The sequence below is a fragment of the Hyperolius riggenbachi genome, chromosome 9, assembly GCF_040937935.1.
Source record: "Hyperolius riggenbachi isolate aHypRig1 chromosome 9, aHypRig1.pri, whole genome shotgun sequence".
Classification (NCBI taxonomy): domain Eukaryota; kingdom Metazoa; phylum Chordata; class Amphibia; order Anura; family Hyperoliidae; genus Hyperolius; species Hyperolius riggenbachi.
Window position 1 is genome coordinate 184,012,935 of NC_090654.1, and position 72,089 is coordinate 184,085,023.

Genomic DNA, 72,089 nt, shown 5'->3' on the forward strand with positions numbered 1-72,089 from the left:
CTGTCATTTAGCATTCAATATGATTTCTGCCCTTAAAACGCTGCTTTGCGTCAAATCCAGATTTTTCCCGGGGACTTTTGGCGTGTATCCCACTCCGCCATGCCCCCCTCCAGGTGTTAGACCTCTTTTTATTTTTCAAAGTTCGCATCCCCATTGAAGTCTATTGCGGTTCGCGAACTTTAACGCGAACCGAACCTTCCGCGGAAGTTCGCAAACCCGGTTCGCGAACCTAAAATCGGAGGTTCGGCCCAACTCTACTGGCAGACAAGAAAAAACTAAACTGCACCAAATTTCATTATTTATAACAACTCCCACTAGCATTGTGATAGGCTAAAAGGTTGTTTTCTTATAGATATACATATCCACAGAGGGAGATACTGGTTCATTGGCAGGTAGAAACTTGCTTATTTCCCACAATGCAACAATGTTCACAGGTAGGAAACTGTTAGGACCTAGGTCCTGACATCACACCGTAGGAGGGGTTTCACCTCAATATCAGCCACACAAACCCCCCTGATGATCTATACAAGAAAAGGAAAAGATTTCTCATGGGAGAGGGGGTATCAGGTACTGATTGGAATGAAGTTCAATCCTTTGTTACAGTTCCTCTTTAATGTGAAATTCCAGCTTCATCAGAAATGTATATAAACATTTTGCAAAATAATTTGTTAAATAATATTTAACTTTCTGGTTCCACTCGATTGACTTATGTATTTTTCAACCTAAATAACGATGGCACTTCAGTTTTCAGCCATGTATGAATGCCCAACAATGACAGCTCCAAGTGCATATGTTTGCATCCATGGTAGTTCTCTGCTTAGTTTACAGACTGCCCACAATTTCCTTTTTTTTCCTGCATGAGTAGTTAGCTGCACTGAGCAGTAAATCTTGGAGTAACTAGATGATTAACCACTTCCCGACCGCCGCATTGACAATTGGCGGCCGGGAAGTGGACCCCGCAAGGACCGCCGTATGGCGGCGGTCCTTGTAGGGGCATGGGCGGAGCGATCGCGTCATCCGTGACGCGATCCTCCGGCCGCGCCTGTCTCCGCTCACCCGCCGCAACATCCCGCCGGCCATACGGAAGCGCCGGTGGGATGTTAACCCGACGATCGCCGCATACAAAGTGTATAATACACTTTGTAATGTTTACAAAGTGTATTATACAGGCTGCCTCCTGCCCTGGTGGTCCCAGTGTCCGAGGGACCACCAGGGCAGGCTGCAGCCACCCTATTCTGCACCAAGCACACTGATTTCCCCCCCCCCTGCCCCCTGATCGCCCACAGCACCCCTCAGACCCCCCCCCTGCCCACCTCCCAGACCCATGTTTACACCCAATCACCCCCTAATCACCCATCAATCACTCCCTGTCACTATCTGTCAACGCTATTTTTTTTTATCCCCCCCTGCCCCCTGCTCCCTCCTGATCACCCCCCCACCCCTCAGATTCTCCCCAGACCCCCCCCCCCCAGACGCCCCCATGTACTGTATGCATCTATCCCCCCTGATCACCTGTCAATCACCTGTCAATCACCTGTCAATCACCCATCAATCACCCCCTGTCACTGCCACCCATCAATCAGCCCCTAACCTGCCCCTTGCGGGCAATCTGATCACCCACCCACACCAATAGATCACCCGCAGATCCGACATCAGATCACCACCCAAGCGCAGTGTTTACATCTATTCTCTCCTCTAAACACCCACTAATTACCCATCAATCACCCCCTATCACCACCTGTCACTGTTACCCATCAGATCAGACCCTAATCTGCCCCTTGCGGGCACCCAATCACCCGCCTACACGCTCAGATTGCCCTCAGACCCCCCCTTATCAATTCGCCAGGGCATTATTTAAATCTGTCCTTCCCTGTAATAACCCACTGATCACTTGTCAATCACCTGTCAATCACCCATCAATCACCCCCTGTCACTGCCACCCATCAATCACCCCCTGTCACTGCCACCCATTAATCAGCCCCTAACCTGCCCCTTGCGGGCAATCTGATCACCCACCCACACCAATAGATCGCCCGCAGATCCGACATCAGATCACCACCCAAGCGCAGTGTTTACATCTATTCTCTCCTCTAAATACCCACTAATTACCCATCAATCACCCCCTATCACCACCTGTCACTGTTACCCATCAGATCAGACCCTAATCTGCCCCTTGCGGGCACCCAATCACCCGCCTACACGCTCAGATTGCCCTCAGACCCCCCCTTATCAATTCGCCAGGGCATTATTTACATCTGTCCTTCCCTGTAATAACCCACTGATCACCTGTCAATCACCTGTCAATCACCCATCAATCACCCCCTGTCACTGCCACCCATCAATCACCCCCTGTCACTGCCACCCATCAATCAGCCCCTAACCTGCCCCTTGCGGGCAATCTGATCACCCACCCACATCAATAGATCACCCGCAGATCCGACATCAGATCACCACCCAAGCGCAGTGTTTACATCTATTCTCTCCTCTAAACACCCACTAATTACCCATCAATCACCCATCAATCACCCCCTATCACCACCTGTCACTGTTACCCATCAGATCAGACCCTAATCTGCCCCTTGCGGGCACCCAATCACCCGCCTACACGCTCAGATTGCCCTCAGACCCCCCCTTATCAATTTGCCAGGGCATTATTTACATCTGTCCTTCCCTGTAATAACCCACTGATCACCTGTCAATCACCTGTCAATCACCCATCAATCACCCCCTGTCACTGCCACCCATCAATCAGCACATAACCTGCCCCTTGCGGGCAATCTGATCACCCACCCACACCAATAGATCGCCCGCAGATCCGACATCAGATCACCTCCCAAGTGCAGTGTTTACATCTGTTCTCTCCTCCAAACACCCACTAATTACCCATCAATAACCCCCTGTCACTGCTACCCATCAGATTAGACCCCTAGCTGCCCCTAGGGCACTCAATCACCCGCCCATACCCTCAGAACGCCCTCCGACCCCAGCCCTGATCACCTCGCCAGTGCATTGCTTGCATCTATTCCCCCCTCTAATCACACCTTGAGACACCCATCAATCACCTCCTGTCACCCCCTAGCACACCTACCCATCAGATCAGGCCCTAATTTGCCCCGTGTGGGCTCCTGATCACTCGGCCAAACCCTCAGATCCCCCTCAGACCCCCTTCCGATCACCTCCCCAGTGCATTGATTGCATCTATTTTCCCCTCTAACCACCCCCTGAGACACCCATCAATCACCTCCTGCCACCCCCTAGCACTCCTATCCATCAGATCAGGCCCAATACAACCTGTCATCTAAAAGGCCACCCTGCTTATGACCGGTTCCACAAAATTCGCCCCCTCATAGACCACCTGTCATCAAAATTTTCAGATGCTTATACCCCTGAACAGTCATTTTGAGACATTTGGTTTCCAGACTACTCACGGTTTTGGGCCCGTAAAATGCCAGGGCGGTATAGGAACCCCACAAGTGACCCCATTTTAGAAAAAAAGACACCCCAAGGTATTCTGTTAGGTGTATGACGAGTTCATAGAAGATTTTATTTTTTGTCAAAAGTTAGCGGAAATTGATTTTTATTGTTCTTTTTCACAAAGTGTCATTTTTCACTAACTTGTGACAAAAAATAAAATCTTCTATGAACTCACCATACTCCTAACGGAATACCTTGGGGTGTCTTATTTATAAAATGGGGTCACTTGTGGGGTTCCTATACTGCCCTGGCATTTTAGGGGCCCTAAACCGTGAGGAGTAGTCTACAAAACAAATGCCTCAAAATGACCTGTGAATAGGACGTTGGGCCCCTTAGCGCACCTAGGCTGCAAAAAAGTGTCACACATGTGGTACCGCCGTACTCAGGAGAAGTAGTATAATGTGTTTTGGGGTGTATTTTTACACATACCCATGCTGGGCGGGAGAAATATCTCTGTAAATGGACAATTGTGTGTAAAAAAAATCAAAAGATTGTCATTTACAGAGATATTTCTCCCACCCAGCATGGGTATGTGTAAAAATACACCACAAAACACATTATACTACTTCTCCTGAGTACGGCGGTACCACATGTGTGGCACTTTTTTACACCCTAAGTGCGCTAAGGGGCCGAAAGTCCAATGAGTACCTTTAGGATTTCACAGGTCATTTTGCGACATTGTTGGGTTCAAGACTACTCCTCACGGTTTAGGCCCCTAAAATGCCAGGGCAGTATAGGAACCCCACAAATGACCCCATTCTAGAAAGAAGACACCCAAAGGTATTCCGTTAGGAGTATGGTGAGTTCATAGAAGATTTTATTTTTTGTCACAAGTTAGCGGAAAATGAAACTTTGTGAAAAAAAGCCAATTAAAATCAATTTCCGCTAACTTGTGACAAAAATAAAATCTTCTATGAACTCACCATACTCCTAACGGAATACCTTGGGGTGTCTTCTTTCTAAAATGGGGTCATTAGTGGGGTTCCTATACTGCCCTGGCATTTTAGGGGCTCTAAACCGTGAGGAGTAGTCTTGAAACAAAAATGACCTGTGAAATCCTAAAGGTACTCATTGGACTTTGGGCCCCTTAGCACAGTTAGGATGCAAAAAAGTGCCACACATGTGGTATTGCCGTACTCGGGAGAAGTAGTACAATGTGTTTTGGGGTGTATTTTTACACATACCCATGCTGGGTGGGAGAAATCTCTCTGTAAATGGACAATTGTGTGTAAAAAAAATCAAAAAATTGTCATTTACAGAGATATTTCTCCCACCCAGCATCGGTATGTGTAAAAATACACCTCAAAACACATTGTACTACTTCTCCTGAGTACGGCAATACCACATATGTGGCACTTTTTTGCAGCCTAACTGCGCTAAGGGGTCCAAAGTCCAATGAGCACCTTTAGGCTTTACAGGGGTGCTTACAATTAGGCACCCCCTAAAATGCCAGGACAGTAAACACACCCCACAAATGACCCCATTTTGGAAAGTAGACACTTCAAGGTATTCAGAGAGGGGCATGGTGAGTCCGTGGCAGATTTCATTTTTTTTTGTCTTTTTTAAGTTAGAAGAAATGGAAACTTTTTTTTTTTGTCACAAAGTGTCATTTTCCGCTTACTTGTGACAAAAAATAATATCTTCTATGAACTCACTATGCCTCTCAGTGAATACTTTGGGATGTCTTCTTTCCAAAATGGGGTAATTTGGGGGGTATTTATACTATCCTGGAATTCTAGCCCCTCATGAAACATGACAGGGGGTCAGAAAAGTCATAGATGCTTGAAAATGGGAAAATTCACTTTTTGCACCATAGTTTGTAAATGATATAACTTTTACCCAAACCAATAAATATAGGCTGAATGGGTTTTTTTTCATCAAAAACATGTTTGTCCAAATTTTTCGTGCTGCATGTATACAGAAATTTTACTTTATTTGAAAAATGTCAGCACAGAAAGTAAAAAAAAATCATTTTTTGCCAAAATTCATGTCTTTTTTGATGAATATAATAAAAAGTAAAAATCACAGCAGCAATCAAACAGCACCAAATGAAAGCTTTATTAGTGACAAGAAAAGGAGCCCAAATTCATTTAGGTGGTAGGTTGTATGAGCGAGCAATAAACCGTGAAAGCTGCAGTGGTCTGAATGGAAAAAAAGTGCCTGGTCCTTAAGGGGGTTAAAGCCCAGGGTCCTCAAGTGGTTAAAAAACTTAAGGACCAGCTAACGCCAATAGGCGGCAGCTGGTCGTTAGTGGTATAGCATGGAAATGGCCGATCGTTCGAGTGGCCATTCCATGCCAGTTCACGGAGGGTGTCTCCGTGAACAGTGTGCGAGCCGCCAATCGTGGCTCCCACGCGTAATGTAAAAACGTGGGGAAGAAATCCCAGCTGTTTACATCATACGGCGTTGCTGCGCAGCAGAGCTGTAAAGGAGATCGGCGATCCCCGGCCTCTGATTGGCCGGGGATCGCCGCCTTCTGATAGGCTGAAGCCTATCCTACATGGCGCAGGACGGATATCCGTTCTGCGCAGCCCACAGACAGAGGGAGAGGGAGGGAAGTAGAGTGAGGGTGGAAATCGCTGCGGAGGGGGGCTTTGAGGAGCCCCCCCCCTGAACCATGATAGCCGGCTGCGATCAGACCCCCCCTGCAGGACATTCCCCTAGTGGGGAAAAAAGGGGGGAAGTCTGGTCGCCCTGGGTCAATCACGATCTGTGCTGGGGGCTGGAGAGCCCACTCAGCACAGATATCTAAAAGTGAGCCCGGTCCTTAAAGAGGAACTCCAGTGAAAATAATGTAGTAAAAAAAAGTGCTTCATTTTTTACCATAATTATGTATAAATGATTTAGTCAGTGTTTGCTCATTGTAAAATCTTTCCTCTCCCCGATTTACATTCTGACATTTATTACATGGTGACATTTTTACTGCGGGCGGGTTATGTAGCTGCTCCTAGCTGTTTTGGCTGTTAGAGACAGCTGTAAACAGCTAATTCCTGTCTGTGAACATTGTTACATTGTGGCAGTTTGCCCAGAGTACCGCGGTACTCAGAGCTTCTTGTGGAAGGGGTTTCAGCACAAAATCAGTCATACAGCGCCCCCTGATGGTCTGTTTGTGAAAAGCATTATATTTCTCATGTAAAAGGGGGTATCAGCTACTGATTGGGATAAAGTTCAATTCTAGGTTGGAGTTTCTCTTTAAGTGGTTAGGACCCATCTGTTAATTTCTGCTGGCAACAGTTTTAAATGGCTGCGCTTGAACAGAAAGACTTTGAAATGTAATAAGAAACTTGAAATAGTTTGGCTTGTATAGAGATGAACTGATAGGTTTGCTCAGTTCTCAGCAAACTAGCATTTTACTTTAACTGATTGTATAATTAGATGGTAAAATGTGTGGCACTGGCCACGGGCTACATTTGCAATCACAGTTGTAACGCTGGTTACATGTGACAGGTAATACTGTTTGAGCTCACACATTAAAAGCTGGTAAGCGCCCCAGTGAGGAAAACTCACAACTCATAAATTATTCGTATTAAAATAAATCTGTCAAACTTAGTTAATATAATGTGAACATATGATGAAGAAATAAACAACCAAAGGTAACCTGTAAAAACTCAGATCACTCATTAATCACAGAAATTCAGGGTTAGCTTATATGGACGGTTGGCAGCAGTGGGCTTCAGTGGCATTACTACAGGTGGAAGCAGCCCCTCTAGCCACAGTTTGGGGGTAGTGAGGGGCAATGCCAAGGGACCCAGGGCCGGCCTGCTCATGAGGCAGGGTGAAACATTTGCCTCAGGCGGCAAACTTCTAGGGGCGGCACCCGCCCGGGGGTGGGCGGCCGCCGAGCCGGAGGGGTAGCGGGCAGGTCGGGGGTATTGGGCCTAGCGGTGGGGAGGGGGGTCGGACCCCCCCTCCCTCGCCTGGGTCCCCCGATTTGCGCTCCCCTCCAGCTGTAATTAGGAAGCAGCCGCTTGCAGATCGTAAGAGGCAACGGGCGGGGAGGACCTTTTCCGCGTTCCAGCGAGCGCTCCACTGACGTCACTTCCTGCATCGCTGCCCACTGTATTGTAAGTGGACGGCGATGCAGGAAGTGACGTCAGTGGAGCGCACGATGGAACGCAGATAAGGTGAGTCCTCCCCGCCTCAGGCGGCAAAAAGTCTAGGGCCGGCCCTGAAGGGACCCCACTCTCCACTAACTTCTTCCAGTACATGGACCTCCTCAATTGCTCCCCCTGAAAGTTGGTGATAGCCCATTCCCATAAAATAGAGAGAAATTTACGGGGTAGAGAAGCTATTTTCAGCCCTAGTGCCAGGTCCATGCTCCTCTTTAACTGCTACCTGCTGACATGCTACAGTGTACAGATCCTATGTTTTTGCATGAGCTATGCAGAGGTGTGTATCAGTGGATGACTGCAGACCGCAGTAAGGAGGATGAACTTGCCACTGGAGCAAAATGATTGGATGGGGATCAGTATATGGGAGGTATGCTGGTCACACCTTTTATGGGGCTAGAGGAATGAAAGCTGTTTCTGCTATATGGCATGGGTGGTGGCCACAGTTGTTATGGAGTGGAAGAAGGGGATTATGGAGGTAAGGAATCAGAGGCGCAATTACAAATCACAGGGGCTCCCAGCAAAATTTTGATGCGACCCCCCAATGTACACTCCCTTCACCTTGCCTACCCCTGGTGACCCTCACAGCCTGGGGGCCCATCTTTCAAGGATCATAAAACAAGTGTGGACATCATAATCTTCACACCCATAACAAATGTAGCCACAAACACATCTGATCTAGAGGATCAACCCCTTTATCAGAGCAAGTGAAGTAGTAGTTGGGGCCCCTTACAGCTCTAGGCCCCAAGGGGCTGCTCTCCTGTAGTTACGCCCCTGTAAGGAATTGGTGGCCATACGTTTAATGGGGCAAATGGTAATGGTAGCTTATTGCACAGGTTGGGAAGATAGTGTGTACACTTGACATTGGGTGAAAGGCGGGGTAGGGGGGTTTCAAAGGGGTGTGTGTGTGTGTGTGGGGGGGGTAATGCTATGCTTGGTATAGGAGAAATGGTTGGTATATTGGGTGCAGTTAGGGTTTGGTTTGAGAGTGTTTGTGTAGTGTTACTGGAATGTGAGGGGCCCTATCAGCGTTTTGATAGAAAACCCCATGATACGTCCCTGGTGGGTTTACCACCTTTTGACTGCTGCCATGGATTACCCAAGAGATCACGTATGGCTTGAGGCATTTTGGGGTGGTGTTGATATGGTATTTGAATTGTACAATGCCCATTCATCTACATTTGAGCAGATGGCAACTGTCCACCAGATGATGCATGCAATGGTTTTCAGCTGTGTGGTAGCTGCATGGTTATTTAGCACTTGTCAACCATTGGCACCTGCAGAATTTATGGATGACCATATTTGGTTGCATTATACAGGAAAAGAGTGGATGCCTAGCTCCAGCTACATGCAGCTGAATCATGCTTTCAACCAACCATGTGGAGAAAGCTTTAGGGAGGGTGCACACTTACATCCGTGGAAATCAACAGTGGTTTTCAGCAGACACATATCTGGTTTGCAATGCAAATCACCCACAGTCAGCTGACAGCGGCAGACAGTCGGCAATAGGAATGTAGTGTGCACTTATATACTGCAGACAGCAAATTTTTTAACCTTTATGTTCCTAACTTTGAGTTCCACTTTTTACACGCTGTGCATTCATGCCCATGCACAAGGTTTTAAAAAATAAGTTTGATAAATAATGGGGTGTATTCACTAAACAGCGGTAAAAGTGATGTGCACGAAAATGTTACCAGTGCTTACACAAGTCATGTAGGGACCATTGCACACATAGCACAAGTCAATGGTGACAAGTTTTGCAGTTAATTGGAAAGCCCCCATACATGCTATTATCACCAAACTTGCTATGTATGTTACAGAGAATAATGGGAGGAAATCATTTTTTTGTAGTTTTTGAAAAAAATCAATTTTACATTTGTGCTGGAAAAATGTTTTATATTTACAATTAAATGATAGATTGCTTAATAATGTGTTATTATACATGTTATTACAATTTAATAAAACAGACAATGTACAATCTTAACCCTTTGTCACCCCTCCACATCTCGGGCAGGGTTGCAGTCTGGTGCCCCCCGGTTGCGAGCGGCGGTACTGTGGGGCAGGCCAGCTCACCAGGGGCAGGAAGGCGGCCTGGCGACGCCCCCCCCCCGGTTTTGGGCGGCGATACCATGGGGCAGCCCAGCACCCCCACCTGGATCGTGGGCTAGGGAGGCTCGCGAGAGGCAGGGAAGGCGGTACTGCGGGCAAGCTGACCCAAGGAGAGGCCGTTGGCACAGAGGGGGTCCCCGACCAGGGCCACCACAGTGGGCCAGCCTCCTCCTTTGCGAAAGTCCTGATGAGAGTGGACCCACCCAGCCCACCCACTGCCAGGGCTCCAAAGGCCCGGGCGAGCGGGCAAGGCCTTCCAGGCCCCCGGGGGCGGCTTCCGACTTTCCCCGACCCGAGCTCGGGCTTCAGCCGATCACCTCTGTGCCTCAGGAGGGGACAGCCATGTCACACGGCAGTCCCCAGTACAGCGCTTCTGTAGATCGCATAGCTGTACGGTTACTTGGACGGGGTCTAACAGTCTCTGCTCCGCCCACCAAGCAGGAGATGCGCGCGCAACCTGCGCGCAATCTCTTGCAAAAAAGCCATTGGCGTGATGCGGTCGGCTAGGCGTTGAAGTTGATTTTCTCAAAAACTACAAAGCCTTTTCAATCACAGAAAATGTGGTGATGTTAGCATGTGTGTGGGTTTTGAAATTTACTGTGAAACTTGGTGCCGTAGATTTCAATGCAATTTACCTAAAGGCAAATGTGTAATTTTGCAGGAAAGCAGCAGTTTCAGAAACATTTTTACAACATTGTCAGCATCAATTTCCCTCATCGGTAGTTAGAAGATTTCAGTCCAATAGGCAGCGAGAGACTGCAATTCATTATACTGCTGGAAAGGCAATCTAGCTGATATTTTCAGGCTGCTGTATCATTATCAGACAGCTGAGTGGTACCCAGATACCAGAAATAAACACCTGAGTTCCCCAGATACCAGAATTTAATAGCCAACACCATGCCCCCTGGATTCAGAAATCAAGTAGCCATGGCCCCCCAAGATACAAGAATTAAAAAGCCATGATCCTTCAGATAAAATAATTAAGTAGTCGGTCACATGCCTCCAGATAAACAAATTAAGTAACCAGGTGCCTCAAGATAAAATAATTAAAGAAGAACTATAACCAAGGGCTGAACTTCATTTCAATCAGTAGAGTACAGTACCTTCCATAACAGCCCTTATAAGGGTTGGTTTATTTTTATTTTTTTGCTATTGTTATATTGCAGTTCTGTATGTCTGGTGCAGATGTTAGCCGTTGGAGACAGGTCAGCTGGTCCTAGTAGTGCACCGCCTAGATAACCCAACAATCCTTCACTACCACTACTGGCATCATCTAGTATCCATTACTGCCCCCTTTCATAAGACCTCACTGGCAAGGCTTATTTTTTTAATGATTGTTGCAGATAGTATAAACCCATCTGATAACTGACCTGCGTGAAGTGACATTCAGCCCCCCCCCCCCCAATAATATGAGTGTCCAGAACCACTGGCATCTATTATCTACTACTGCCCCCTGTATAAGGCCTCACTGGCAGGGCCTATATTTTGAAGTGATTGTTGCAGCTGGTATAAACCCATCTGTCACCTGACCTGTGTGAAGTGACATTCAGTTAAATTAAAGCTCTTTGTGGTTGTTTGCAGTGTGGTAAACACAGCGTTTTGGTCTGTCAGTGTGAACCAGGCCTAACCCTTGCACTACTTGACCGAAGTGTACACAAGCCGGATGTTTTAAAGCACTTTATTCCACAAATTTAGAAGTGTAATGTGTTTTCTGCCTGTTAGAGATTAAAGCATGACTCTGTGTAAAATACGTATTTCTCCGTGGAACATTTTCTGTCCAGGTCTTAGGATCTTTTAGACAACATTTCCATCCGTTTTGTGGCCAGAAACAGCCCCTATAGGTGTTAGAATTTGCCTGGCCATTGAAGTCTATGGCGGTTCTCCCGTTTGCAAGCATTTGCAGAAGTTTTGCAACATCACTGCCGTAAATGTAACTCATCTCTCCAGGATCCACTGAGGACATTTTTCCCAGATCCACTTGTCATCATGCACCAGACAGTGCTGCACCATGGCAATGAAATGTATGGAAGGAGAAACACAGGTTGCGCGCATCCTCATTTTATCCTGGAGAGGTGAGCTATTTTACGCCTCCATTGGTGGGGTTATCTGGCTACCTATACTGGGGGTAAGTCTATACTGGGAGGAATCCTCTGGCTACCTATATTATGTGGAGGTATCAGGCTACCATTACTGGGGAGAAGAATCTGGCTACCTATAGTTGTGGTGGGGTGGGGCATCTGGTTACCTATACTGTGAGGACATCTGGCAATTAATAATGGGGAGGTCTGGCTACCTATACTGGGATGAATCATCTTGCTACCTACACTAGTGGGGCATCTGTTACCTGTACTAGTGGGGAAACAACTGCCTACTATACAGAGAGGGCATCTGATAACCTATATTGGGGGAAGCAGCTGGGTGGTGGGAGGGGGACATCAGGCCACCTATACTGGAAGGGTGGGGGAGGTTATCTGGTTACCTATACTTGTGGGGTGATATGGCTACCTACATGGGGGAATCATCTGGCTACCCACATGGAGGAAGGGGGGGATGGAACTACTGTACCTATACATTGAGGAGACCTTGGGCAAGACTCCCTAACACTGCTACAGCCTATAGAGTGCGCTCTAGTGCCTGCAGCTCTGGCGCTTTGAGTTCATCATGAACAAAGTGCAATGTAAATGGTCCGTGTCTTGTCTTATACTGGGGGGAATTGACAACTCACTATCTATGCTGAGGGGTAATTATCTGGCTAGCTGTATGAGGGTGGGGGTGAGGGGTGGGTATCTGGCAACCTATACTGAGGGGAATAATCTGGATACCTATACATTTAGGTTGTTCATCTTACTACTACCTATACTGGGGGGCACAACTGGTTACCTTCCTGGGGGGATCTTATAACCTATCCTGGCTTATATCTAGGCTACCTGTATTGGGGAACATCTAGCGATCTATACTAGGGGGTCATCTGGTTACCTGTGCTGGGGAGGGGGGTTGTCTGCCAACCTATACTGGGCAAATCATCTGGCTACCTATACTGGAGGGGTAGGCACATCTGTCTTCATATACTGCGAGAAATCACCTAGCTACCTATACTAAAAGGGGGAGAGGAGATACCTGGCAACCAATACTAGAGAAAAATATCTAGCTACTTATAGTGATGCTAATTATTTGCCTACCTATATGAGGGCGCAATATATATACTGGGTGCAATCACCTGGCTACCTATACTGGGAGTCATCTGGCAACCTATGTTGGGGTGAATAATCTGGATACCTATACTGGGAGGGGGGAGGAGGAGTTAGCTGGCTAACTATATTAAGGGGAGACATCTGGCTACCTTTACTGGGGGTCATCTTTGTATCTATACTGGGAGAAACAGCTGGCTACCTATGCTGGGGGGCATCTAACAACCTATACTTGGGGAAATCATCTGGTTTCTTATACTGGAGTGGCATCTTGCAACTTATAGTGGGAATAATAATCTGGCTACCTGTACTGGGGAGGGGGTCATATGACAACCCATACTGGCAGGAATAATTTGGCTACCTGTTCTGGTGGTACCATCTGGCTACCTATACCGGGGGGAATCATCCGGCTACCTATACTGTAGGGGGGGGGGGGGGGGTCATCTGGCAACCTATACTGGTGGGAATAATCTGGCTACCTATACTGGGGGGTCATCTAACTACCTCTTCTTGGGTAGCATCTGGCTACCTGTATTGGGTAAGTCCTCTGGCTACCTATACTGGAGGGGAGAATCTGGCAACCTATACTGGGGAACCATCTGGATACCTATACAGGGGGCAGAGCATCTCTTAATACCCAGGGGGGGGGGATTGGGGTACCTATACTGCGTGGGGCATCTGACAGCCCATATGGGGGGAAGTGGTCATCTGGCTACCTACATCAGGGTTAGCTACCCATACTGGGGGGAACAACTAAGGGGGAAAAATGGCTACCTATACCAGATGGACATGTTGGGGGATTCACATCTGGCTACCTGTACTGGGAAGGGGTGTCATCTGGCTACCTATACTGGTGGGGGCACCTAGCAACCTATACTACGTGGAATCTTTTGGCTACCTATTCTGCTGGTGGTGGTGGTGGTGATCTGGTTACCTATACTGAATATAGTATTCAAGTTAGGCCTCTTTCCCAAGGGAAGGCGGTAAAGAGGTTGGCACTCCAACAAAGTTTAAAGTTTTATTATTGAAAGTATTAATAGTACTGCAAACAATTCCCAATCCAATGTTTCAAGGTAGCGGAGTACCTCTTTCTCAAGCAAGAAATGCATTAAAAATATTCACGTGGAGAGGTAAGGGCTGACAGCAGCAAAAGTAAGAGGTAGTTAGGAGGAGCCCAGTATGCAAATAAAACAGTTCACAAAGGAGGTAAGTGTTGGTTTAACTCCAGAGACAACACAAACGGATACAAGATACATTTTATTGGCATACCCCAAAAACGATCTTTATTGTGCTACGCCAGTAAAATTTGTTATATATCCATTTGTATCATTTGTGGATGTGAGCCAACACTTACCTCCTTTTATGCTGTTTTTAACTGTTTTATATGCATATTAAGTGCCAAACCCTTAGCTTTGGGTTGGCAGAGGGCAAAGAGAGATGATCCCAGCACAGAGAAAGAGAAGTATGCTGCTAGAGCTGCCTTATTGCAACATTGGAGTGGTGATAATAATCCAGAGCAAGTTACTATTAACATGACAACTACATTCTTAGATCCCTGTGCAAGGTGAGCAAATGATCTAATGGCAGTGAATTAAAAACATACATTTTTCATAATACTATGCAGTCAATTAATTGGAAGCATATCACTGTAGTTACACTTTAAGGCAATTAATTCCAACATGTTAGACTACAGTGTCTTACTCTAGCAAACACTCAATTAGCAACTCGTACATTCTACCTCAAAAATGAAAGAAACAATGATAATTACTTTTGCTGTTATTAACAAACAAATGTCTACATTGTATAGGAATAGTAGTAGAATGTTCAGAAAATAAAGGAATTTGCAACCTTATTTTCAGTGAGCTAGCAAGACATATGTAATACTTGTTTGTAACTGAAATTCAAACAGAGATCTCAGTCTCACGTAGTTGCAAACAAGTGCATTAGCAACACCATGTTCAAGATTCCCAGTGACTTGCATTATACTCTAATCTAACCTTTTTTTCTGCCTGGTGCATAACAATAACTCTCACCTTTAATTTTCACCTTTGCATAACGCTTAATGTTGTGTAGGCCTAATCAATTATGTCCCAATGAATAGTAACACCACAGTGGCGTAGTGGGGGCAGCCCGGTGGCGTAATGATTAGAACTCTGATTTTACAACACTGGGTCCTCAGTTCTGGCATAGTGAGGGCAGCCCAATGGCGTAATGATTAGAACTCTGATTTTGCAGTGCTGGGTCCTCAGTTCGAATCCCCGCCAGGGCACTATCTGCACAGAATTTGTATGTTCTCCCTGTATCTGCATGGATTTTCTCCAGATGCTCCGGTGTCCTCCCACATCCCAAAAATATATAAATGAGTTAATAAGCTTCCCCCTAAAAAATGTACTCTAGACTATGATGGACATTGACTATGGGATTTGATTGGGAGATCTTCTGATGGACAGTTAGTGACAAGAATATATATACCGTGTATGGTAGAGCTGCGGAAGATGTCTCTATAAATACTCAATAATAATATTTTTAAATCTTACCCCATGTGATTCTTTCCCTTAACCAATAAATCTAAGCTAACCTAACCTAACAGACCCCAAAGCCCTGACACTGAACTAAACAAATCCTAATCTTTATTTACATTCCTAACATGCAAAACATTTAGCTTTTACCTGTTGACAGTAAAAGTACTACAGATAATTGAAGTATAGGGTGCCAAAATTCTCTGTTTTGCAAGGCAATACGTCATTAAAAGACAATGTTAAATGGATCAGGGCTCCAGATAACATTTTACTTTCCCTCTCTAGAATAATGTAATAAAAGTCTTGTGGCACGGAGTAGACTGTGGTTTGCCATCAATACCAATGGTACTCTGTATTGCTAGCAGTGGATGATGTGTCTCAATGATGCATTTGTTCTCGGTGTAATGGCACCACCAAGGTGATGATATCTGGAAGGATTGTACTCTGAGGTCATCTTTTAATGTGCATTTGGTGCTATTTTGGAATGTTCTGGTCCAGTTTTTTTAGTGGACAGGTGGTCATACAATGGCCCTAACACGATTCACTTTTTCTCCTGAGTCTTCTCCTAGGTGATATTTTTACACCTTGACAATAAAATGCCTTTTGAGCCTCTAGCAAGCAAGTAAATAATTTTGACAGTACTTTTTTACCTACTTTCTGACACTTTTTAAATTGCAGATTGCTGAAAAGTTAGTTTAAACAAAAGATGAAAAATTATCTCTTAGGAGAAAACTTAGGTGGAAAAGTGAATTCAAAAAGGGCCAATGTCCCTAAAGTCTCGTACCCATGATGCAACGCTTTTGCGTGTCTTTCCAACAACAGATGATTTTTTTTGCATGCTGAGCAATCATTTCCGCAATCTTATGACTTGGTTACATGAAATCGAATGATGTTTTGTGATGTGCAGTGATAGTGACCGTCATGGTGCATTGAACCTTTAAGATCCCCGGCGACTCCTGCACAAATTGCCCGAATCATTTGACCACTCATTTGCGCCCATCGTGTGCCCTCGCATGTACCCACGGGTAAGAGCAGGGATCGGGGAATGCTCGTTCGCCACGTGGCATCGCTGGGAGGTTCCTCGATTCATCTTCCAGCCGTCTTCAGGTGAGTATTCAGCTTTAAGTAGCTAAGATGTTGCACTGTTGAAAAAAAGACATTCATCCATCCATCAAGTTCAACCAGAACAACAACAAAAAAAACATTGTCCTGGACCTGCACATATCACAGTTGATCAAGGGGAAGGCAAAAAAACTTACTAGGCCTAGTCCTATGAGCCTTAAAAGAGACAATTTCCGTTGTGACTCTAGATGGCAGTCAGATAAATCCCTGGATCAACTCTTCCAAGAATTACTACTAATTATAGCTATGCATGCCCTTCAATGCAAAGAAAGCATCCAAGCCCTCTTTAAATACAGATATACAGATTGCCATAACTACTTACTGAGGTAAGATATTCCAGATTTTAACACTCTTACTGTGAAGGATCCCTTTCTAAATAGATGGCAAAAACGTATTTCCTATCATGTTTCCTTGTCTATATTGGGAAACCCTAGGGACAAAAAAGCTCATCTGCCAAGTTTTTGTATTGTCCTCTGATGTATATATACATGTTAATCAGATCACCTCTCAGTCGCCTTTTTCCAAGCTAAATGAGTACAGTTTGTCCAACCTTTCTTGGTAGGTGAGATCTTCCATTCCTCTAAATTGCCTTTTTGAAATTTTTGTTACATTCCCTATAACTCTCTAAAGCAGATGCAGTACCCTAATTCTTTAGGGCAGAGTTCCCCAACCCTGTCCTCAAGGCCCACCAACAGTGCATGTTTTGTGGAAATCCACAGAGGTAGTTAATCTGTTCTGCTGAGACACTAATTACCTCACCTGTGCATGTTTGTGGTTTTCTGCAAAACATATACTGTTGGTGGACCTTGAGGGAACTCTGCTTTAGGGCATTAAAGGCATTCCTTTTACACCTAATCATGTCCAAAACAGTATTATTTATCCATACTGGCTTTATTTAGTTCTAGAATTTTTATTTCTGTGAGTTAAGTACATTTTACTGTAGTCATTAAGAACCAGTTTGAAAGTTTAGTTAAATATATTTTATCTCACTTAATTGTCAGTGTACTACATTTTATAGAATAATCCCTTCTTGTGCATATCTTTCCATAGCTCACTGGTGTAGCTAAAGCAAAAAGGGACACAGTTTGAATCGTGCCCTGGGGCCCATGCAGAGCACTGCCTGTTTTCTTGTGGAAGACAGGGACAGTTTACTAATGATTCTAATGATATCAAGCACACATACAGTGTGTATGGTAATGGGATGCAGAGATTGCAACTGCACCAGGATCCCTAGACCTGGGAGGGGGGGGCACATTGGGCCCTCCTCCAATGACTGCATTCGGTCTGAAGTGCTCTGTACTGTAGTGGTAATGATCCTTTCTCTATGTCCTATGAATAGTTATAATCTTTTCTGCTTATGCCTCTTCAACATAGTAGCTGTCATTGGAAATCACTTCAGCACAAACAAAGCTCTGATATGGTGGCTGAAAGAGAGCCCCCATGCAGGTATATACACGATTTTGGTGCCCAATTCAACTGTTATTGGCAGAGTATAATTCTGTTTAGTATCTGGAGTCCCAGTTTAATGCTTGTGTGCATAAGGAATACTGTCTGTTCTCAAAACACAAGTGTAATGCTTGGGGGTTAGACTTTGACCACCCCGAGCAACAAGACTGGTAGCTATTTAATGGAAGAGGATACACAGGCTGCCAAGAGCAACTGCAGCTCTGGGCTTCCGATATCGCTACATATAAGACACAATAGCAGCGCAGTGCGATGTTGCGCTGCTTTTGCGATAGCAAGCACTCAGACAGGTACAAGACAGAACTATAGATTGGAGTGTAACTAGACAAGTAAGACACAATGGCAGTGCAGTGCGATGTTGCGCTGCCTTAGCGATAGCAAGGATTAGATTGTAAGCTCGCAAGGGCAGGGTCATCCTCCTAATGTTTACTGTTTTTGTCACAATATTTGTGCTGCTTGGAACTCTGTTGTACATTTTGTTAGTGTATCTATGTTCCCCTTGTCGTCTTATTGTGCTTTGTAAAGCGCTGCGGAATATGTTGGCACTATATAAATAAAAAATAATAATTCAGAGAGGTACAAGACAGGACAAGATTGGAGCGTAACTAGTAGCAACCGCAGCTCACACTCACATCCACAGAAGCAGAGCAAGCAGGCTAACAACAGTCACCAGCAAGCATCCACTAAGACAAAACTACAGGAAAGAACGTAACCAATAGCAACCGCAGCCTATAGTTACATTCCCAGAATTAGAGTAGCAGGAATACTACCAGTCACCAACGTGGTGATGGCAGAATCCAAGCTATCAGGATAATGGACTTTGTTGACCCACCGCGGATGCAGCGAATGTCCATCAGGCATGGAAACTAGGCAATAAACAATAATACAGGAAAATAACAAATGACTCAACTAACGGATAAATATATATTAGCAAGTCTGCATATATATTTATCAAGAACTACCTTAAGCATGAGTAATAAGGTCACATTGAACTACAATAACTTGATTACCATTCGCTAGCTGGCTGTGAATGCAAAGAACCCCCATAAGAAATACATGCAGAACCATGTAACAACATGCATGCAGGAAACTCAGGGCTATCTGGCCGCAGCTCAGCTGCAACAAGCAATAGGTGGAATGTTGACAGCATCTTGAGCTCTAGGACATGGCGGACAGGTGAGCGGTTAGGGAGGGACCCCCGTGGGAGGGATGCCTGCACGGGGCGGTCCTGCTAGCGACGCAATCTTGCGAATGCATCCAACTGAAGCCTCCCACCTGAATGCTAATGGCTGCTAGATGTGGTATGGCAGGTAAAGGGTGTATGACAGTGCATCCTGATTGGCTGATGAGCACCTGCTGACCACTTAAAGGGAAGGTTCAGGGACTGTTTTAAAAAAATAAAAATCCGCATCCACTTACCTGGGGCTTCCTCCAGCCCGTGGCAGGCAGGAGGTGCCCTCGGCGCTGCTCCGCAGGCTGCCGGTGGTCACCGGTGGCCGACCCAACCTGGCCAGGCCGGCGGCCAGGTCGGGCTCCTTCCGCGTTCCAAAATGCGCCCCACGGCGGCGCGCTGACGTCATCGGACATCCTCCGGGCTTTACTGCGCAGGCTCAGAACTACTGAGTCTGCGCAGTAAAGCCCGGAGGACGTCCGATGACGTCAGCGCGCCGTCGTGAGGCGCATTTTGTAACGCGGAAGGAGCCCGACCTGGCCGCCGGCCTGGCCAGGTCGGGTTGGCCACCGGAGACCACCGGCAGCCTGCGGAGCGGCGCCGAGGGCACCTCTTGCCTGCCACGGGCTGAAGGAAGCCCCAGGTAAGTGGATGCGGATTTTTTTTTTTTTTAAACAGTCCCTGAACCTTCCCTTTAAATGTAGCTGGATGCATGTACTGCTGTGTTCTATTGCTTGTGTGTGTCGAATTTAGCATTCAGTATGGAGGCAGTGTTGGTGGGTTTTCTGGATGTTAGAGGTCCAGAGCCTGGGTGTGAGAGGTCCAGACCCACCTGCACTCCCCTCCAGGTATTGCATGTTGGCCTTGGGGCCCCGGCCAGTGAGAGAGGTCCGGGGCCCCTGGCCATTGTGTGAACCAATCGTGTGTTTTTAAACGTTTTCTTTCAGCTCTAGGACATGGCGGACAGGTGAGCGGTTAGGAAGGGACCCCCGTGGGAGGGATGCCTGCACGGGGCGGTCCTGCTAGCGACGCAATCTTGCGAATGCGTCCAACTGAAGCCTCCCACCTGAATGCTAATGGCTGCTAGATGTGGTATGGCAGGTAAAGGGTGTATGACAGTGCATCCTGATTGGCTGACGAGCACCTGCTGACCACTTAAATGTAGCTGGATGCATGTACTGCTGTGTTCTATTTCTTGTGTGTGTCGAATTTAGCATTCAGTATGGAGGCAGTGTTGGTGGGTTTTCTGGATGTGAGAGGTCCAGAGCCTGGGTGTGAGAGGTCCAGGCCCACCTGCACTCCCCTCCAGGTATTGCATGTTGGCCTTGGGGCCCCGGCCAGTGAGAGAGGTCCGGGCCCCTGGCCATTGTGTGAACCAATCGTGTGTTTTTAAACGTTTTCTTTCAGCTCTAGGACATGGCGGACAGGTGAGCGGTTAGGGAGGGACCCCCGTGGGAGGGATGCCTGCACGGGGCGGTCCTGCTAGCGACGCAATCTTGCGAATGCGTCCAACTGAAGCCTCCCACCTGAATGCTAATGGCTGCTAGATGTGGTATGGCAGGTAAAGGGTGTATGACAGTGCATCCTGATTGGCTGACGAGCATCTGCTGACCACTTAAATGTAGCTGGATGCATGTACTGCTGTGTTCTATTGCTTGTGTGTGTCGAATTTAGCATTCAGTATGGAGGCAGTGTTGGTGGGTTTTCTGGATGTGAGAGGTCCAGAGCCTGGGTGTGAGAGGTCCAGGCCCACCTGCACTCCCCTCCAGGTATTGCATGTTGGCCTTGGGGCCCCGGCCAGTGAGAGAAGTCCGGGGCCCCTGGCCATTGTGTGAACCAATCGTGTGTTTTTAAACGTTTTCTTTCAGCTCTAGGACATGGCGGACAGGTGAGCGGTTAGGGAGGGACCCCCGTGGGAGGGATGCCTGCACGGGGTGGTCCTGCTAGCGACGCAATCTTGCGAATGCGTCCAACTGAAGCCTCCCACCTGAATGCTAATGGCTGCTAGATGTGGTATGGCAGGTAAAGGGTGTATGACAGTGCATCCTGATTGGCTGACGAGCACCTGCTGACCACTTAAATGTAGCTGGATGCATGTACTGCTGTGTTCTATTGCTTGTGTGTGTCGAATTTAGCATTCAGTATGGAGGCAGTGTTGGTGGGTTTTCTGGATGTGAGAGGTCCAGAGCCTGGGTGTGAGAGGTCCAGGCCTTCCTGCACTCCCCTCCAGGTACTGCATGTTGGCCTTGGGGCCCCGGCCAGTGAGAGAGGTCCGGGGCCCCTGGCCATTGTGTGAACCAATCGTGTGTTTTTAAACGTTTTCTTTCAGCTCTAGGACATGGCGGACAGGTGAGCGGTTAGGGAGGGACCCCCGTGGGAGGGATGCCTGCACGGAGTGGTCCTGCTAGCGACGCAATCTTGCGAATGCGTCCAACTGAAGCCTCCCACCTGAATGCTAATGGCTGCTAGATGTGGTATGGCAGGTAAAGGGTGTATGACAGTGCATCCTGATTGGCTGACGAGCACCTGCTGACCACTTAAATGTAGCTGGATGCATGTACTGCTGTGTTCTATTGCTTGTGTGTGTCGAATTTAGCATTCAGTATGGAGGCAGTGTTGGTGGGTTTTCTGGATGTGAGAGGTCCAGAGCCTGGGTGTGAGAGGTCCAGGCCTTCCTGCACTCCCCTCCAGGTACTGCATGTTGGCCTTGGGGCCCCGGCCAGTGAGAGAGGTCCGGGGCCCCTGGCCATTGTGTGAACCAATCGTGTGTTTTTAAACGTTTTCTTTCAGCTCTAGGACATGGCGGACAGGTGAGTGGTTAGGGAGGGACCCCCGTGGGAGGGATGCCTGCACGGGGCGGTCCTGCTAGCGACGCAATCTTGCGAATGCGTGCAACTGAAGCCTCCCACCTGAATGCTAATGGTTGCTAGATGTGGTATGGCAGGTAAAGGGTGTATGACAGTGCATCCTGATTGGCTGACGAGCACCTGCTGACCACTTAAATGTAGCTGGATGCATGTACTGCTGTGTTCTATTGCTTGTGTTTGTCGAATTTAGCATTCAGTATGGAGGCAGTGTTGGTGGGTTTTCTGGATGTTAGAGGTCCAGAGCCTGGGTGTGAGAGGTCCAGGCCCACCTGCACTCCCCTCCAGGTATTGCATGTTGGCCTTGGGGCCCCCGGCCAGTGAGAGAGGTCCGGGGCCCCTGGCCATTGTGTGAACCAATCGTGTGTTTTTAAACGTTTTCTTTCAGCTCTAGGACATGGCGGACAGGTGAGCGGTTAGGGAGGGACCCCCGTGGGAGGGATGCCTGCACGGGGCGGTCCTGCTAGCGACGCAATCTTGCGAATGCGTCCAACTGAAGCCTCCCACCTGAATGCTAATGGCTGCTAGATGTGGTATGGCAGGTAAAGGGTGTATGACAGTGCATCCTGATTGGCTGACGAGCACCTGCTGACCACTTAAATGTAGCTGGATGCATGTACTGCTGTGTTCTATTGCTTGTGTGTGTCGAATTTAGCATTAAGTATGGAGGCAGTGTTGGTGGGTTTTCTGGATGTGAGAGGTCCAGAGCCTGGGTGTGAGAGGTCCAGGCCCACCTGCACTCCCCTCCAGGTATTGCATGTTGGCCTTGGGGCCCCGGCCAGTGAGAGAAGTCCGGGGCCCCTGGCCATTGTGTGAACCAATCGTGTGTTTTTAAACGTTTTCTTTCAGCTCTAGGACATGGCGGACAGGTGAGCGGTTAGGGAGGGACCCCCGTGGGAGGGATGCCTGCACGGGGTGGTCCTGCTAGCGACGCAATCTTGCGAATGCGTCCAACTGAAGCCTCCCACCTGAATGCTAATGGCTGCTAGATGTGGTATGGCAGGTAAAGGGTGTATGACAGTGCATCCTGATTGGCTGACGAGCACCTGCTGACCACTTAAATGTAGCTGGATGCATGTACTGCTGTGTTCTATTGCTTGTGTGTGTCGAATTTAGCATTCAGTATGGAGGCAGTGTTGGTGGGTTTTCTGGATGTGAGAGGTCCAGAGCCTGGGTGTGAGAGGTCCAGGCCTTCCTGCACTCCCCTCCAGGTACTGCATGTTGGCCTTGGGGCCCCGGCCAGTGAGAGAGGTCCGGGGCCCCTGGCCATTGTGTGAACCAATCGTGTGTTTTTAAACGTTTTCTTTCAGCTCTAGGACATGGCGGACAGGTGAGCGGTTAGGGAGGGACCCCCGTGGGAGGGATGCCTGCACGGGGTGGTCCTGCTAGCGACGCAATCTTGCGAATGCGTCCAACTGAAGCCTCCCACCTGAATGCTAATGGCTGCTAGATGTGGTATGGCAGGTAAAGGGTGTATGACAGTGCATCCTGATTGGCTGACGAGCACCTGCTGACCACTTAAATGTAGCTGGATGCATGTACTGCTGTGTTCTATTGCTTGTGTGTGTCGAATTTAGCATTCAGTATGGAGGCAGTGTTGGTGGGTTTTCTGGATGTGAGAGGTCCAGAGCCTGGGTGTGAGAGGTCCAGGCCTTCCTGCACTCCCCTCCAGGTACTGCATGTTGGCCTTGGGGCCCCGGCCAGTGAGAGAGGTCCGGGGCCCCTGGCCATTGTGTGAACCAATCGTGTGTTTTTAAACGTTTTCTTTCAGCTCTAGGACATGGCGGACAGGTGAGTGGTTAGGGAGGGACCCCCGTGGGAGGGATGCCTGCACGGGGCGGTCCTGCTAGCGACGCAATCTTGCGAATGCGTGCAACTGAAGCCTCCCACCTGAATGCTAATGGTTGCTAGATGTGGTATGGCAGGTAAAGGGTGTATGACAGTGCATCCTGATTGGCTGACGAGCACCTGCTGACCACTTAAATGTAGCTGGATGCATGTACTGCTGTGTTCTATTGCTTGTGTTTGTCGAATTTAGCATTCAGTATGGAGGCAGTGTTGGTGGGTTTTCTGGATGTTAGAGGTCCAGAGCCTGGGTGTGAGAGGTCCAGGCCCACCTGCACTCCCCTCCAGGTATTGCATGTTGGCCTTGGGGCCCCCGGCCAGTGAGAGAGGTCCGGGGCCCCTGGCCATTGTGTGAACCAATCGTGTGTTTTTAAACGTTTTCTTTCAGCTCTAGGACATGGCGGACAGGTGAGCGGTTAGGGAGGGACCCCCGTGGGAGGGATGCCTGCACGGGGCGGTCCTGCTAGCGACGCAATCTTGCGAATGCGTCCAACTGAAGCCTCCCACCTGAATGCTAATGGCTGCTAGATGTGGTATGGCAGGTAAAGGGTGTATGACAGTGCATCCTGATTGGCTGACGAGCACCTGCTGACCACTTAAATGTAGCTGGATGCATGTACTGCTGTGTTCTATTGCTTGTGTGTGTCGAATTTAGCATTAAGTATGGAGGCAGTGTTGGTGGGTTTTCTGGATGTAAGAGGTCCAGAGCCTGGGTGTGAGAGGTCCAGGCCCACCTGCACTCCCCTCCAGGTATTGCGTGTTGGCCTTGGGGCCCCGGCCAGTGAGAGAGGTCCGGGGCCCCTGGCCATTGTGTGAACCAATCGTGTGTTTTTAAGCATCCTGAACTGCCCAGAACGGCAGAGTAATCGCAAATGACAATGAGACCCACTGCAAATGCACAACCAAATGCAAGCAGACAATCCAGAACTGTCGATTTGCAGTTCCACTGCAACAGACAGAATACACTACAGGAGGGATCCTTACAGGACCCCCCTCCTTTAAAGGCGGATTCCAGACACCTATAGAAACTGGCATAATTCTCCTGAACCACCCAAACCAGAAAGTCAGATGTAGAGAGTCCTGCAAACTGATCTGCCTGATAACTCATGAAGGTCAGGACAGCTCAACAAGACCAAATTCCAGAATCAGGCACACCGAGACTGAACGCATTGGAACCAGAACCTCCAGAACTATGCGCATCAGTACTACAAGCCCCAGTGTGAGACCCTTTAGAACTGTGATTTTCACGAAAAAGACCCCGAAACTCTGAGCGATACCCACCACCTTCCAGGGACTGTCCAAAAATGCCAATCCTTTTAATGCAATGCCCACCGGAACTGTCCTTTCCATCACAGTACCCACTGTCGAAACAGTCTAAGGCACCAGTACAAGTTCCCTCAGAAATCTCCCAGAACACTTTGAAGCTCCATAGAGATCCCAAGAGGTTAGAACGCCCTTTAGGCTCACATGGAGAACTATCAAGAACCACTATGGAACCTAGGGCAATTCCAGAGTCAGGGTTACAAGGACAAACATCGAGATCAGGGCTTTCAGGGACCAGAACCATCTCTGGCCATGCAGGCAGACTGGCAAAATCAGAACATATCACCACTATGGAAGCATCTGAGTACGCTGACACACAAGACACACTTGGGCATTCTGGCACAGAACACATCTGGGCACACTGGTACAAGAGAAACTTTTGGGTACATCAAGGAACTGCGGACCTCAGAGTCAGTCACGATAGGACCGAAACCAGGACTGGGCAGAACATCATCATGACTAGACCTCACAGCTACTGGACTCTCACTAAAAAATAGAGAATCAGCCTTAGAGGTCACTGATTCCACCAAGGTTATTAACAAGTCATGTTCAGGGGCATTAACAGGACAAAACAAATCTTCTGATGTATGCACTGAACTAGATAGAGACTCTGACTGGACAGAGACTCATCGCCAATTACACTGGATTGGAGCTCCGAAAGAGCTGTCAAACAAGTCTGTTTACAGCAACCCCCACTGAACTGGGCAAGACTGAGAAACTCACTGGACTGGAAGGGGACTCTGGAACCTCTGCTACACTGGACAGAGAACCAGAATTTTCCAAGATACTAGGCATGATTTCAGGAACACTCACTAAACAGGACTGAAACTCTGAAATTTCTGTTATTTTTACCAGAGAGTTATGCTAGGTACACACCATACAATTTTCTGTTAGATTTTCTCTTAGATTTACCTGCCAGATAGCTTTTTTCCATGTTGTAGGTAAATCTAACAGAAGAATCTAACAGAAAATTGTATGGTGTGTACCTAGTATAAGAATTATTCATGTTACAGGATATGACTTCTGAAACATTCAGAGGGCAGGGCTGGAGTTCACTGGCTGTTACAACATACAGACATGGATTCAACAACATTAACTAAATCGAACTGTGTACAGGGTAAGGTATATAAACCACTTGCTGACAAGGACAATGCCACAATGTCTTCTGATTTACTGGACAGAGATTTATCAAGTTTTATTAGAGTGAACTGTACTGAAGTAGGCAGAGCTTCTGAGTCCTCTGCAAGAAATCTTAAAGCATCCAAAGTACTGAGTGAAGCATAAGACTCTGCAAGCTAAGCTTCACTGGACAGGATCTCTGAACAGTCCATGTTTCAGGGCAGAATCATGGAAGCACCTGCTGGACAGCATAATGACTCTGTGACCTGATCTTCATTGGACAAAACTACTGAGTAATTCATGGTACAGGGCGAATTTACTGGAACATTTTCTGGATAAGGCAATGATTCTGTGATTTCAGGTTCACATAACAAATGCTCTGAACCATTCGCAGAACTAAAGCAAGGAGTAGAAACAGAAGTATCAGAACACAGAGTTTGCGAATCTGAACCACAGTTCTTCAACTGTGAAGTTGGAACATTCAGATGCTGGGGTTCCAAGGTTACTAAACATGATTGCTGAGACTCAGGAACTGATGTATTGCATCTATTGGTGCCTGCATGATCATATGGTTTGTTGGATGCAGAAAACAAATCAGTAGGAATTTGTTTGTGTTTTTTTTTCGCAAAATGTTTTGCGATCAATTTAACAAATTCCAGGGGGTCATCAAAAACCTCCTCATTTTCATCAGCAACTTCCTCAGCCCAAGTTCTCATCTTGCTATCAAGCAGGTATAAGATAATAAACCTGGACTGCTGAAATGTTGTAGGCTGATTTGAAGAAAGAACATGAATTCAAAATTTTGCAATTCTGCAAGAAAGTCGGAAAATACTTCTTGCCTCCATTATAACGAGTTAGAGAAGCAAGGTGTGCATCTCTTCTTGGTTGTATGGAAACAAGGCTAGCAGGTGATGTCATTGCTAGGGGCAAAACAGAATTAGCATTTTTCTTTACAGAAGACAAAAGACAATTGCTTAGGGATTCTCAGCATCACAGGATCAAAAATGGAAAGTCTTAAGTTAGTGTGACTACACAAGTGATTGGTTGCAATGGGCAACGGAGAGAACGAATTGACATTGGTTACTGAGTGTTGCTCACACTGACTCCCAGAGCGATCATTCAAGATCTCATTATATGCATCAATTAGCGGAATCACAAAGTCATGCACACACAGATTCATTTCAATCACAGAAGAAGCAGACTCAATGCATGTCGCTCTTAGCAGTGTAAAATTCATAGAAGTATTCTTGATCATTCTCCGATTCATAAATCAAAGCTTCAATTTCCCATTTTCCAAACGGAGGATCCCATTCATTCTTGTCAGGAACTAAACAATTATTCTGGGTATAATTTACAGTTAGACCAGTCTGCAGGAAGCTAGCTGGAGTGGACTTGGCTTGGTTCACTCCTGACAGAGAATCAACTCAATTAACTGGATCATTACTAGGATATTTCCTATTCTTAAGAATGTCCAGGACTTGTAACAAGTGTTGAACTGCAGAATATGCAAATTTTCCTTGCTGCACAAACAATTTGATTTGCTCAATACTCTGTAAAATTTCCTCATAAGAATATTCAGACAATTCTTTTAAACAAAAATCTTTATTGTCCCTGGCTAGCAAGGAAAGTTCATTGGTAGTTTCATAGGTCCATTTGACTCCCGTAAATGACAATTGAATTTCATTATCTGCTAATGACAGAGTCTGACTATGGGTCTGATGCGTAGTTTTATGCAGGACTTTAGAATTTGCTGCATATGGATTGCTTTTAAATGCTGCTGAAGAGACATTTGATTGACTAGCAATAAGGAGTTATTTAGTTAGTTAGGACCAGTTATGAATCACAAAAGCTATGAATTCTAAAGGTTTTGTCTCAAAGTAGTGTGATTCAAAACATCAACTGCCCAATCAAAAAGCTTGCCCTTGAAGAGAGTGCAAACGATCTGATCAGCCCAGGTAGATAATGCAGAAGCCTGAAAATCTGGATTTAACAAATATCTAAGCAAATCTGGCATAAATTTGCTTGCTGTTTCACAGTCAAGTTTTTCAAATCTTTCAAAAGACAGGGAACCATAACACACGGTATCAGAGGCCTCCTCCATGTGATTTTGTGTGGTCCATCATAATGTAATGCTTGTGTGCATAAGCAATACTGTCTGTTTACAAAACACAAGTGTAATGCTTGGGGGGATAGACTTTGACCACCCCGAGCAACAAGACTGGTAGCTATTTAATGGAAGATGTCACAGACCGCGAGCCGGTCTGCGGGTGGGGTAAATCGATCAGCGTCAGAAATCCTCTTACACGGTCATTTGTTCATCACGAAGGGTAACCCGCATTCGCAATTTGATGAACTGACTCGCGAAGGGAGCGTTCTGATACCAACCGAATCACTCCACACACATATACAATTCAAAGATCTGCCACCAAGCGAGTTACACAGCCCGCTACTGTAATTTTACTAGGACTTCGAGAACACTTTAGTAACCCCTAGCAGTATGCAAGAATCTGGGCCAGATCGTTATGTCTGGGCCGGGTTCTCGCATACGGGTGATAAATGTATACTTCTATTAAACACAGGGTAGCGAGTTCAGGAGAATAGGTACGATTGTGTATGTTCAGCAACAGGTCATAACCGCTAAACGATTTTTAAACGTTTAATAACACAAATGCATTACATACAGTTATATACACCTATTAACATATAAAACACAGAGCTTAAAAATAAAAGGAATAAAACAGAAAGTTCTTACTTAGTTAGCTGAGCAGTCCATTTGAATCATGAAGAAAATAGTCCAGTTTAAACGTAGGCATTCAGCTTAAAAGTCCTTTGTACACAACATGCGCCCGGTTCTTCCGTGAGCACATGTCTGGACTTCCCTAGTCGATGTAAATTGAAGAACTGGGTGGAGTTCCTTGCAAACGCTTTTTACTGACCAGAGTTTTGGGGCGGTCACTACCTGGAAAGTAGGTGTGTTGGAGGCAGGGTTACCTCCTGGCAAGTCAGGTTACCACCCACAGACTTGGAGCAAGGAATGTACCAATTATTAATAATTTGTGTAATTCCGCCCCAGATGGGTGCATCGCAGATCCGAGACCATATTCATAAGCAGCATGCGACTCTGTATTAAATGAGACTATACACGCCTAGTCTAACGAATTTGCTCTACGCATGCCGGATAAAGCGGTTTCTCAATTGATTCCTGATAGCTAGAGAAGGATAATTCATGTGAATTATAGACCTGTTTCCTAGGTATCAGGAAATGTAATTTTGGTCTTGCTGTGACAAACCTATTTTGAATTATTAATAAGTTAACGTTCCCTTTGTGTGAAGCTATACGCTTGGAGGGAAATTTTGAATCTCAACCAGTTTGAGCTGGTTTTCCTTTTGGGGAAAGATGAGCTATGTACCAAATGCTGCTCCCCAGGTGGTCTGGCTACTTGTGAAATTCTTTCCTGACACAGGATGTGGGGGAGGTTACTGTACTCAGTAAGAGAGAGGGAAATTGACATCTATTGTGCATTTACCCAAGACTGACAGGAACTGTGCACGACCATGCGAAAGTCGATGGCGCTTACGCGCACGACTTTCGTAATATTCGTCACATCTCTCCCCTACCAGACGGACGCACAGAGTGGGTCTGCATGACCCGCTCTACGCGGCGCTTAGCTACTGAACGGGTTCTCGACTTCTTATCTGACTGCCCGTTAGACAACTCACCAGAAGCATAAGGCCTCATGGTCCGGTGTGTCCCAGTGTCCGCTTTGCAGACGGTGCGATGCACACCAACAGGCTTACCGCTAAAGGCCTGGCTGGGTTTGCGTAGCGCTTCCTGTAAGGGAGAGAGTCGCTGGCTGACATCCGGGTCACTTCCTGACTCTCGGGTGTCAGCCTGCGAATCTGGAAGCAGCGTGGCATACCCCTGCTCTAACTGACTACACCTTGGCACAACATTTTGGTCAGCACAACCTAGGTGGACATTAGAGTACATTTTAAAAAACGAATTAGCCTTTACCTGGGTGGCGAGGCTTGCCCCTCCTCCAGGAAGGATAGAGGGTGGACCTCTGGGCAGTTTTGCACTGGGTTGCTTCTGCAAGGGGAAAACATGCAAGAGTGAGACAGGGAAGGTGCGGCCTGTCTCCACCAGCTGTTTGTTAACAGCAGGCAATGGTGGAGCACTCTGGCTGTCATAGCAGGAGGGGAGGTCTAGGCCCCCAGCTGCCTGCTCTGACACCTGGCCTGCTTCCACTGCCCTGGACGGATATGACCCAGGCAACACAAGACTGTTACCTCTTAGGTTAGAGGCAATCACACTTAAACATAAATCATTTTTAGTAATAGGAGATTCGGCATGAAATCTATTAGCAACATCTGGTACAACATTAACATCACAGTTACGTTCATTTTTCACATCATGTACACAGGTATCTGGAACAACAGTGACAGGTTTAGAATCAGACAAACCGTGATTAGACAGCTGTCCATTAGAAGCAGGTACCGCTTCCTGGCCTCCTTCCCTAGGAGGGCTAGGTACCATTACCCTTGCTGCCTCCCTCTGTCCCACCCCAAGCTTGTACAGTACCTGAGTGGGTCCAGACTGGCAATCCGGGGTGTTGATCACAGGTTCATAAAAGGATCGTAGGGTGCCAAGATCGGTGCCCAACAGCACAGGCACTGGGATGTCATCTGTCACCCCCACAACTTTTGACTGGCGGCCCCTTCCCCAATTGAGAACAACACGAGCTTTGGCGATGCGTGCGTGTGCGCCACCAACTCCCAAAAGTGTGACACGCTCATTGGGCAGGAAATTCTCCCTGGCTACAAGATGAGAGCGAACCAAGGTAAGCTCTGCGCCTGTGTCACGGAAACCAACAGCGATCTGGTCGTTAACTTCCACGACTTGATGATTTCCGGAAAGTCGAGGATTTGCTGCTCCCATGACGAGGTAGGCGTGTGCAGTAGAGGATGCGCTAGCCACTTCTGTGCTAGGCTCTGGAGACGGCGTCCTCACCTCGGGGCAGGCAGACTTGAGGTGTCCTCGCTGTCCACAGTGGTAGCACTTCGGAACATATGTGGCATCAGGCGGATGAGTAGCAGGTGCAGCATCCGGCCTCTGTGGCTGTGGGACCCGATTCCCACGGTTAGCAGGGGGAGGAGAGCTGGGTTGCATAGGTCTCCCCCCTCTCCAGCTCTGGGCTGGAGGTTTGCGGCTGTCCGGCACACGGGTGGCCACAAAAGTGTCTGCAAGTTCTGCGGCAGCTTTGGCGGATTCAGGCTTCCGCTCCAAGACAAACTGCCGAACATCTGGAGTGCAGCAGTTCAGCAACTGCTCCTGTACGATGAGGTCCTCCAGACCTTGGTGAGAGTCTTTTTTGAGGCCCCGCGACCACTGCCTGAACACAGTCAGCAGGCGACTCTCCAGGTCGGTGTAAGAGTCAGTGTGGCCTTTCTGCAGGGAGCGAAACTTTTTGCGATAGACCTCTGGGGTCAGCTGGTATTTGGCGATAATTGCAGCTTTTATCGCCTCATAGTCATTGTCCTTGTCAGCGGGTAAGTCCACAAACGCCTCAATCGCTTTGTCCCGCAAGTTGGGTGTCAGATATCTCGCCCACTGCTCCTGGGGCAGATGATGCTGACGACAAGTCTTTTCAAATGAGTGTAAATAAGTGTCCGGGTCAGTTCCCTTCTCCATTTCTGGGAACTTAAATTTTGGAGTCCCAAACGGGCCTGCTGTGGGCCGGGGTTCCGGAGCACTTTGTGAGGGATTTTGGCCTTGCGTTCGCAGGTTGGCCATTTCAAGGTCATGTCTGCGTGCGGCTGCTCTCTCCTCTCTTTCCGCTTCTCTCTCAGCAAGCCACCGGCGCTCTGCACGGTCCGCTTCCCGTTCCGCCTGGCGTTCTGCACGGTCAGCATTCTCTCTGACAATCTGCATGTACAGCTCAGGATTTGTCTCCAACAGCCTTTGTAATCCAGGTTGCATTCCAGCATCAGGAACACAGAACAGGTTGGCATGGGCGGGCTCCTGCCGGCCACCATGCTCCTCAGCAGTTACAGCGACCGGTTCAGCCGCGGTACCGTTTTCCTCTGGGTCTGGAAGTGGGTTGCTTTGCTCCAACCGCTCACTTTCCTCTGCCCCAGTTACAGCACCGTCTGAACCAGGAGTGTGCTCTCCCAGCATCTGCTCCGGCTGGGTATTCAGTCGCAACAAGTCCTCGATCAATTGCGATTTCTTTTTTCTATAAGTCACAATGCCTTTTTCCTCACACAAGTTTACTAGGTCTGCCACTGACATTTTCTTGTATCTTGCTGCAGCCATTTTTGCCAAATAAAAGATAGGATAGGAAAAGAGATTGGGGGGGAACTCTGTGCTACACGTTTAGTCTATATAAATGGTAATGCACCGGTTATCAACCACAGATTTTTTATCTGTTCTGGCAGGTTAATCAAATAACGTTGCCGTTGATGTTCTGAACATACACAAATCCCAAAAAGCTGCCAAACACTGTCACAGACCGCGAGCCGGTCTGCGGGTGGGGTAAATCGATCAGCGTCAGAAATCCTCTTACACGGTCATTTGTTCATCACGAAGGGTAACCCGCATTCGCAATTTGATGAACTGACTCGCGAAGGGAGCGTTCTGATACCAACCGAATCACTCCACACACATATACAATTCAAAGATCTGCCACCAAGCGAGTTACACAGCCCGCTACTGTAATTTTACTAGGACTTCGAGAACACTTTAGTAACCCCTAGCAGTATGCAAGAATCTGGGCCAGATCGTTATGTCTGGGCCGGGTTCTCGCATACGGGTGATAAATGTATACTTCTATTAAACACAGGGTAGCGAGTTCAGGAGAATAGGTACGATTGTGTATGTTCAGCAACAGGTCATAACCGCTAAACGATTTTTAAACGTTTAATAACACAAATGCATTACATACAGTTATATACACCTATTAACATATAAAACACAGAGCTTAAAAATAAAAGGAATAAAACAGAAAGTTCTTACTTAGTTAGCTGAGCAGTCCATTTGAATCATGAAGAAAATAGTCCAGTTTAAACGTAGGCATTCAGCTTAAAAGTCCTTTGTACACAACATGCGCCCGGTTCTTCCGTGAGCACATGTCTGGACTTCCCTAGTCGATGTAAATTGAAGAACTGGGTGGAGTTCCTTGCAAACGCTTTTTACTGACCAGAGTTTTGGGGCGGTCACTACCTGGAAAGTAGGTGTGTTGGAGGCAGGGTTACCTCCTGGCAAGTCAGGTTACCACCCACAGACTTGGAGCAAGGAATGTACCAATTATTAATAATTTGTGTAATTCCGCCCCAGATGGGTGCATCGCAGATCCGAGACCATATTCATAAGCAGCATGCGACTCTGTATTAAATGAGACTATACACGCCTAGTCTAACGAATTTGCTCTACGCATGCCGGATAAAGCGGTTTCTCAATTGATTCCTGATAGCTAGAGAAGGATAATTCATGTGAATTATAGACCTGTTTCCTAGGTATCAGGAAATGTAATTTTGGTCTTGCTGTGACAAACCTATTTTGAATTATTAATAAGTTAACGTTCCCTTTGTGTGAAGCTATACGCTTGGAGGGAAATTTTGAATCTCAACCAGTTTGAGCTGGTTTTCCTTTTGGGGAAAGATGAGCTATGTACCAAATGCTGCTCCCCAGGTGGTCTGGCTACTTGTGAAATTCTTTCCTGACACAGGATGTGGGGGAGGTTACTGTACTCAGTAAGAGAGAGGGAAATTGACATCTATTGTGCATTTACCCAAGACTGACAGGAACTGTGCACGACCATGCGAAAGTCGATGGCGCTTACGCGCACGACTTTCGTAATATTCGTCACAGAAGAGGCTACACAGGCTGCCCAAAGCAACTGCTGCTCTTGGCTCCCGATATCGCTACAAATTAGACACATTAGCAGCGCAGTTCGATGTTGCGCTGCTCTTGCGATAGCAAGCACTCAGACAGGTACAAGACAGAACTATAGATTGGGATTGGAATGTAACTAGACAAGTAAGACACAATGGTAGCGCAGTGCGATGTTGCGCTGCCTTAGCGATAGCAAGCATTCAGAGAGGTACAAGACAGGACTAGATTGGAGCGTAACTAGTAGCAACCGCAGCTCACAGTCACATCCACAGAAGCAGAGCAAGCAGGCTAACAACAGTCACCAGCAAGCACGCAGACAAAACTACAGGAAAGAACATAACCAATAGCAACCGCAGCCTATAGTTACGTTTCCAGAATTAGAGTAGTAGGAATACCATCAGTCACCAACGTGGGGATGGCAGAATCCAAGCTATCAGGATAATGGACTTTGTTGACCCACCGCGGATGCAGCGAATGTCCATCAGGCATGGAAACTAGGCAATAAACAATAATACAGTAAATAACAAACGACTCAACTAATGGATAAATATATATTAGCAAGTCTGCATATATATTTATCAAGAACTAGCTAAAGCATAAGTAATAAGGTCACATTGAACTACAATAACAGAACTATACAGAGTAGCACAGTGCCCAGCAGACCAGCATAGTGATTGCTATGACGGGCGGGGTATGAAATGGGAGCATCAACCAATGGATGCAGGCATGCAAATCTCCACAAAGCTGAATGGTAATCACTCAATCCTGAGCTGGCTTGAATGCCATTTGCTAGCTGGCTGTGAATGCAAAGAACCCCCATAAGAAATACATGCAGAACCATGTAACAACATGCATGCAGGAAAATTCAGGGCTATCTGGCCGCAGCTCAGCTGCAACAAGCAATAGGTGGAATGATGACAGCATCCTGAACTGCCCGGAACTGCAGAGCGATCGCAAATGACAATGAGACCCACTGCAAATGCACAACCGAATGCAAGCAGATAAGCCAGAACTGTCCATTTGCAGCTCCACTGCAACGGGCAGAATACACTACAGGAGGGATCCTTACACCTAGTTTCTGGATTTGCAGCGTTCCTCTAAACCTCTATATAACATAACTTTAACATCCTCCGTGGCCTGTGAATTTTCCAAACCTCCACCCAAAGTCAAATTTACCCTAAGGCGCTATACTGTGCCTACATGCAGCTGATGGGGGAGAGATGCTCACAAGCCTCCTTGAGTGCCCCTCTCTTCTCCCTTCCTACCTCCCTATGCAGAATCATGAGCTGAGCATAAATAAGAGGTTACTCACCAGCTCCAGAAATCCCACTAATAGGTTCTCCCTTCAACAAAGTGTCCATTGTCTGGTATCCGTAGCCTCATCTGCATCTCTTGTCATGTGACTCACCATTTTGAGCTGGCATGTCACATGCACGGTGGCTGTAGCCATAGAGAGAATACTGGATGTGTGGCTGTAGGGAAATCTGATTGGTGGAATGTCAAGAGCTGGTGGGTAACATCTCATTTATGCTCTGCTTGCAACTTTTTTGGGGGGGAAGTGCCTAATACTGGGGGGACATATGCTACCTATACTGAGGGGGCTGCTTAATACTTGGGGCACATCTGGCTACTTATACTGGTGAAAGGACATACACCTTCTACCTAAATTTGGGGCCTATTTCATACTGGGGGCACATCTGGCTTCCTATACTGGGGCTGGGGTGGGGGGCAATGGTTAGCTAATACTAAGAGAAACTTTTGGCTACCTATACTGGGGGGCTGCCTCTTACTACCTATATTGAGGGGTGGCACATCTAGCTACCTAATACCTAGGGGCATCACTGGCTACCTAATAGTGAGTGTGTACATCTGACTTATACTTGAGGGCACCTCTGACCAGCCAATATTTGAGGGCACCTCTAGCTATCAAATACTTGGGGGCATTGGTAGCTACTTAATAGTGAGGTTACCTCTGGCTACTTAATACTAAGGGGCAAGAGAGGACTTCTTGGCGTCTGCTGCAAGCCACCCAGCACCTAATACATAAGTAGTTTAATGCACAGTACAATCAGAACATCCAGTGATACAAAATACATAAATAGTTAATGTGTGTGTACCAATGCTGCCACATGTTCATATAATACATAACATAAAGCAAAAACAGTAAATACTTGGGGAGGGGACCATGCCTTTGCAAGCTTACAATCTATAGGGCTCGATTCACAAAGCGGTGATAACCCAGTTAAAGACTTTAGGCGTGATAACCATTTTTATCATGCCTAAACTCAGTTTAGGCATGATGGGTTTAGGCATGATAAGTTTAGGTGTGATAAGTTTAGGCATGATAAGTGTAGATAAGTTTATTACGCGCGAAAAGTCCCGCACACAAAGCAGCGCCATTAAACTCTATTCAAAGTGCACCAGACTTTGCTAGCGCAAAACTTTTGATCAGCTGTGCACTGCGGTGCTAACCCAGTTGGTGCTTAAACTTATCACGCCTAAAAACTTATCACACCTAAACTTATCATGCCTAAACTTATCACACCTAAACTTATCACACCTAAACTTATCATGCCTAAACAGAGTTTAGGCGTGATAAAGGACTTTTCACCACGGTGCTAACTGTTAGCACCGCTTTGTGAATCAGGCCCATAGAGTTTATAATGTAGATAACCCTATGATATAGCCTTAAATTTACTTGGCTCCTAACCTGAACATTTTTGCTAACTAAAGACTAACCTTATAGATTTCCCTTCCCTTGTGCATTACATAAACCTCCACCCTTTAAAGGGAACCTGTACTGAGTAAAATTATTTAAAATAAACACACGAGGTAACTTCAAATGAACATTAAATAGTTACCTTGCCATCAGTTCCTCTCAGAAGATCACCATTTTCTTCTGACAATGATCCCTTCCAGTTCTGACAACATGTTGTCATAAATGAAATATATCAGTTGCTGTCAGTTATATATCAGTTGCTGTCAGTTATAGCTGAGTGGACAACTGATGAGTCCAGTTATGTCCATGTTTCCCTATGGCTCAAGTGGACGATGTTACAGTTTAACAGTGTGCTGACCAGAAAGCTGTTATGGGGTAATGGCCATTTTCAAAATGGAGGATGGAGAATTCCCTTGATCACAGTGGACAAACAGGACGCAGGAGAGGAGAAAGAGATTGAGGAGTTGACTACACGGGAGGTAAGTATGACTTGTGCATGCTTATTTTGACTTTTAATTTTCAGTTCAGGTTTTCTTTAAAGTGGTACCTAACCCTATCCTAATTACTGACCTAATATTATCCATAATTTCCCCTGATATTTTACCCTAACTCTATGAAACCTATGCTAACCATAAACCACTTATAAACAGCTCCAACAGCTCTACCCTAACACAGTTTTCTCTAATCTTCCTGTCTTCCTTGACCTTTCTAACTCCTTAAAATTTTGAAACATTCCAATCAGTGTGGAAAATGTCAGAATATGCAGTTTAGGGTGCCTTGGGTCCCTATCATTCAGTTGATGCAAAACAGAAATAAACTCTTTTGTTTAGGCAGGGTGTCTGGAGCAAAGGCCTAATTACTGCTGAAATCTCTGCAACCCTTGTTCTTTTACCACCAGGGCCAGATTTACCATAAGTGCCTACAGGCTCCTCATGATGGAAAGACAGCTTACTCTCCTCCCCAAGTGCCTCCCTTCCTCCTTCCCTATGCAGAGTCTCGAGTATAGCATAAATGAGAGGTTACTCATCCGGGTCTCAGCATTCCACCTATCAGATCTCCTTTCAGTTGGGGGCACTACCTAATACCTAATACTTGGGGGCACCTCTAGCTACTCAATTCTGAGGATAGCTCTGGCTACCTTATACTTTGGTCACCTGTATCTACCTATGATGGGCAATGGAAGTAAGGGAGAAGTGACAGCTGGGCCAATCAGCAGTCTTGTGGTGCGGTTTGGCGGGTGTTTGAAGGTTCACGGAGGGCAAAATCTTGGGTGCCAGGACATCTGTGCTTATAGGCTCCTGTGGTGTTAATCCGGGCCTGAGTACCACTGTCTATGCTACTACACAAACTACCTCATATATGCCCAGTAAGCAAAAGACAGTCAACTCTCTATTATGCATAGTAATATTATAGCTTGCCCCCGACGCTTAGTGCTACCAGACATTACTACCAGCATACCAAAGTAGAAAACAAAAAGAAACAAAACGTCCTGTGAATTATGCTTTTTTTCACCTTGTCAACTCTTATTGTTCATTTAAATTGACTATTGAAGGTTCCATATAATGGTATTTAAAGAAAATGTATGTAATTCCATTTCAGGGAAAGACACTACCCTCACACATACTTAATACAACAGTGAGCTTACTTCTTAACTTAATTACTGTATTTCAACGGTAAACATTTAAAATGTGTAAGTAGGGTTGTGCTGGATACACAATCCCTGTCACCTACATAATGGAGCAAGTCATGGTAAATGTTTGAAAATAACATGAACCGTACAAGGGAAAGGTGAGAAGTTCATTCATAAAGGGTCAGTGTTATAGTATCTTCTGAGCATGGACCAGCCCTCTTTGGCAGCTATCCAAACCTTACACTGAATACAGGACAAGGAGCTTAGTGAAGAATAACCTGAGAGTGTTTGTCCTCCTTGCTGGGCCGGTATTGTATAATCGATTTCAGCTCATATTGTGATGTGATTGTGTACTAATCCTGTAGACTGTGTCTGAGAATCTGCTATTGTGCTTTTGTGAACTGCAGGAATTCTATGGCTTAGAAAAGTCTGAAGCCAACATTGATTCATAGAAGGGCTTCAGACAGCCAGAGGAAGCAGGCTCCAGTATCGGTTTCTGCTCTTACTTGTGTTTCAGGCTACATGCAGTGAAACAGCAGAACAAGATTCTTGTAACTTATACATATCCGTGCTCTCCAGACTTCCTTTAATATCTCACCTGGGCTTCATTCTGGATAAGTGTTAAAGTCCAACTCCAAGAAAACATTCAATTTCATTTTTGAATAATGTTGATACAAGTTAGAACCTCTTTAATGGCTTGATTCAAGCTGTGCTGCTAAAGCAGTGCAGCTTAATGAGAGGAGCATGAGCTAAGTGCACGCTATACTGTGGTAGTGCAGCGTAGCGTGCGCTGGTAACTTATGCATACTCCTTGTATCTAATGGCCACTACACTTGTCCCACCCTGATCCTCGCCTGGTCCAGTGGCTTTCTAGGACATGATCCCCGCACATTGATTGGGCTAATCAAAGCACTGGGATCACGTCCTAGAAAGCCACTGGCCCCAACGGGGCTCAGGGTGGGATGAGCGGAGCGGCCGTTAGTTACAAGGAGTGGGGCGAGACTTACCCACTTGTATGCTGCCATGGTAATGGCAGAAAATATGTTTTATGGTCAGTGGCGTAGCTAAGGAGCTGTGGGCCCCGGTGCAAGTTTTACATTGGGCCCCCACAAGCACTCTATACATAACAATTGATATGGTGTACCAAAACCTGCCAAGGACAACCACAGTGTCAGAGTTGCAAGAAAGGGATGGGGAACAGTGTGTTAAGTATTACTACTATTCAAAGCTTCTATAGAAGTGATTATTACCAGCACACGACCAACAGAGTGCTAATACTGTGATAGAGGGTGGACCCTTCGGGGCCCCTCTGGCCCAAGGGCCCCGATGCAGTCGCTATCTCTGCACCCCCTATTGCTACGCCCCTGTTTATGGTGGAAACCACTGCCTAATATGTGTTTTATGGGGGGAAACGAGAGAGGAGAGAACAGAATAATCACACAGCAGATACAGCACAAACAGTTGATTCCCTCTGTACAGTAACAATAAGAGAAAACAAAAGATTTAAAAAATAGTTACAAAAACAATAGCTTTTGAAAACAGTAAGGATAAAATAGCGTTAGGCTATTAGCATAAAATAGCAGATTTAAGTGTTAGCTTAGGTTAGGTGTTAGGAAAGATAAGGGAAATATTTACCTAGTACTGATCAATGCATATAACTGTCACAAACACTGCAGATCGAGAATGTTGCTAAGTCAATAATTTTATTGATACACTATTGGCCTTACCAGGCACCCAAATACTCGCTCACACACATTCCGGATAGGTGAAGCTGCTACTTTAACCATGCTGCCTACTGAAAGCTGGTGCTGCTATCTAGGCTGTGGATTCCATGATCCGTGATATTGAAATCTGTCAGTACTATTTGCCCTGTCGTTGTTGAGACCTGTCATTCATTGCTAGGTAGGAGGTCCTGCTGCCTGTTGTTGTTGCTGAGACCTATGATTGCTAGGCAGGGAGTCTTGGGCCCTGGTTTTGTATCTGAGACTAGTCACTGATTATTAGGCTGAAATTCTTGGGGCCTGTGTTTATTGCCAAGACCTGTGTCGCATATTGCTAATTACTAGGTATAAATACCTGCGGCACTGACACTGACTGCTGGGCTGAGGGTCCTGAGACCTGTCCTTGTTTCTGAGACAATTAACTGATTGTCTTGATGATCTGTGTCATCTATTGCTAATTACTAGAGCAGAGTACATTTGTCATTTATTGCTAATTACTAGGCTTGGTGACCTGTCCCAGTGATTGCTAGGCCTGCAGATCTGTTCCACTTACTAGACCCGAGGACTTCTCCCACTGAATACTGAGCCTGAGGACCTGTCCCAGTGTTATTATTATTATTTAGTGTTTATAAAGTGTCGACATCTTCTGAAGTGCTTTACAGAGTATATAATCTTGTTACTGTCCCTGGGAGGAGCTCACAATCTTGTAACTACCACAGTCATATATCTATTGTAGTCTAGGGCCAATTTTAGGGAGAAGCCAATTAACTTATCTGTTTGTTTTTGGGATGTGAGAGGAAACCGGAGTGCCTAGACGAAACCCAGGCAGACAGGGGAAGAACATACAAACTCCTTGCAGATGTTGACCTAGCTGGGAGCAGTGTTTGCTAGGCCTGGGAACCTGCACCAGATAAAAGAGAATGATTCTGGTGCACTTGCACAAATATCATAGAAAAGCTTCTCCCCAGCCATCTTCTTATGGTGGTTGCCAGCAGCAAAGCACATGCAACAGCGACTCTTTGTATAATTGGTAAGTCAGTGTTTTTCTTCAGGCCACGTTCACAGCGGACGTTACATTGCATTCCCTGTGACAACAGGAACGCAACACAACAGATTAGGAAAGCGCGGCCACATTTTACCCATGTGTTACGTCACATACAGTGAAGCATTCGTTTAATGAAAAGTAACCATTAGCACGTGCATTTCGCGGTAACACATTGCATGCAGTGCGTTACCAAGCCCACGCCGCACTCCGTTGTACCGCAATGCACCTGAAGCACTGTGAACATATAGGCGGTGCAATATCAGATTATTATTATTATTATTATAATATTTGTCTTAAAAAATCTTTGAAAGTCACAAAAAGTGTATGTCAACACTTTTCGTGACTTTTGTTTCATAGTAGGTCTGATTAGTAGACTAATGCGGATTTTAAAGGGAAACTGAAGTAAAAGGAATACAGAGGCTGCCATCTTTGTTCTCTAATAAACAATGCCAGTTACCTGACTTCTGTGCTGAGGCTCCGTGGCCTCTGCTTCTAATACTTAAAGTAGCTGACCCAAAATGAGCATGCAGATCAGATGCTTTGACTGGTCTGACTCCACTGGCTGCCTGCTTGTTACAGGTGTGACTCTGACTCTAATTTGCCTTGCCCTTGTCTGCTGCTCTTTATATATATACAAGGCAGAACAGCAGACAAGGCGAAGCCCAAATAAAAAGGATAATAGAAAGCTGCAAGGAACAGTACGAAGAGGAATGACATAAATATCTCCCAGAAACTCACCGTCTACCAATCACACTGCAGAGGGAGTACATAATAGCCCCGTATCTGGAGAGGCTACACCACCACAAACGACAGACAGACCCTGAGTCGGTACCATCTAAACGCCCACAGCCTGGAGATAGAGACACGGCAGCACAGACAGACATGGAAGCCCCGGGAGGAGAGACTGTGCAGGCAGTGTGACCAGGGGGCCCAGGAGGATGAGGCTCACTTCCTGCTACACTGCACCAAGTACACACCTCTGAGAACTGCCCACTTCCAGAGACTGTTCGCCCACATCCCGGATTTCCCCCCCTCAGATGAGGAGAGGAAACTACATTGTACTTGGGAAGAGGAATCAACCATTCAAATAGCTGCCCGATATGTCGCTACCTGCCACCAACTGAGAGTAACACGATACCCCATGTACCATCTACCCCTTATATTGCCCCCTATACCCCTCCCCCATGGACTGCATATACTAGCACCCCATACTGTCCCTTATATCCTCCAAACCCTTATTGACTATAGCCTAACCCCCTATACCCTTCCCTTATCCCCCCCCCCCCCATATTAATGCTAATGTTTTGCTAAGGTCCTGCTAATAAAGCATTTTTTGGATTTGGATTTCTAAGAGCCCCCGAGTCATCTTTACAAGCAATACCAATTTTGATTGTTGCCACTGCAACTCTGTTACTTCTTTATATTTTTTATTTCATTAACTTAGGCCTTCTCTTGCCTCAAAGAGTACCATCAGATCAGATTACTCCATATGCCACATAATGAGATAGAAGCTAACATCATTGTTCAATATATAATTCTGAGACAAAAGCTACAAGGGAAAAAAACTGAGAACATAATGATAGGGAGTATCATAAAAGGCAAAGATCGCAAAAGAAATGCAAGAAGGAGAAATGGAAACTCAGAAAGGGGATTAAAAATATTAAATCCAGTGGATAATTTATTCTCTATCAGCAGGGCTTACACATTTTTTTAATTTATTTATAAATACACTAAAACTACAGTGGGATGCGAAAGTTTTGGCAACCTTGTTAATCGTCATGATTTTCCTGTATAAATCCTTGGTTGTTACGATTTTAAATGTCAGTTAAATATATCATATAGGAGGCACACACAGTGATATTTGAGAAGTGAAATTAAGTTTATTGGATTTACAGAAAGTGTGCAATAATTGTTTAAACAAAATTAGGCAGGTGTATAAATTTGGGCTCCACAAAAAAGAAATGAAATCAATATTTAGTAGATCCTCCTTTTGCAGAAATTACAGCTTCTGAGTCTAAACGCTTCCTGTAGGTTCCAACGAGAGTCTGGATTCTGGTTGAAGGTATTTTGGACCATTCCTCTTTACAAAACATCTCTAGTTCATTCAGATTTGATGGCTTCCGAGCATGGACAGCTCTCTTTAACTCACACCACATTAAATTCAGGTCTGGGGACTGAGATGGCCATTCCAGAACGTTGTACTTGTTCCTCTGTATGAATGCCTTAGTTTTTTTTGAGCAGTGTTTAGGGTCATTGTCCTGTGAAAAGATCCAGCCCTGGCACAGCTTCAGCTTTGTCATTGATTCCTGGACATTGGTCTACAGAATCTGCTGATACTGAGTGAAATCCATGCATCCCTCAACTTTGACAAGATTCCCAGTCCCTGCACTGGCCACACAGCCCCACCACCATATTTTACTGTAGGTAGCAGGTGTTTGAACTGAGCCTGTGGGCTTCCATTTCCTTAATATGTTCCTAACTGTGGAAACAGACAGCTGAAATCTCTGAGACAACTTTCTGTATCCTTCCCCCTATACCATGATGGTGACCAATCTTTATCTTCAGGTCATTTGAGAGTTGTTTTGAGACCCCCATGTTGCTACTCTTTAGAGAAAATTAAAAGAGGAGGGAAATTTACAGTTGACCCCCTTAAATACTCTTTCTCAAAATTGGATTCACCTGTGTATGTAGGTCAGGGGTCACTGAGCTTATAAAGCCAATTTGAGTTCAAATAATTAGTTATAAAGGTTTTGGAATTAATAAAATGACATTTATGCACCTGCCTAATTTTATTTAAATAATTATTGCGCACTTTCTGTAAATCCAATAAACTTCATTTCATTTCTCAAATATCACTGTGTGTGTCTCCTATATGATATATTTAACTGACATTTTTTATCGTAACAAGCAACGATTTATACAGGAAAATCATGACGATTAACAAGGTTGCCCAAACTTTTGCATCCCACTGTATATCTATATCATGTATTTAGGTTTGATCTGTCTTTTCTAGCCATTTTTTTTAGAATAATTCATCTGGAAGCCTTTATACATTACATTATCAATGATGGAAGGGTTAAAGGGTATTTGGATGATTTCCAGTATCCTAGGGGGAGCAGCTCCCAAGACTGCTAAGACAGCAGAAACAATAAATAAATAAAATCTGTAATTATAGTAATAATGGAAACACATTTTTCCAAAGACACCAAGGCAGGGACAGTCTCCAAAAAAGTGATAGAGACCAACCCCATCTTTATCACATCTTGGTGGAAAAAGCGCTGATTCATCAAAAGTCCTTGGAAAGATATTGATGTGCTTAAAATTCTGGAACGTTACATGTTGGGCAAGACATGCCTTCTAGAGATGATTGGAAATGCCGGTTTCCAATTTTGAGGAAATTCCAATTTCCAGAACTATCGATTATTGATACCGCGGCCTTCCTCACAGTAATCTGATTTCTAAAAAAACATTTTTTTAATGGAATCCACAGTGGCATAGTGGTTAGCGCTCTCTCCTTGCAGCGCTGGGTCCCCAGTTTGAATCCCAGCCAGGTCAACATCTGCAAGGAGTTTGTATGTTCTCCCCATGTCTGCATGGGTTTCCCCAGGCACTCTGGTTTCCTCCCACATCCCTAAAAACATGCAGATAAGTTAATTTGCTTCCCCCTAAATTACCCCTAGACTATGATACATGCACTACACAATACATACGTAGACATAGGACTCTTGTAGGGATTAGATTGTGAGCACCTCGGAGGGACAGTTAGTGACAAGCCAATATACTCTGTACAGCACCGCGTAATATGTCGGTGCTATATAAATACTTAAATAAATAAATCATTTCGGACATCCACAGAATATTAAACATTCCGTAACAAACAAGACTTTACAGTAAACTTCCAAATAGTTACCCTAATTGGCTAAATACTTCCAAGTCAGAAGCACTGAACCAATCAGAGAATGCAGATAACAGGACAATACTACCGAGTATTTTTGAGTCTTCTGATTGGCCTAAAATGGTAAATGACAGCATTCTCTGATTGGTCCAATACTACTATCGTGTATTTCCAATTTTCCATAATTCAGAAATACAGAAAATCGGAAATAACCAGTAGTATTGGACCAATCAGAGAATGCAGTAACTGCAAAAAAACACAGACATTTTAGGCCAATCAGAACACTCGAAAATACTCAGTAGTATTCCCACGAGTTCTGTGATTGGGCAAAAATTACAGAGTTGCTTTCTGTGTAAATCTGATTACCAAACAGCAATTTCCAGTTACCACTATGGAAAGCCAATTTCCGATTGGAAAATCTGAAACTTTCATTCCAATGGAAATTTCCAACCATCCCCAATCCCTTCTACGGGATTATTGCTAATCCGAGCAACCACCGTTCCTACTGAAGACTAAGACTGGGAGATGGAGGGGGGATATAATTCACTCTGAAGCCCGCGGAGGTGCCAATTACGAACACTCCAAAACTGATATAGCACTGGCTGGAGATTCAAGCATGAATAGGATTCCCACTATTACATATAAAAAAGAAGGGTGATCTAGGCTTAGTAACCATTAGACAGCGATCTGTGAGTGTGTAGGAAGAACAGGTGCTGCTTCCTGTGTGACACAGTACATCTATGAAAAGACAAAATAGAAGAAGAGCGCCTACTGTGATGTATATAAAAGTTGGAAAGATCTCACCTACTAGGTGGTGCTGGGGTACCTGTATGGCGTACACCAGCATCACCTGATAGGTGGAATCTTTCCAAATAGGGCTTTAGCCCAACTTTTATGCAGGTCACAGTGGGCGCTCCTCTTCTCTTTTGTCTTTCCACTATTACATATGGCTCACTATTAATGTATGCAATAACTTTTACTTGGTGCGTGTTGGTGTCCATTATTGACTATGTATGTACTCTTATCATTTCCTGGTCAGGAGAGTACTTTTGAATGGAGGACCACCTTGAGACATATTGCCATCAGTATTGTGGAGTAACTGTGTATTAAAATGAGCGGCAACATTTATTATAATATGAGGGTCTGAGGTAAGATGGTGGGAGGGGTACACTCAGTTTGTTATTTAAATTTGAATGTACAAGTAACTAAATCGGACTTTTTTATAAGTTGCACTTTTGACACTGTTCATGCCCATGGGTACACACAAGCACAGTGCGTCCAAAATTGACATCTCTGGTCATTGCACTGCTCGGAATATACAGATTTATTTGGTAAGTGTGTGGGTGGGCCACTATCTCCGCAGTGTGCTGGCCAGTGTTGCAATGGGAAATGTTTATCCGAATGCACTGTCTCTCAATTCATTTCAATGGAGCCAAGAGCAGCTGCAACAGCAGCTGGCCACATCTCCAGAAGTAAAACAGCTTGCAGTGCTTTGATGATTGCAGTAATTTGAAGGTGACAGGTTGCAAATGTGCAATAAATCAGGGTCTATAATTTAAAGCAAAATGTAGGTTAGCAACTACACCCACTCCCTAGATAGACCCATACTATATAACAACTATTTTCCACCCTCCCTCCTGGTACAAACTGTAGAAAAAACTGGCATTTCCAGAATTCTTGTGTCTTTTGTCAGTAGCAAAAAAAAAAATGAACTGGCTTTTGGCAACCCTGGCACCCCAGCCAGCAGTAGTCCTACATTAGTCTGTGTTTTGTTCTATGTTATTGCCTGAACAAAAGGGATATTGTTTACGGGTATCATCTGAGATTTCTGTGATCTTGTTCTGGCTATTTACCTCAACATGCTCATCTGACTTTGACCTTCTGCCTGATGCAAAGATGCTTTTGTTTGCCACCTGCCTATTTGTGCCTGGTTCCTTTTGATCGGATCATTCCATTTGGTATCTAAGCTACTTGCCAAGTTTTCAGTCGCATGGTACTTTTTAATGTATGAATAAAAAAACTCCTCTAAACAAACAACAGCCTCCTAATTTACCTCACGATAAGACATTCAAGTGCCAAAGGTTTGTTGTGAGCCTTTTCTTAAGCAGCACGTTACCAGCCATGAAATTACTGTGTGCACTTGGCACTGATTCTGCAGCCTACCTTGAATTCACATATAAACTGTGCTTCAGTAACTGGCTGTGGATATAAATCAAAACATTCTCTGTTGTTTGCAGTATTGGAAGGGTATGCTCTTTGGAGAGTTTAAATATATGGGGTAGGCATCTAAAAATAGAAGAAAAAAGAATATGATAAACAAAACATTGAAGATATAGTGATCAATGTTAAGGTATTTTTATTATAAATTTCAGTTTGGCCGTCTGTTGTGTTGTTTGTTTAATTTTTTAACTGTGTTGAAAAAATATGAAGTTGCTGGTAAATTTGACACTTTTCCAATGGCTGAAATCCAGCCGAAAATGGGTAAATAAAAACATTATTTAGCATAAGAAGCGTACATGAGGAGGGCATACTTCACTTGGTACATATGGACAACTCAAGGAATCAAAGGCTTAAATGTAGAAGGATGAATTTAGCATAATTTTTTTATATCAGTGTTTATGAGAGAGTTGGGGCCTGATGCACAAAGTAATAACATTGCCAGGGCCGCCATGAGAATGTCCTGGGCCCCATACTTGGCAAACCTACAGGGCCCTCTGCACGTCGCCAGATAACAATCTGATATGTAGATTATGTGGGGGCAGCAGAGCCACAGTATGTGGGATAGAGTCAAATCCAACTTACCTGTCGCCCATAACACCCTCCCCCCTGCATTAATGCGTGTTCACCAATCACGCAGCAGGGAAGAGGGAGATGACCACACAACTCCTGTTATGCCACAGTAGAATTGCCAGCAGAGGCTCGAGTGGCACTGCTACTGTTTGGGCCCCAGACCTTTCCTGGGCCCCATACTACAACATTGCTGTGCTGTGCACAATTTTAACAACAAGGGGGCAGGGTGCTTTACTCCAAAAGTGCAATGCACATTACTGGGGTATTACTATGGTAATGTGAGGTACCTAGTGCATGTACTGTGTGCAGCCCTCTAGGGGAGGGCTAGGCGGGGGAATCGCCTTGGGGCACTGTGAAGAAGGGAGGCGCTGTGATGGAGGGGGGAGCCACATCCGTACTGGGGTTTAGACGCAGGGATGTTGGCGCGACTTCTCCCTCCCTTGCTCTCCCCAGCCCCCCCCTCCTTGCTCCCCCCTCTATTGCAGAGTATGTGCGCAATGGAAGCCTCTAAACACACAACTCACCTCCTTCCCAGCTCCAAGCGATGTTCACTTAAGTTGGACCCTCCGCTTTGCAGTGCCGCTTAGCTTACTCTCTCTACTTCCTGATTAGCAGGAAGTAGAGAGAGTAACAGGCGAGTCCAAGTGTGGCTGCGGTTCCCCTTTCCATCAGTTTTATGGGGCACCGATACCTAGCTAACTTATAGTGGGGGCTCTTATCGCTAGCTAACCTATACTGTGGGCACTTATAGCTAGCTACCTATACTGGGCCACTTATGCCTGGATAACCAATACTGGAGGCACCTATAGCTACCTACCTAAACTGGAGGCACCTATAGCTGGCTACCTATACTGGGGGCACCTATGCCTGGCAAACCTATCCTGGGGGCACCTATAGCTAGTTACCTATACTGGGGTACCTACAGCTGGCTACCTATACTGGGGGCACCTATGCCTGACTAACCTATACTGGGGCACCTATAGCTAGCTACCTATACTGGGGGCACCTATGTCTGGCTAACCTATACTAGGGGAACCTATAGCTAGCTACCAATACTGGGGCACCTACAGCTGGCTACCTATACTGGGGGCACCTATGCCTGGCAAACCTATACTGGGGGCACCTATAGCTAGCTACCTATACTGGGGCACCTACAGCTTGCTACCTATACTGAGGGCACCTATGCCTGACTAACCTATACTGGGGGCACGTATAGCTAGCTACCTATACTGGGGGCACCTATGCCTGGCTAACCTATACTGGGGCACCTATAGCTAGCTACCTATACTGGGGGCACCCACAGCTGGCTACCTATACTGAGGCACTATTCCTGAATACCTATCCTGTGGGCACCTATGCCTGACTACCTTTACTGAGGGCATCCATACCTGCCTACCTATACTGGGGGCATAGTATGGGATGCTCATAACCACAGTAACACACATTGCGCTAATAAGGTAACGCGCGCTGTTCTCTTGCTGTTAGTATCAGTGAAATTGCCATAAAATGCCTGTGCAGTGCTTCATGCATCATGCTTCTGCATCTAAAAATACAAGAGAAAAGAGTATTATAAACAAAACATTAAATATATGGTAATCAATATTGATATTTTTATTATAAATTTCAGTTTGGCCGTCCGTTGTTTGTTTAAGTTTGCTGGTAAATTTGACACTTTTCCAATGGCTTAAAGAGAACCAGAGATGAAGCACCCTCTTGTATTTTACCTTATAAATCAGTGGGAACATGACAGTAAACACCTAATCTGATATTTGTTTCATTGTTCTCTGTTTAATCTGACTGTTATCACCTCTGATAAGAATCCCCGACTGAGCACTCAGTCTAGCTTTGCTATGGAAAGATTATAGCTGAGTCTGTCTTCTCTGGTGTCTTTTCAAGCCCAAGCCTGCCCCCTTGTGGCTCTGCTATAATGACTCAGCTATAATTATTCCCTGCAAAGCCAGACTGATTGCTCAGTCCGGGATTCTTATTACAGCTGATAACAGACACTTTTAGCAGTGAGGATGAAACAGAGAGCAGGGTAAGCGTTTTCTCTAATGTTCTTACTAATATATGGTAAAATACCCACAAGGGTGCTTCGTCTTTGGTTCCCTTTAACAGCTGAACATGGGTAAATAAAAATATTATTTAGCATAAGAAGCGTACATGAGGAGGGCAAACTCCTCTTGATCCATATTGACAACTCAAAGAATCAAAGGTCAAATGTAGAAGGACAAGTAGAAGGACAGTAGAAGGATGTAGAAGGACAAGTTAAGTGTTTAAGAGAGAGAGATGGTGCCTAAAATGTTAATACATGCTCTTAGAATATCTTGTCTAGACTATTGTAACATAATACTTTGTGGACTACCTTCTAACAGATTGTCCCCGCTCCAGTTGGTACTGAACTCAGCTGTTCATCACATTCATCTTTCTTCTCGATCTTCCTCTGCTGATCCTCTCTGTCAAGCTCTTCACTGGCTGCCAATTAACCAGAGGATCCAGTTCAAAATCTTAACCCTAATCTACAAAGCTCCCCACAATCTCTCACCCCTGTACATCTCCTCACTAATTTCCAGATACCAACCCAATCGCAATCTCAGATCTGCACATGACCTGCTGTTGTCCCCCTCTAGAATTACCTCCTCACATTCACGTTTGCAAGATTTGCACGCGGTTCACCCCTGTTCTGGAATGCCCTCCCACAACACATCTGTCACTCTCCAACCTTTGTCACAAAAAATTCACTTGTTCTGACAAGCATATGTTCTACCTTTGTCCCAAGACCAAATTGCACTCCTACTAGATATCCTAAAACACACTGCCTCTATATGTTTGTTGTATACTACCCCTCCTCTTGTTTCCCCCCATTCCCTTTAGATTGTAAGCTCGCAAGGGCAGAGCTCTCTCCCCCTTTTGTGTCCTGGAAATCATTATGCATTTTATTCATCATGTTACTTTTATCACTGTCATTACCAATTCTGTATCTTGTATTCTGTATTTTGTATCGTTGTTGTATTTTGTCACCAATTATGTATTTTGTATATTGGTGTACACCATTGTCTGTATAATTATGTACCCCATGTTTGTTTCTTACTTTGTACAGCGCCACGGAATATGTTGGTGCTTTATAAATCAATAATAATAATAATGCTGTGTGTTACCCTAACAACATGCTCATGACCACAGTAAAACACTGGTAACACTGTAAAAAGGATGAGTTTAGCATAATGTTTTTATATTAGTGCTTATGAGCAGGCCCGGATTTACCTCACAGGAGCCTATAGGCAAAGATTTCTTGGCACCCTATATTTCGCCCTTCATGAAACTACAACCCCCCACCAAACTGCACTACAAGTGTACGGCTGTCCCAGCTGTTACTTCTCCCTTACTTCCCTTGCCCATCATAGGTAGCTACAGGTGCCCCGTTGTATTAGGTAGCTAGAAGTACCCTCAATAATAAGTAGCTAGAGGTGCGCCCAAGTATTAGGTAGCTAGAGGAGCCTCAATATTAAGTAGCTAGAGGTGCCCCTGACAGAAAGGAGATCTTGTCAGTGGAATGACGAGAGCTGGTTGAGTATCCTCTCATTTACACTCTCATCAGGACTCTGCATAGGGGAGGGGGGGGAGAGAGGCACTAGCGGAGGGGAGTGAGCCGCCTTTCCTTCATCAGGTGCCTGTAGGCACCTGCTTATGAGAGAGTTGGGGCCTGATGCACAAGCAATGGTAAAATTGCTGTGCACAGGCAGTGCACAGCAATTTTACCAGTACTAACGGCAACGGGGCAGCGTGTGTTACCGGGGTAATACTATGGTAATGTGAGGTAAGTAGCGCATGTACTGTGTGTTACCATAACAACACGCTCATAACCACAGAACTACACATTGGTAACACAGTAACAAGGATGAGTTTAGCATACTGTTTTTATATCAGTGCTTATGAGAGAATTGGGGCCTAATCCACAAAGCAATGGTAAAATTGCTGTGCACAGGCAGTGTACAGCAACTTTACCAGTCCTAACGGCAACAGGGCAGCGTGCTACTGGGGTAAAGTCATGGCAAAGTGAAGTATGCTTATGTATGCTCATAACCACAGTAACATACATTGCGCTCAAAGAGTAACGCATTTTTTTTCCTTTGCCATCAGTATCGCTGAAATTGCCATGAACTGCCTGTGCAGTGCAGGGCAATTTTATCACGGATTCATGCATTAGGCCCGTGGGGTTGTACTTCACACATAATTTGAGGTCTTTTGTGTGAATCAAACAAATGTTAATGTAATGCATGTGTGCAGCAGAGTTCAAGCACAAACTCCCCTCTGCTGGCCAGTATTGGGGACCACCTATGACTTATAACAGATTTTGGCAGCCATCCAAAACTGCTGTTCAATATCGGAGGTGACCTATAACTGCTGGTTGATATTTTGGGGTAATTATAACTGCTGGTCCATATTGGGGTCACCTATGACTGCTGACTAATGTTGAAATTGACCTATGGCTGCTGGCAAATATTGGAAGCTCTCCTATGACTACTGGTCAATATTGGAATCCACCAATGACTGCTGGCCAGTAAGAGGAGAGAAATACTGAAAGGAGGAGCCACCTATGACTACTAGGAAATGTTATGGACCACTTATATCTGATGGCAGCTGGGTGCCACCTAGGACTTTTGACCAAAATTGGGGGCCACATGTGACTTCTGGCCAATATTGGTGATCACCTATGACTGCTGGAAAATATAGGGAGCCACCTATGCCTGCTGGCAGATATTGGAAGCCACCTATGACTGATTGAAGTTACTGCGGGTTACCTATGACTGCTGGCAGATATTGGGAGTGACTTATTTATGACTGCTAACAGGGACTTATAGGCCACTGATTCATGCTGGCCAAGGTGTGGTCAACCCTGTAAGTATTTTAAGATTGAGGGGCTCTAATAAAAACTGCCAGGCCACACCATCACTCACTTGGCAATTGCACATGCATGGCAATTTCTGATAGTACAACTTTCCCAGCTCCATCTCCCTTAAAGAGAATCTGTATTGTTAAAATCGCACAAAAGTAAACATACCAGTGCGTTAGGGGACATCTCCTATTACCCTCCGTCACAATTTCACCGCTCCCCGCCGCATTAAAAGTAGTCAAAAACTGTTTTAAAAAGTTTGTTTATAAACAAACAAAATGGCCACCAAAACAGGAAGTAGGTTGATGTACAGCATGTCCACACATAGAAAATACACCCATACACAAGCAGGCTGTATACAGCCTTACTTCTGAATCTCAAGAGATCACTTGTGTGTGTTTAACTTCTTTCCCCAGCTTCTCTCATGCACTGAACATTACAGGCTTCCTGCAGACAGCTCTGCCTATGTCATTAATTCCTTAGTATGTGACAGACCAGCTCCTTTCACAGCCTCCAGAGGAGTATTTTTATCCAGCTCTCTTCTATCACTGATAAGATAGCAGAGAAGCTGCTGGCTTATGTAAATAAAACACACACTGGAGTGTGCATAGAGGAACAGTTCAACACTGAAGAACTTGGCAGCCTTCCAGACACAGGCCGACAAGTCTGACAGGGGAAAGATACATTGATTTATTACAGAGATGGTTATAGTAGAAAGAGCTGCAGCAAGCCAGATCACATTAGAATAGGTTTAGGAACTTGTAGGATGGTAGAAAAAACGTTGTAATTTTTGTTACAGAGTCACTTTAAGCTCATGAAGAGGAAGGCGAGGTTGTGGAGGTTGTGTTCTCTGGAGTTTCTGCTCAGTAGGGATTGTCAATGAGATGCAGATGATTCTGAGTTGATGCAAAAATGTACTCTCCACTCTAAAAATTGAGAAATCAAATGCAGCTGCAGCTGCAGCAGCATTTTATTGACCTGTTTAAAGCTGCATAAATGTATATAAAGTTAGTAAAAATATTTCCAACAACCCAAAATTTTTTGAATCTCACTGAGGGACGGCTGGTTTCCTGCATTTACTCAAGAATAAATTGAGAATTTTGCTCCTAAAATGTCCCCAGAACAAAATCTCAGGTCATACCTGACTAGTGGTCTCCCTTCTCTCCACCATATAGAGTGCTCCCTGGTGTCTAGTGGCCATCCTCCCTCGCCACTTCACCTAATTGCAGCATACATGCAGCAGAGGCTATGGAAGAGTGTCTCACCTGATTATAGGCAAGTCTGGACATGACGATTGGGACCCCTACATGTCTTCTGCATTTGCCTTTATAACGATTGAACTTGCTAGTACTGAAGCATCAATTTAGCATGGGATTGTCTGAGCAACTTAAGTATGAACTGCAAGATATTTGAGAGTACAGTGGTTAGAGCACTAAGGGTCCATCTGCCAAACCTGAATCCCTTCAGGTTCTGTGTCTCTAATTTGTATTTGTGCAGCCCCACCTCTTACTGCTTAATTTACTGATGAACCTGAGCCAATGTAGTTGGGCTTGAATCAGTTTTACGCGACTAGTGAAGAACACTTACAGAATCAACAGGCAAGCTAATGCCTCTACTCCTAAACCCTGGACATTTTCTGCGTAGCTTCACAGATAGACCTTAGGGTGTGGGTCCAGGAAAAAACATATTTCAGAAATGTTTGGATTAGGAGCTTGCTCTTGCTTTTTGATCTTTTCCCTAGAATCATTATCCAACTTCCACTTTGTACCAATGCTGGTTCAGCCATAGAATTGCACAAGAGACTTACCTTATACTTTTTAGCACTTCATGTGCACATAAAAAAGTACTTATATTTTGATGTAATTCAATCAACCATTTCCAGTCATTATTAGCATGCTTTGGCTGCATGCCCATATACCCGGTCGTCATTAATTGGGGTTCTGGTGATATCTCATTTAACATCCAGTACTGCCATCAAACCAGTCCTTTAAGAATGGGATTACTTCATCAGTGGTGCAGCCCATCTGATATTAGTTCTAACTGACTCCTACTCACCTAACACTGTCTTATGCCCCAAGAATTTCACCATTTCACCCTTATGCAGCCTGACTTGTTACACTTCATCAAAGAAAAAAAATCCTGTTGGGACCTTGAGGTAGAACTTACTAAAAAAGAAGAACTTGCTTATAAGTTTCAGAGTTCTGAAATGACAACCCTCTCTACATCCGTTTTACTATTTTCAAGACTCTGGATCAGCTGCACAAATGGGTCCTGTTCAGTGATGCAGGTAAAAGGGGCACCTGAGGCACCATTAAAAATGGCACCGCCATAGGTGGCAATATTAACAGCCTGTAATTTGTCTGCTGATAAAAAAAACACTTATACCCACTACTTGCTGTATATCTATCTATCTATCTATCTATCTATCTATCTATCTATCTATCTATCTATCTATCTATCTATGTATATATATATATATATATACACATACACACTGTATATCCACGTATAAACACTAGCATTTAGCCTCTAACCATGGCTTCTATGGCAGCACAAATATCGGGGGTTGCGGTGAGGAGGAGGGGTCTTTAGTGTTAGGAGTGTGTGTGTGTGTGGGTGGGTTCTTAGGGGTTAAGGTTAGGCACCAGAGGGGGGGTATGGCACGGGGGAGGGTCTAAAGTTAGGCCCCAGGGGTAGGGGTTAAGATTAGGCACAAAAGTGAGGAGGGGGTTAAGGCTAGGTGCTACCTTCCTGCCCCCCAACCACCCCTGAAGTTTCATTTGGATAGGCTTTATTTTTAAACTGCCAACCTCTAATAATTTTATTTTCGTTATTGAAAGAAGGCAGAAATTAATTTCTTCCATCCACAGACCAACTGGCAAACGAAGAGCAAATCAGATTTTAGAACTGTATTTGTGCTGCATTTTCAGTGCCTTTAATCAGAGCCGGCACTACCATAGAGGCAAAGGGGGCAATTGCCCCAGGGCCCCAGAGCATGTAGGGGCCCCCAAGGCATCTCCATCCCATCTTAACTGCTGCTCCCTGGGGCCTCTGCAGAGTTTTGGCATAGCAGCGTACACTGCCAAAGACTCTGCAGGGGCATCAGGGAGCAACAGTTAAGTCGGGAGGTGATTCGGAAGGAGTGTCAGCAGCCAGCTCAGGGACTCAGGATGGAAATCTGTTGCAAAAAGGGCCCCTAATGCTGCTTTTTGGTCAGGGGGGTTTATTCTGCCCCGGGGCCCCACTGCTACTAGAACCAGCCCTGCCTCTAATGAAAACTGGTTGGCCCTTCTACCTTTAACTAAATTTGCTTGTAATAATGCCACCTATTGTACTATATCACACTTACCCTTTCTTCAAACTGTGGCTATCACTCCCAATAGCTTCCTATATCGTGTTGTACAGTCTCAGCTACCTGATGTCCAGAATTAACTTGCATTTATACGCAATATCTTCAAGCCACTTTGATCCAACCTGTCTGAAGCACAACTGAAAATTACACAGTTTGATTAGAAAATACTACAATGGTAATTGGATATGGCTACTTACAAGCATCCTTAACCCTTTTTCCAATCCACTGTCCCGTGTATCCCATCTCCTGATGTTGGACTATTTCCAACAAGGAGCAATATGGCAGTGGCTGGCCACGCCGCCATCAGATCTAATCCAACTTGTAATAGGCCATTCTGATCAAAGTCCAACACTGCGCCACTGCATCACATATTTTAAATATTAAATGGCCACATTTGGGCTCCCCCTTCCTCCATCTATTCCGACACAGCCTCAGACCCCTCAGATCAAAGTGCCGGACTTAAGGTGGCCATACATCAGAGAGGAGAAGAGGAGAAGATCGGTACTGCAAAACTCCATTTATTGCATAGTGAGGCACATCATAAGAAATACACATTAAAGTGAAAATAATGCAACATACCAGTGCAGGAAGAGATGTGGGTAGTGGTGGGAGCAGGGCACTGTTAGCCTTTGGCCGTTTTGTGCGAATATGCGCTTCTACTGAGGCCATACATCAGACAACTTGGCGATCGATCGACCACCCGATTCGATTTTTAGAATTGCATGAAAATCGGTGCCGTCAAGTGCATGCCCGACCACAATGCAACCTATTTCGAGACGAAAATTGGTCACATTCCCGATCGTGCATGCTGCAAGATGTTGGGCTGATTTGCTAGATTTCACGATGATTGACAAAAACCCCCATCGCTGTCTCATAATGTAAAATGTCCCCCCCGGTGCTCAGTGTAATGTATACATGACCTGTCTGTGGCCTGTGTGTGTCCCTCCGCTGCTCCGGGCACATTCCCCTCTCCACACACACACACACCCCACATGGTTTCCTAGTAAAGGCGCACATGTGACGTCACACATCCGCGCCCTTACTAGGAAACCACGTGAGTTGCTCATGTATGCAGGAGGAATCCCGGAAGCCAGCGGGGATCAGCGCAGGTCGCGAACAAGTTATGTATACTTTACACTGGGCACCGGGGGGACAACACATTTTTTTAATTAGGGGACAGCATTGGTATGGCAAGGCGCGGATGTGACGCACAAGGCCGATTCCGGATCAATTTCAGCATGAAATTGATCCGGAATCGGCCTGCGGTGTATGAACAACTGACAGATCACTCTCTTATCAGATCCGATAGAGAGATTTGTCTCTTGGTCAAATCTGCCCATGATCACAAGATGTGTGGCTACCTTTAGGCTACTTACACACCAAGACGTTGCATTTTAGGGGGCGTTATGGTCACATAACATGCCCCTAACGCAACGCCTGGTGCTCTTAGATGTGGACGTCAGAGTGAGCCACGTTGTGCAGCTCACTCTGGTGTCCGTAATGCCGCGATGCGTACTCTTGGACGCATGCGGCATCACGTGGTCCCACCAGCCAATCGCCGCACAGAGCGGCGCTCCAGGAAGTAAACACTGCACATCACACCATGCAGTGAATATTAATTAGCCATGTGGCTGACCAAGGAGGAGGAGGGAAGACCTCCTCCTCCAACACTACTGAGCATGTGCGCACAGTCTAACGCGGCTTAGCCACGCATAACGCCGTAGCATGCAGCACATTCAACTGACGTCCTGCGTTACAATGTAACGCAACGTGGGCACTGTGAACAGCCCATTGATTTTTCATTACTGTGCGGTGGGCTGCGTTACAGGCTGCACTAACGTGCGCCTGTAATGTCTCACTGTGAAAGCAGCCTTAAAGAGAATCTGTACTCTAATATTCTTACAATAAAAAGCATACCATTCTATTCATTATTTTCTCCTGTGTCCCTCTGTGTTGTTTCTGCCACTCTCTGCTGCAATCCTGGCTTGTAATTAACAGTTTTAGGCAGTGTTTACAAACAAACTAACCAGCTTCTAATAGGCTCAGCTAAGCATAGTGTGTGAGTCATTCAAAGTATGCAGGGGGCCTGCAGAGGGTGTGTATCGCTTCTACCAATCACAAGCAGCCCTGCACATTCCACACAATCAAGCTTTAGCCCGACAAACAGGACAGAGGAAAGATACATTGATTTATTACAGAGACAGTGCAGTTAGGAAAGACTGCAGTAAGCCAGAGCAGATTAGAACAGGCATAGGAACTTATAGGATAGAAGAACTAAGGCTGAAAAATTTGTTACAGAGTCTCTTTAAGCTTCGTACTCACATCAGATATACACCTGCTGTGGAATCAATCTGTGGCATTTAGGCTGGCAGGAAGGTGTAAATGACTGATCGTTCTAATGATGTTGTACACATGCAAACCATCAGTTCATTCAAAAGACCCAAGAAATGCTTTTGTAGTCCATTTGCTTTATTCATCTACATGCTTGCACTTTTCACACAGACATTAACCCTCTGGGTGATACAATTACATCGCCCAGGAGGGGGCGCAGCACTTTTTTTTAAATTTTTTATTTTTAAAATCATGTAGCGAGCCCTGTGCTCGCTACATGATAGCCGCTGCGCAGCGGCATCCCCCCACCCACTCCGATCGCCTTCGGCGATCAGAGTAAGCAGGAAATCCCGTTCAGAACGGAATTTCCTGCTGGGCTTCCCCGGTCACCATGGCGACGGGGCGGGATAACATCACCGACGTCATGGACGTCGTGACGTCAGAGGGAGTCTCGATCCACCCCTCAGCGCTGCCTGGCACTGATTGGCCAGGCTGCGCAAGGGGTCAGGGGCGGGGGCTGCGCGGCACGCCGGGTAGCGGCAGATCGGCGGCGAGCGGCGGCGATCGGAAGTTACACGCAGCTAGCAAAGTGCTAGCTGCGTGTAACAAAAAAACCATTATGCAAATCGGCCCACCAGCCTGAGAACTCCTCCTGCGCGACATACCCCGAGCTCAGCTCGGGATTATCGCCCAGGAGGTTAAGAAATATCTGCCAATCTCATACACCTTGTGTTGTCATCACAAACAATTAGCCTGGATGAATTTGACAGATTAAGAGACAAACATCTTTTGTCGTTATCTTTTTAGGTCATGAAGTACATTTTTTACAAAGATTAGCTGCCAATCGGTTATTGACCATTAGTTTCAAAAGATTTTCTTTCATGTGTGTACACAGCTTAACGAGACACTGAAGCAAAAAAAATCATGATATAATGAATTGGTTGTGTAGTACGTATAATTACCAGCATATTAGTAGCAAAGAAAATATTCTCATATTTTATTTTCAGTTATATAGTGTCTTTTTATAACATTGTATCATTCTCTAATATTTGCAGTTTACACTACTCAGCATTCTAAATGATTTTACATAGCAGGCCAATGAACTTTTAAACTGTCCTCTGGAGAGAAAAATAAAATACAGTGACAGACACTGGAGATAACAAGCTTCAGAAAACAGAGCTCTCTGCGACTTTGAAAGTCGTGGAGCTCAATGGCTCTTTTGCATAGATAACAACTGGAGTTTCTTAAATCTTCCTGTACTGGAAACAATATTAGACTTTTGTGTCTTTTTATAACATTGTATCATTGTATCATTCTCTAATATTTGCAGTTTACACTACTCAGCATTCTAAATGATTTTACATAGCAGGCCAATAAACTTTTAAACTGTCCTCTGGAGAGAAAAATAAAATACAGTGACAGACACTGGAGATAACAAGCTTCAGAAAACAGAGCTCTCTGCGACTTTGAAAGTCGTGGAGCTCAATGGCTCTTTTGCATAGATAACAACTGGAGTTTCTTAAATCTTCCTGTACTGGAAACAATATTAGACTTACTGTATGTTTCTGCTCCTAATGTTTTATTTCTTAGCTGTACTACACATACAAATCATTATATCATCATTTTTTTCACTTCAGTGTCTCTTTAACTACTTAAAGACCGCTCCACGCCAATGGGTGTGGCCGCGGCGGCAGCCCCAGGACCGCCTAACGCCAATTGGCGTCAAGTCCCGGGGCTCTGTTTTGCAGGAGATCATGCGCAGGCTGCATGCGCATCTCCTGCTCCCCTCTTCAATCTACTAGCGGCAATCGCTGCTCGGGAGACTGTTAGACGGTGAAACCGCCGCCTTTACACATTGTACAGCGCTGCGATCAGCAGCAGCGCTGTACTGGGGACAGCTGTGCGACACGGCTGTCCCCTCCTAACTGTCGGCAGTGATCGGCTGTCATAGGCTGAAGCCTATGACAGCTGATCACATGGATTGGCCAACGGGGGGAGGGAGGGAGGAGGGAATATTATCAATATAGAAAAACAGAAGAATTTGTTTATTTTTGCCTTAATGTTTGTTTTTTAAACAAATAAATCACTTGGGGGGGGGGGGGATCAGACCCCACCAACAGAGAGCTCTGTTGGTGGGGAGAAAAGGAGGGGGTAATCACTTGTGTGCTGTGTTGTGCGGCCCTGCAGCTTGGCCTTAAAGAGAAACTGAAGAGAAAGGTATATGGAGGCTGCCATGTTTATTTCCTTTTAAGCAATACCAGTTGCCTGGCAGCCCTGCTGATCCTCTGCCTCTAATACTATTAGCCATAGCCCCTGAACAAGCATGCAGCAGATCAGGTGTTTCAGACTTTAAAGTCAGATCTGACAAGACTAGCTGCATGCTTGTTTCTGGTGTTATTCAGATACTACTGCAGAGAAATAGGCATACTGGTATTGATTAAAAGGAAATAAATATGGCAGCCTCCGTATACCTCTTACTTCAGTTCCCCTTTAAAGCTGCAGTGGCCATTTTCACAAAAATTAGCCTGGTCTTTAGGGGGGTTTTCCACTGTGGTCCTCAAGTGGTTAAGTACTTAGTCCACAACTGGGAGTGTGGCCAGAAGCAACCTACCTGGAAGGTTTTGTTGATTAGTTTTAGAGGGACCCGGCGTTGTAACGATACACTGTAGGAAGATTTGGGATGTCTTTGGGTGCCCATTAAATAGTTTATTAACCCAGTAGCATTTTATCTGTCTTTTTCTTTAGCTATAAGTCTACCCAGTATTTCATGCTTTCAGCTTTAAACTACAACTCCCTGACCTCATTCAGGGTGGACCTGTCTTCATAAATAGTAATGAGGGTGGATTTTGTAGTCAAAGTTATTGACTCTCAAAGGTCTGTGAGGAAACTCCAGTATTAAATTGAGCTATGTACTAATTTAATTCATTTTTGGTCAGCTGCTCCCACTTAGCAGCCTTGCTTTTGGTGTATATGCAGAGCTTCTGTTTGGGTTTAAGGTGCGTTTGCAGTTTCTGGGGGGGCTCAGCGCACCTCTGATTGTAGGCCATTTGGAGGTGGCCTGGTGATGCGCTGATCCACCTTTTGCGCAATTTTCAATTTTTGATTTGACTTGGTAGCGCACCAAGGCTATGCATATGCATAGGTTAGGATTTAGTTAGTGTTAGGTCCCCTCCCATAGGGGGATGACTTCTCCGCAGTGGGAGGGATGAGTACTTAACAAGTTGCATGCAAGCTGTTACAGGAAACCAACATCCTCCAGTGGTAGACAGGTTATGCAGGCCCGGCCCGCTCATGAGGCGGGGTGAAACTTTTGCCTCAGGCGGCAAATTTCCAGGGGCGGCACCTGCCCGTCCGTGGGTGCGGGGAGCCGGCCGGCAAGCTGGAGGGGTAGCTGGCAGGACGGGGGTATTGGGCCTAGCGGCGGGGAGGGGGGTCGGACCCCCCCCCCCCTCCCTCGCCTGGGTCCCCCGTTCTGCGCTCCCCTCCAGCCTTAAATCGAAGCAGCCGCTATTTGTAAGAGGCACGGGCGGGGAGGACTCACCTCTTACTCGTTCCAGTGTGCGCTCCACTGACGTCACTTCCTGCAACGCTGCAGGAAGTGCCGTCAGTGGAACGCACGCTGGGAAGAGGTGAGTCCTGAGTCCTCCCCGCCCGTGCCTACTAATAGCGGCTGCTTCGATTTAAGGCTGGAGGGGAGCGCAGATCGGGGGACCCAGGCGAGGGAGAGGGGGGTCCGACCCCCCTCCCCGCCGCTAGGCCCAATACCCCCGTCCTGCCAGCTACCCCTCCAGCTCGGCGGCCCCCCAAAGCGCCCCGGGGGGGGGGGGGGGGGGGCGGCGGGGGCGACAATTTTATCAAAATTTGCCTCAGGCGGCAAAAAGTCTAGGGCCGGCCCTGAGGTTATGTGTATGCTAGGTGTGTATTTTATCCCACAAGTGGGGCTTGCACTCACTTGCAGGTAGGCACTTATCTGTTTTTAAGTAGTTCATTTCTTTGCTACATAGCAAGGAAATGAGCAGCGCTACTTAAAAACAGACTAGTGCCTACCTGCAAAAGAGTGCAAGCCTCACTTGTGGGGTCGAATACACACCGAGCATACACATGGCCTGTCTACCACTAGAGGAGGATGTTGGTTTCCATTAACAGCTTGCATGCAACCTATTAAGTACTCGTCCCTCCCACTGCGAATAAGTCAATCCTCCATGGGAGGGGCCTAACACTAACTAAATCCTAACCTATGTATATGCATAGCCTGGGTGCGGCTAATCAAATAAAATCGAAAATTGAAAATTGCGCAAAAGGTGGATCAGCGCAACACCAGGCCGCCTCCGAATGGCCTCCATCAGAGATGCGCTGAGCCCCCCCAGGAACTACAAACGCACCTTGAACCCAAACAGAAGCTCTGCATATACATCAAAAGCATGGCTGTTAAGTGGGAGCAGCTGACCAAAAACGAATTACATTAGTACATAGCAAGGAAATGAGCAGCGCTACTTAAAAACAGACTAATCAAATAAAAACTTTTGATTTATTTGATTTATTTGATTAGCCGCACCCAGGCTATGCATATACATAGGTTAGGATTTAGTTAGTGTTAGGCCCCTCCCATGGAGGCCATTCGGAGGCGGCCTGGTGTTGCGCTGATCCACCTTTTGCGCATTTCTTTGCTATGTACTAATTTAATTCATTTTTGGTCAGCTGCTCCCACTTAGCAGCCTTGCTTTTGGTGTATATGCAGAGCTTCTGTTTGGGTTCAAGGTACGTTTGCAGTTTCTGGTGGGGCTCAGCGCTCCTCTGATTGTAGGCTATTCGGAGGCGGCCTGGTGATGCGCTGATCCACCTTATGCGCAATTAAATGGAAGGGTTAGAGCCAGAAGGAAAATTCCTGGGAGCCAGAAAGTAATTTCGCAGTACCAACAGTCACATTTTTCCCTTTTAAACATGCATTCAAAGCATTTTCTGGGGCACACAAAGGTTCAGATTTTGACTGCCTTCTTTTTCACGATAGTGGTCCTTTAAGGGGAACCTGTAGCGAGTAAAATTATTTAAAATAAACACATGATGTAGCTGCAAATGAATATTACATAGTTACCACACCGCCAGTGCCTCTCAAAAGCTCACCATTTTCTTCTAACAGTGATCCCTTTCAGTTCTGACAATATTTTGACAGAACTGAAAAATACCAGTTGCTGGCAGTTATATATCAGCAGCTGTCAGTTACAACTGAATGTGTAAGGTAATGTCTATGTTTCCCTATGGCTCAGGTTGGTGATATTACACAGTGTGCTGACCAGGAAGCTGTTATGGGGTAATGGCCATTTTTAAAATGGAGGACAGGGAATTCCATTGAACACAGTGTACAAATGGGATGCAGGAGAGGAGAAAGAGATTAAGGAGTAGACTACACGGGAGGTAAGTATGACCTGTGTATGGTTATTTTGACTTTTTATTTTCAGTTCAGGTTCTCTTTAAGGAAAGGGAGCAGCAATGTCATAGTGCTTCTTTTTTTAAACCCAAATATCAGTTTATTGGTATCAAAGTAATAATACAACACTGCTGGTGCAAGGCAGAACAAGAGTACAAAAGTTAGCGTAAAAAAATTGTTAAGTACAATATATACAGTATAATCAGAGCAATGGAGTATCTCTACAGAAAGTGAGAGAGAAGGGTACAATCAACACAATTTAGTACAAGTTTTTACAGAATATCCCAAGTAAACGTGGTTGGATACAAAGCATTACATGTATACAACATCTGGGGTTAATTCCTCTAGATTGTAAGCCTTTGGGCAGGATCCTCCTCCTTTTGTGTCCTACCTGATCATCCACCTCCATTACTGTGCACCCATGCTATGCATTTGAGTGAACCTAACTTGCTAAATCTCCATGCTCCATCCAGTGACTGACTAAGCATTACCTGGTACTCATATTGTGCTGTGTGACCTGGTTTTTCTTGTATTCCTGTATTGTCATATTGCTGTATGTCACCCCTAAATATTGTCTGTAACCTAAACTAATGTCCAGCGCTGCGTAATATGTTGGCGCTTTATAAATACAATAAGTAAATAAATAAATAAATAAATAAATAATGGGCAAGAAGATTTCTTTTCAACCCATCGATCCCATAACAGATTAAATTTGGTGGGAGTTTTCCTATGTATGTAAACCAGTTTTTGTAGGGGAGTGCACGGTCTACACATCTCATCCAATCTTTAAATAATGAAGGGTCTGCCGAGAGCCACTTCAGTGCAATTTCCTGCCTAGCCTGAAACAAGATTTGGGATATAAAAAGTTTATAATTTTTTTTAATAACGTCGTCAGTAATGAGACCAAGGATAAAGAGTGCGGGCTCCAGTGTAACTGGACAACCCATTTTATTATCGAGAAACTGTATTATCTGCGACCAGTAAGTAACTATAGGTGGACACTCCCAAATCAAGTGAAAGAAAGGCGGGTTGGGTGATAAACATTTAGGGCATTTGTTAGAGCGATCACTGTCAAATTTGGCCACTTTTCCATGAGTAAGATATGCCTGGTGGAAGATGTATAGTTGCGTAAGTCTCTCTCACACACAAGGGGAGATTAACTTCACCACTGATAATACGTCATCCCAGTCATCATCTTCCAAAGTAAGACCACAAGCAACCCATTTAGCTCTCGAAGGGGCATTGTAAGTGTCAGCCTTATAGTGTATAAGAGCCGAGTAAAGGGTACCAATCATATGCTTGGTGAAGATGAAGACTTGTGCAGATCCGAACTGGGCTTTGTATGCATAATGGAGCTGAGCATATCTAAATGCATATGAAGAAGACAGATGAAATTTAACTGCTAACTCAGAAAAGGGCAGTAGTTTCTAATCCCGCAAAATCTTTCCCAGAAACATGATAGCTTTTGAGACCCATATATGTGTGTCTGGTATCTTATAAAATTCAACCAGCTTGGGGTTTTCCCATAAAGGTGTATAGGATTCATATTTATTGTCAGAGTACTATTTGAGGACCCACTGCCGTACTTTGATTGGCTGTTGAAGTAATGTATTTCCAGGTATTTTATTACTAAGGGTGCCACGCATTCAATGTAGTGCTAGAGATTCATGCTGAGGATCAATGTCATAGCCATATATCTCTGGGTTATATGAGACATCTGAGGTAAACTATACAGCAATTTGGTGAATTTAAGCAGCTATATAGTACTTCTGGAAGGAGGGGAAGGCCACACACCCCTCCCCAGTTGGGTTTTGCATGATTAGATATTTAAGTTTGGCTCTACCATTGCACCAAATCAGACAAAGTAGCAAGGATCGTAATTTCTTAAAGAAATGTTGTGTAAGATATATAGGGGGGTGTCACAAGCCCCCTAGTGGCTGGACTGCACAATGCCTTCCAATCTGTCTCAGCACACAGACCATGAAATCTGTGGTCACAATTGGTACGCAGAAACTGCTTGGAATTTGGCCGCAGACAGACTAGAAGGGAGCCTGTGAGTTACGGTAATACAAATTACACAGTATTTCAGGGTATAACTGCCACCACCTCTGTTACCATGGGACAGAGGAACCCACTGACTGGCTGACTCTAGACCTGCAAATAGAAAACGGTTAAACACACTCTATTTTATCTAGCTATCCACAATAGTAGCAACTCTTCAGAAGCCAGGGTTTAGTTTTGTGTTGCTGAATAATACGTGTAGCCGAATAAATAAATGACGTTAGTGTCGTTTATTAAAAATGCAATATAAAAAATTAATATATACAGAAAATCATTAAAATCAACAATTATACAAACATTAGTAGCCAGTATGAAAATAAAAAGGGAGAAATACTTAAGTTCGTGGAAATATGTCCTTCTGGGAAAAGAAATGCAAAGTCCTTGGTTTCAGAATCATAGGCCTTTAAGCATATTTTGTAATCCAAGCAGATGTTACAGTTCCAAGATGGCTGCTGGGTGGTCCTCTGCCCAGCAGCAGGTCTAGTTGTAATCCAGATGATGTTAAGATGGAGGACTGAAGTCCGCCTGCTGGCAATGTGCTTTTGATGAAGCTGGTTCGGGGGTGTGGCAACGCCTGCCCCTACTGAATTACCCACCAATGACAGCCCACCTCCTCCTGGGAGGATGTTGAGCTTAAATTGTAAAACACTGTAACTCCTAAACGATACATGTCATATTTAGGTGGATGGCAGATTCATAATTGTCAGAAAATACCGATTAATATGACATCTTGCATGAGTGCGTTAGGCTGTCCTGCCCCCGAGAGGGGTCATACACCAATAACCGGATGGGTTATTGTTATGAATTTTATATCAGCACATTGGGCAGATTTTAATGAATACGACTATATGAATTTCATAGCTGTGCTCTACACGGTTTTCATTTAACAGACCTAAATCATAAGCCACATGTATTTAAATCTGTTCCGCAGCGGTGCCAATGTGTATGAGTTAGTCAGTGGACCCCTGTGGAGCTAGCTTCCTTTGGCTTCCCCTGGATAAAAGCCACCATTTTGGTGTGTTAATTATCATCTAAGTGTGACCAGCTAAACAACCTTTGATATATTACACCAGGATCCTGGCTAGGGTTTCACACCTCTGTGTCACTGGCCAGCAAGGAACTCTTTTGATGAAGTTAATTTACACAAACATTAACTTCACTGGTCAACAAACGTACTTCAGGAAAAGAAAAAATGTCATTCTGATCGCTGCAATGACTGCGCAAATCTAACCGGGAAGCGATCAGAAAATCGACTGCGTGAATCTTCCCGATTTGCCTGCGTTTCTCACGGCTGTTCCGTGACAGGGGGTTGATGGAGAATATAGTGGATTTTGGGTAAAATTATCATTTTGACCAGGTTTACTCTTTTTGCTATTGACAAGGATAATTAAGTCCAAGTTCTACTTTTATCTCTGACAAGCTGGAGGAGTGGGTACACCTTGTCAGTTAAGTATTCCTTGGGATCCAGCTTTATGGTCGCCCCAGATATTTAAAAGAAGTCACTATCTGGAGAGGAGAGGGTGGTAAAGATTCTGATTGGGCAGGTGATCAATTAATAGTACTACTGATTTGGCTTTCTTTAATTGTAGGCCAGAGTGATATCTTGACTCCTGAATGACATCTAGTGCAAGTGAGAGAGAGGGGCCCGGGTCTGCCAAGTATAAAATCATGTTGTCTGCGTATATGGACAACTCTTCTTGGGTATGTTCAGTTAGAAAGCCTACTATACTGTGATGTGCACGTATACGGCCGTTCTGCGGTTCTATGTGATAGTACTTCTAGTTGACCTAGTCTGTAGTGAGACTTCTGGGTACTATGTGCACTATGGTGCACATGGGCATCATGGTACCACTTTTTCAGTTATGCAGAGTACATATACAAAGCATGAGTGAATTGTTATGCACATGCACTATCTTTACTACGTCTGTGCTGGTGTGCAGCCACAAGCACCTCAAAGAATTTAAAAGGCATTCCTGTGCAGTAACTTTGCTGTGACTTCTGCAGCTTCAGAGTAGAGCATTAAAGACTCTGTTTCCTTCAACTTGACTACTATTATTACTTAACTGGGGAGCCTAGATAGGGCCAACTTTGAATGCTAATTAACTATCTTATTCTGTGAAACTCAAAAGTTCCCAAATAATTAGTAAGGTCACAAAAGAAAGCATAAGGGAACAGATCTTCTATTCCTGTTAGCTATTAGCTAAAACAAAAGGTATCCACGGCAATGAATGCTGCTTTTTCAAAGTGTTTTCATCAGAGGTTTATGACTCTTGTGCATTGCCAGCATGTGAAATATCTGACAGTCGATATGTTGCAGGTACCCTCTTATCAAATGATTCCTTGGGGCCGGCTGTAGATATAATTTCTTCAACTACAATAAAAAAGTTAATCCTGAAGGTAATGTTGGCTATTTTGGTTCAGTGCTACATAACCTTAATGCCCGCTGGGCTGTACTGATCTTCAATGTCTGAACCACAACTCAACCGAAAAGATTTCTTTATAGTGAAAGGGATCATCCTGTGCTTCATAAATTCAGGAAGTCCTCCGATCCATATGTTAGGGCCCATTGACACTAGAGCGTTTTGGCGGCGATTTTGGAAAAACGCTCAAGCGCTAGCGCTTTTTAAAGCTCTAGTGCAATAATACCCTAGGGCCCGTTCTCACTTGGGTGATTTGCGTTAATTGCCGGCGATTAATGCAAATCGCCAAACACAAACGTGTAGCCTGCACCATTTTAGGCAATTTCCTGGCGATCGTGTTTAGTGCTATAGAAGCACTAATCGCTGAAAAATCGATGCAGGGTCCAGTGATTGTTCCGCGTTAATCGTGGAAAAATCACTCCCGCAAAACGCTGGCGGTTTTGCGCTTTTAGGTGTGAATGGGGCCTTAATCCAGCAACTAAAATAACAATAATAATAATAATAACTATGTTTTTAAAAGGTTTTTGGACTCCTGGTTGTGTTTTTGCACAGTGCAATGATTCAGGGCTTACTGATGAAAATCTAGCTTGTTGATTATTTCAGACAAAGGCTAATCAATGTCATCCACTCCTTTTCCACACCTAAAATCTTGTATTTGTCTGCTCCCGATTTTGGAATTCTTCTAGTCTGATAACATATTTTTCTAACTCTGTTCTTCTAGGGAAAGACCTGATATAAGTTAGTAGGCCTCTCTCTGGTGAGTCCTAATTGTGTGGTAGTCAACCAGGACCTTGCCTCCAGTCCCTCTACACTTTACTAGCTATACCAGGGGCATAGAATCAGTTCTAACTGCACTGTGTATCACTGAAGATTTGCTCCAGGATATCCTAAATTGCCCCGTTGCTGTGGGAGTATGACCTGTACCTTCCTATTTTTACATAGTGTTATCTTAGAACTCTCTGCCACAGAGTCATGGTGGGAATAGTCAAGCAGGACCAGTATGCTGTCTGATCATGACCTTTGGCCAATCTTCTGTGTGCTCTTAAAGCTTAAAGCTATAGTCGTGCTATACACCAGCGGTTCTGGATGCAGGCCTGGCTTCAGGGGCATTATTTATTTATTGTATTTATAAAGTGCCAACATATTACGCAGCGCTGCACATTAAAGAGATAATTTGCATATTCAGTAGCGGTGCATTGTGGGTAACCACTGATGTTACTTAAAGCTTAATTCTCACAAGAACCATGTGATTTAAGAAGGCAAACCACACCAAGCATTGCTTTTTAGTAGGAGGGCTTTTGGTCTATTTTAGTCCCCTATATTTTCCTAGTGGTTTGGGTCACCCTGAGCTGCTTGGTTACTCTATTAGCTGGGTGACATATCTTGCTCTCTACCTTCTTCATAGTACAGAACACACTGCTTGCCTTCAATAAAAGCACTGTCAATCAGAATGATAATTTCAAGTGACAGTTATCCAATTTGTTTATGGACAGTACCTTACTCTACAGGTGAGTAGTGGTATTGAATATCCATAGGAACAGCAGACAGGAGAGTTAGAAGCAGGAGCTGAATAAAGTAATGTTTTACTCTAACCTTGCTAAGTTTCAAACTAAAAATGTTTGTTCAGTCTTAGAGATGGCCCGAACGGTTCGCCGGCGAAGGCGAAGTTTTGCGGAAGTTCGATTCGCCCCATAATGCTCCATTGAGCTCAACTTTGAACCTCTACATCACAGTCAGCAGGCACATTGTCGCTGTCAGACTACACTCACTGCTGGAGCCCCACCCCTCCTTATAAAAGGTAAGGTTCTCCTGCCATTTTACTCACTCCTCTGCCTACAGTAATTAGTTAAGGGACAGCTGCTGAGTGCTGACAGACTCTGCTAGGGAGAACTTAGTTATGCTCTTGTAGGCTTGTTCCTAGCTGATTGTTATTCCTCCCTCCCCCGGAGGGAGGAGGATCTTGTCTTCCAGGGAATTGTAGCATTTCAAAAGCCAGCTTACATACCTTTGCCAGGAATTGAACCCAGGTCTGAGTGCTTGGTAGGTAGCTCTCTTCACCGCTATACCACCACCAACACTACATGCTGAAGCCAGCCTAGCATCTACCATTATGATATATCCAAGAGAAAAATGAGCTTGCTTAACCACCCTGGCGTTCTGATAAGATCGCCAGGGTGGCTGCGGGAGGGTTTTTTTTAAATAAAAAAAAAACTATTTCATGCAGCCAACTGAAAGTTGGCTGCATGAAAGCCCACTAGAGGGTGCTCCGGAGGCGTTCTTCCGATCGCCTCCGGCGCCCATAATAAACAAGGAAGGCCGCAATGAGCGGCCTTCCTTGTTTTGCTTACATCGTCGCCATAGCGACGAGCGGAGTGACGTCATGGACGTCAGCCGACGTCCTGACGTCAGCCGCCTCCGATCCAGCCCTTAGCGCTGGCCGGAACTGTTTGTTCCGGCTACGCTGGGCTCGGGCGGCTGGGGGGACCCTCTTTCGCCGCTGCACGCGGCGGATCACCGCGCTGCAGCGGCGATCAGGCAGCACACGCGGCTGGCAAAGTGCCGGCTGCGTGTGCTGCTTTTTATTTCATTAAAATCGGCCCAGCAGGGCCTGAGCGGCAGCCGCTGGCGGTGTTGGACGAGCTGAGCTCGTCCAGACCGCTCAGCTGGTTAAGGATTTGTAGTATGTCAAAAGCCAACTCACATTGGCCAGGAATAGAACCCAGGCCTACCGCTCTGTAGGCTGCTATCCTAACCATTATACCACCAACACAACACACTACAATGCTACATGCTGAAGCCAGCCAAGCATCTACCATTATGATATATCCAAGAGAAAAATGAGCTTGCTGAAGGATTTTTAGTATGTGAAAAGCTAACTCACATTGGCCAGGAATAGAACCCAGGCCTACCGCTCTGTAGCCTGCTATCCTAACCATTATACCACCAACACAACACACTACAATGCTACATGCTGAAGCCAGCCTAGCATGTACCATTATGATATATCCAAGAGAAAAATGAGCTTGCTTAAGGATTTGTCGTATGTCAAAAGCTAGCTCACATTGGCCAAGAATAGAACCCAGGCCTACCGCTCTGTAGACTGCTATCCTAACCATTATACCACCAACACAACACACTACAATGCTACATGCTGAAGCCATCTTAGCATGTACCATTGTGATATATCCAAGAGAAAAATGAGCTTGCTTAGTGAAATGTAGGATTTCAAAAGCCAGCTTACATATATTGGCTGGGAATCGAACCCAGGTCTAGTGATCGGTAGGCTGCTATGCTAACCAATATACCACCAACACACACTCTTGGATATATCATAATGGTACATGCTAGGCTGGCTTCAGCATGTAGCATTGTAGTGTGTTGTGTTGGTGGTATAATGGTTAGGATAGCAGCCTACAGAGTGGTAGGCCTGGGTTCTAATCCTGGCCAATGTGAGTTGGCTTTTGACATACTACAAATCCTTAAGCAAGCTAATTTTTCTCTTGGATATATCATAATGGTACATGCTAGGCTGGCTTCAGCATGTAGTGTTGGTGGTGGTATAGTGGTGGAGAGAGATACCTACCAAGCACTCAGACCTGGATTTA